Genomic DNA, 72,089 nt, shown 5'->3' on the forward strand with positions numbered 1-72,089 from the left:
TTTGGGGGGGGTCTTCATAAATAGTAGCCAGAAAAGGCAAAGTGGCTAGCCTTTGCTGGCTACAATTTATAGGGGGACCGCATGTCATTTTTTTTGGGGGGGTCTTCTTATATAGTGGCCAGAAAAGGCAAAGCGGCTAGCCTTTGCTGGCTACAATTTATAGGGGGACCCCATGTCATTTTTTTTGGGGGGGTCTTCTTATATAGTGGCCAGAAAAGGCAAAGCGGCTAGCCTTTGCTGGCTACAATTTATAGGGGGACCCCATGTCACTTTTTTTTGGGGGGGTCTTCATAAATAGTAGCCAGAAAAGGCAAAGTGGCTAGCCTTTGCTGGCTACAATTTATAGGGGGACCCCATGTCATTTTTTTGGGGGGGGGTCTTCTTATATAGTGGCCAGAAAAGGCAAAGCGGCTAGCCTTTGCTGGCTACAATTTATAGGGGGACCCCATGTCACTTTTTTTTGGGGGGGGTCTTCATAAATAGTAGCCAGAAAAGGCAAAGTGGCTAGCCTTTGCTGGCTACAATTTATAGGGGGACCCCATGTCATTTTTTTGGGGGGGGTCTTCTTATATAGTGGCCAGAAAAGGCAAAGCGGCTAGCCTTTGCTGGCTACAATTTATAGGGGGACCCCATGTCATTTTTTTGGGGGGGGTCTTCATAAATAGTAGCCAGAAAAGGCAAAGTGGCTAGCCTTTGCTGGCTACAATTTATAGGGGGACCCCATGTCATTTTTTTGGGGGGGTCTTCTTATATAGTGGCCAGAAAAGGCAAAGCGGCTAGCCTTTGCTGGCTACAATTTATAGGGGGACCCCATGTCATTTTTTTGGGGGGGGGTCTTCTTATATAGTGGCCAGAAAAGGCAAAGCGGCTAGCCTTTGCTGGCTACAATTTATAGGGGGACCCCATGTCACTTTTTTTTGGGGGGGGTCTTCATAAATAGTAGCCAGAAAAGGCAAAGTGGCTAGCCTTTGCTGGCTACAATTTATAGGGGGACCCCATGTCATTTTTTTGGGGGGGGTCTTCTTATATAGTGGCCAGAAAAGGCAAAGCGGCTAGCCTTTGCTGGCTACAATTTATAGGGGGACCCCATGTCATTTTTTTGGGGGGGGTCTTCATAAATAGTAGCCAGAAAAGGCAAAGTGGCTAGCCTTTGCTGGCTACAATTTATAGGGGGACCCCATGTCATTTTTTTGGGGGGGTCTTCTTATATAGTGGCCAGAAAAGGCAAAGCGGCTAGCCTTTGCTGGCTACAATTTATAGGGGGACCCCATGTCATTTTTTTGGGGGGGGTCTTCTTATATAGTGGCCAGAAAAGGCAAAGCGGCTAGCCTTTGCTGGCTACAATTTATAGGGGGACCCCATGTCACTTTTTTTGGGGGGGGGGCTTCCTATATAGTAGCCAGTAAAGGCTAAGCTAACTGCTGCGGCCTGGTATTAATAGCAAAGGAAGGGTCCATGGTTATTGGCTACTTCACAGACTATAACATCAGCCAACAACCGTCTGCTTTCCCTTTGCTATTTATTAAAGCTATGCGTGAGCCCACTTATTTTTTTTGGTTAAAAGATTTTATTAAAGTGCAAGATTATTGTACAGTGTATGTAGGTTCATTCACTGAAAGCTCCTGCATACGCTGTAAGGTTGATTTCTCACGTCCACATATCCACGTTAGTACAGATAAGTGTGACCGAGCATGCTTTGCAATGGGTCTGTGTGTGGGTCTCCGCTGTGTGTGGAAAATGGCATCAACACTCGTCCCGGAGATTGACGTGTGAAAGAACCGTAAAATATAGGTGAGGGGTTAGTGTTGGTGTGTGTGCGTACATATGTCCATATGTTTATTTAATTATTTTTTTGGGGTTAATCTTTTATTCCTCCATTTTGTTTTTAAAATAATATTCACACACGTTATTATTCACTGTAGATTGAAAAATATCCCGAAATATGGGACCGAGCTAGTCCTGACTACAAAGACAAGCAGAAGAAAAAAGACGCCTGGGCCTCTGTGTTGAGCCAAATGTATCCCCAGTGGGTGAATGCGGAACGTGATGCCCAAGAGGAAATTAGTAAGTTTTGATTTTTACACTTATTTTTATATCTATTTATAATTGCACTTTTTGGTGTTAAAGCAGTTCATAAATTGTTTTGGTTGTGTCATTGCAGTGTATGATATTAAAAATCGGTGGAGATCGGTCACCGACCGGCTGGTGAAGTATCACCAGTCGGTGCAAAGTGGCTCATCACCCAAAAAAAGAAAATTTCCTTTTGCGGACGAGCTGGCTTTCATACTAACCAGTAGGAGTTTGCGGAGGTAAATTCCCAAAACATATTAATTGAAATGTTTCCAAAAATGTTGTATTTACATTGGGATTTACCTTTTATTATATACAGAACTGAAGGAAACATCATGGCCCCAACAGCAGAAGAGGACACAAACACAGAGCAAGCAGAGGAGGAATCCGAGGACTTTTTCCAGCTTTCCTCACCGGATCCATCTGCTTCGGCATCTTCAGCATCTGGTTGTCCCTCACATTCTTTGTCCAATCCAGCGGACATCGGGACGGGTTTGGTGACTGATTCTCCTGCTCCTGCTCCAAGTGACGCTGGAAGCTCTGCTGGTGATGTGTTGAGGCCCACTGGGAGGGGGTCTGGTTCTGCTCATCTCGTGGCATCGAGAAGGGCGGGCAAAAAAAAGGCCAAAAGCCACGGGGGTGGGACTATTGTGCTTGAAGCACTCACAAATCGAACCCTCAGCCTTGTGGAAAGGGCATCCCAGGAAGATGCCATCGATAAATTTTGCTCAGCCCAAGCTGCCCGCATCAGATCTCTGCCACGAGATAGGCAGAACATGTACATGACTGCAGCAGGCGCTATGGTCATGGCAATTGAAGAGGCAGCAGTTATGCCCTCGCCCCCAGCCGTAGTATGCGGAATATTTAATTGTTTCAAACCCAGTGTGCCTCCACCAAGATCAGCAGCTGCAACCCAGCGTTTTGGGCAGGTTGCTGCAGCATACCGTCCAGAAGATATGCAACCAAGTTATGGTCGGCAAATGGCTCATGGTGCATCATCATTTGTCAGAGGACCATCCCCCAACTCTACTTTTTCTCAAGAAATGTTTCCTGGGTACAGCTTTGAAGAAGACCTTCAAAACTTGTAGTTAAAAAATTTTACCCCTCCCTGTCAGCATTTTTGGACCCTAGCAAATACAGACAGCACCTGTAGGTCAATAGATGTTTTAGAGAATCAGACAATTAACAAAGACCTTTTCTTATGGTCACCTATACCAGGCATCAGGCGTAGGGGACTGTAAGAAAAGGTCTTTCTTTTTATATAATTAAACAACCTACAGCTGCTGCCCGTATTTTAGGGCCCAAAACTGATTACAGGACAGGTGTGCTGTACACAGTGTGTAATTTATTCCCAAGTTATGGGCAATGTTTGTCCGATTAAATTTTCTAGAAGTTTGTTGTTTTGTGTTTTTAAAAAGTTTTTTACAGTTATTCTATATTACGTATTAAAAAAATTATTTAAACTATCTGTTAATTTTTCTTTTCAAGTGTATATGTGGTTGGATTGGGTTGTAATGAAAAAGTGTTCCCCTGATCTGCGCTCACCATAGCGCAGGTCAGAGGAACTCTACATTTTTGAAATTTGTTCAAACTAATCTACGTATGTGGTCGGCTGTATACAGTGGTTTTTAAATTAGAAATATACTTTGATATTTTGGACCACAACTATTTTTTGGATGAATACTACTCTCAACACTGTTATTTGCTAGTTCTGTTCTTAGCGCAAGCAAATAACAATGGTGAGGGTTGACTTTAGCAGACAGTACTTGTGAATAGCGCTCTAGGTAGTAATGCCAATTTACAGGCTCTGGTCTTTGTGGGTTGTTCACTTTTGCGTTGACGTATTGTCGAAAAACAAAATGTAGAAGGTTGCAATTCAAGAAATATTTTAGACAAATTTAAGTTTAACCAAAATTTATTTTTTTTAAAAACATTTTTTTTTACATTTTTATTTAAAAAAAAAGGAGGAAGTTCTTCTTTTATTGTTCATCAGATCTTCTCTGCTGGTCAGGCTGCTCAACACCAGCACAGGAGTATTGCCAGTGCACGGCACCTTCAGGACTCATGAAGTAGTCAGCGAAGGTTTCTGGCACCCTGGCACCAGAGTTGGATGGTCTTCCCTGACCGGAGTTGACAACTGGAATTAATTCAGATAGCTGTGACTCCTCATCTTGCTCGGTGCTGTACTCACGAGCATAGTTGTGGAGTACACAGCATGCCTTAATTACAATGTCAACCGTCTCCGTATCCAACTGGATGGCAGTGTGAAAGATCCTCCACTGACTACACATGATTCCGAAGGTGCATTCCACATATCTGCGTGCACGACTCAGCCGATAATTGAAAATCCTCCGCCGGGCATTCAGTGCCCTTCGTGGGTATGGGCGCAGCAGGTTGGTCTGTAAGGGAAATGCCTCATCCGATACCATCACAAAAGGAACTGGATGTGTGGAACCCGGCAAAGGTCTTGGGGCTGGGAGCGTTACGCCATCTTGAAGAATTTGCAGCCCAATCTGTGATGATCTAAACACCCGAGAGTCCCCAGTACTGCCATAAGCACCAACGTCAATGGCAACAAATTTGAAATGTGCATCAGCAACCGCCATCAGGACCACAGAAAAAAATTTGTTATAATTAAAGAAGCGTGATCCTGATCGTGGTGTCTCCTGAACTCTCACATATTTGCCATCGACAGCACCAATGCAGTTTGGGAAATTGGCCACAGTTTGAAAGCCTGCTGCGACCTGCAGCCAAGTCTCCTCGGTTGGAGAAGGCATCACGATGGGCTGCAACTTCTGCCAGATGACGGTACATGTGCACCTCACAATTCTGGAAATGGTGGATTTACCAACCCTAAATTGGAGGTGCAGTGATGTATAGCTCTCTCCTGTGGCCAAAAATCTGAAAAGGAAAAATAGATAATTAGAAAAGCCATAAAAAGAAATACAAGCCAACAGTAATTATCCATTATTAATTCATCTTTTAAAAAATTAAGGTCTTTATTACAAAAAACTATTCCAACAATGGGCGCGTTTTTTTTGGGGGGGGGGGGGGGCTCCACATTTTCAATCTTTTTTGGTCATCTTTTGTTTTCTCTTGAGTTCACACATATCAATTTATAATGTGTTTTGACTTTGTGTCTGTGTTTGCCTACGATGTTTGCTCTAGAGTTTACACATCAGTGACCTTTTCAATCTGATCTCTGTGCATGGTGATCTCATGGTCAAGCCAAAAATATGTACACAAAGACAGACACAGTGGAGCCATCACCACAGGGTAACAAAACCAGGTACACCAGCCATCACCGCAGGGTGGCGAACAAAACCAGGTACATATAAATCAACATTCAACTTACCGCAAGGTGATGAGCAGCCTTTCCTCAGCAGAGATGGCCCTTCGCATTACAGTGTCTTGGAAGTCCAGGTCAGGAGACATAAGGCTCAGCAGCCGATCAAATGCAATAATGTTCAGACGGCAGAACTGTTTAAATTTTTCAGGAAAACTATAGTAAACAGAGAAAAAAAAAATATTAAAAGATAATTTTGTAACATAGTATACAAACAAAACCTTAAAAAAACAGCATAAACGGATGACATTATACTTTCTTCACATATATCTTACCTCCTTAAATCCTGGTAGAGAACATTAAAGTGGCCCTTGTCCGTCCGCTCCTGCAATATAGGGTGCACCCAAATTTTTTTTGGTCGTCTTCTCCTCCTTAAACGCTCCTATAGAACAATAATAGGTTAGTACACACACTACATAAAAATAATGTACCCCAAAAAAACTTAGTTTATATTACCTGCTCAACGTTGTAGTGCAGGAGATTTAAGCAAGTCATTAGCAGAAGGTTTAGGCATGGTCTGCTGACCCGCAGGGGCTGCAATTCCTGTGGCATACTGTCTTTTGCAAAAAACAAAATGGTGAAGAGGGGTTGAACTAGGAAATGACATCAGGATTTCCATATTTTTTTTTTTTTTTTCAATAACTTTATTTGTGCTCAAAAACGCATGAAATAAGCTTACAAAAACGCATGTAAAATCCGCATACAAAAACGCGTCAAAAACGCGACCAAAAAACGCACGCGATTTTCTGGCAAAGGGACATGCAGAAATGTTGCAGAAATTTTCTGCTTCATAAATGCAACGTGGGCACATAGCCTAAGTCTCACTTTAAATTTTTTGTTTGGCTATGTGCCCACGATGCAGAAATGAAGCAGAAAATTTCTGCAACATTTCTGCATGTCCCTTTGCCAGAAAAACGCATGCGTTTTTTGGGTGCGTGTTTGACGCGTTTTTGATGCGTTTTTGTATGCAGATTTTACATGCGTTTTTGTAAGCTTATTTCATGCGTTTTTGAGCACAAATAAAGTTATTGAAAAAAAAAAAAAAAAAGAGGGAAATCCTGATGTCATTTCCTAGTTCAACCCCTCTTCACCATTTTGTTTTTTGCAAAAGACAGTATGCCACAGGAATTGCAGCCCCTGCGGGTCAGCAGACCATGCCTAAACCTTCTGCTAATGACTTGCTTAAATCTCCTGCACTACAACGTTGAGCAGGTAATATAAACTAAGTTTTTTTGGGGTACATTATTTTTATGTAGTGTGTGTACTAACCTATTATTGTTCTATAGGAGCGTTTAAGGAGGAGAAGACGACAAAAAAAAAATTGGGTGCACCCTATCTTGCAGGAGCGGACGGACAAGGGCCACTTTAATGTTCTCTACCAGGATTTAAGGAGGTAAGATATATGTGAAGAAAGTATAATGTCACCCGTCTATGCTGTTTTTTTAAGGTTTTGTTTGTATACTATGTTACAAAATTATCTTTTAATAATTTTTTTTTCTCTGTTTACTATAGTTTTCCTGATAAATTTAAACAGTTCTGCCGTCTGAACATTGTTGCATTTGATCGGCTGCTGAGCCTTATGTCTCCTGACCTGGACTTCCAAGACACTGTAATGCGAAGGGCCATCTCTGCTGAGGAAAGGCTGCTCATCACCTTGCGGTAAGTTGAATGTTGATTTATATGTACCTGGTTTTGTTCGCCACCCTGCGGTGATGGCTGGTGTACCTGGTTTTGTTACCCTGTGGTGATGGCTCCACTGTGTCTGTCTTTGTGTACATATTTTTGGCTTGACCATGAGATCACCATGCACAGAGATCAGATTGAAAAGGTCACTGATGTGTAAACTCTAGAGCAAACATCGTAGGCAAACACAGACACAAAGTCAAAACACATTATAAATTGATATGTGTGAACTCAAGAGAAAACAAAAGATGACCAAAAAAGATTGAAAATGTGGAGCCCCCCCCCCCCCCAAAAAAAAAAACGCGCCCATTGTTGGAATAGTTTTTCGTAATAAAGACCTTAATTTTTTAAAAGATGAATCAACAATGGATAATTACTGTTGGCTTGTATTTCTTTTTATGGCTTTTCTAATGTTCTATTTTTCCTTTTCAGATTTTTGGCCACAGGAGAGAGCTATACATCACTGCACCTCCAATTTAGGGTTGGTAAATCCACCATTTCCAGAATTGTGAGGTGCACATGTAGCGTCATCTGGCAGAAGTTGCAGCCCATCGTGATGCCTTCTCCAACCGAGGAGACTTGGCTGTAGGTCGCAGCAGGCTTTCAAACTGTGGCCAATTTCCCAAACTGCATTGGTGCTGTCAATGGCAAACATGTGAGAGTTCAGCAGCCACCACGATCAGGATCACGCTTCTTTAATTATAAGAAATATTTTTCTGTGGTCCTGATGGCGGTGGCTGATGCACATTTCAAATTTGTTGCCATTGACGTTGGTGCTTATGGCAGTACTGGGGACTCTCGGGTGTTTAGATCATCACAGATTGGGCTGCAAATTCTTCAAGATGGCGTAACGCTCCCAGCCCCAAGACCTTTGCCGGGTTCCACACATCCAGTTCCTTTTGTGATGGTATCGGATGAGGCATTTCCCTTACAGACCAACCTGCTGCGCCCATACCCACGAAGGGCACTGAATGCCCAGCGGAGGATTTTCAATTATCGGCTGAGTCGTGCACGCAGATATGTGGAATGTACCTTCGGAATCATGTGTAGTCAGTGGAGGATCTTTCACACTGCCATCCAGTTGGATACGGAGACGGTTGACATTGTAATTAAGGCATGCTGTGTACTCCACAACTATGCTCGTGAGTACAGCACCGAGCAAGATGAGGAGTCACAGCCAGGGCCGGCTCCAGGTTTTTCTGGGCCCCGGGCGAAAGAGTCTCAGTGGGCCCCTTTAACACATACCACGATTCATGATGCAGAGATACAGCGGAGAAATATATATATATATATATATATATATATATATATTACAATGCAAAGATTTCACTTCTTACATTACATGAGTGATATCTATTGTAAATTCCACAATAGCTCAGAAACCGGTGAATCGCTCAACACAGAATACTGGCCGCCATAAAATGCCAAATACAGGATACTGGTCCCCATATAAGGCCCCATACGGAATACTGGCCCCCATATAAGGCCCTATACGGAATACTGGCCCCATATAAGGTCCCATAAGGAATACTGGCCCCCATATAAGGCCCCATAAGGAATACTGGCCCCCATATAAGGCTCCATACGGAATACTGGCCCCCATATAACGCTTCATACGGAATACTGGCCCCCATATAAGGCCCCATACGGAATACTGGCCCCCATATAAGGCCCCATAAGGAATACTGGCCCCCATATAAGGCTCCATACGGAATACTGGCCCCCATATAAGGCTCCATACGGAATACTGGCCCCCATATAAGGCCCCATACGGAATACTGGCCCCCATCTAAGGCCCCATACGGAATACTGGCCCCCATCTAAGGCTCCATACGGAATACTGGCCCCCATATAAGGCTCCATACGGAATACTGGCCCCCATATAAGGCTCCATACGGAATACTGGCCCCCATATAAGGCTCCATACGGAATACTGGCCCCCATATAAGGCTCCATACAGGATACTGGTACCGTTATAACGCTCCATACAGGATACTGGCCCCCATATAACGCTCCATACAGGATACTGGTCCCCTTATAAAACTCCATACAGGATACTGGCCCCCATATAACGCTCCATACAGGATACCGGTCCCCTTATAACGCTCCATACAGGATACCGGCCCCCATATAATGCTGCATGCAGGCTGTTACCCCCCACATAATACCCCATACAGGCTGTCCCCCTTTTAATGCTCCATGCAGGCTGTTACCCCCCACATAATGCCCCATACAGGCTGCCCCCCCCCTTATAATGCTCCATGCAGGCTGTTCCCCCCACATAATGCACTATGCAGGCTGACCCCCCCTTTATAATGCCCCATGCAGGCTGTTCCCCACCTTATAATGCCCCATGCAGGATGTCACCCCCCCTCTTTATAATGCTCCATGCAGGATGTCACCCCCCCTCTTTATAATGCCCCATGCAGGATGTCACCCCCCCTCTTTATAATGCCCCATGCAGGATGTCCCCCCTCTCTTTATAATGCCCCATGCAGGATGCCCCCCCTCTCTTTATAATGCTCCATGAAGGATGTCCCCCCCTCTCTTTATAATGCCCCATGCAGGATGCTCCCCCCCCTCTTTATAATGCCCCATGCAGGATGCCCCCCCCCTTCTCTTTATACTGCCCCATGCCTCCATACATTAAAAAAAAAAATCAAATACTCACCTCCCTTCTCCTCACCTGCTACCTGCTGCCGCTGCTCTGGTCTGGACTCCAGCGACGCCGGTATCTTCCCGCTCTGCGCTCCCTGTGACGGCTCAGGGGAGGGCGCGGTGTAAAGACGTCACCGAACCCTCTGACCTGAGACGTCACAGGGAGCGCAGAGCAGGAAGACAGCGGATCTGCAGAGGCACGGGGAGAGGTAAGTATCCAGCTGCCGGGGCCCTGAGCAAGCGGCGGAGAAGGGCGGGCGCTGACACCGCTCTCCTCCGACCCATAGCCCAGCGCGGTGCGCGAACGCCAGTGGGCCCCTCTGCCTGCTCAGGGCCCCGGCATTTGCCCGGGTGCTGACGCCGGCCCTGGTCACAGCTATCTGAATTAATTCCAGTTGTCAACTCCGGTCAGGGAAGGCCATCCAACTCTGGTGCCAGGGTGCGAGAAACCTTCGCTGACTACTTCATGAGTCCTGAAGGTGCCGTGCACTGGCAATACTCCTGTGCTGGTGTTGAGCAGCCTGACCAGCAGAGAAGATCTGATGAACAATAAAAGAAGAACTTCCTCCTTTTTTTTTTTTTTTTTTAAAATAAAAATGTAAAAAAAAGTGTTTATAAAAAAAATAAATTTTGGTTAAACTTAAATTTGTCTAAAATATTTCTTGAATTGCAACCTTCTACGTTTTGTTTTCCGACAATACGTCAACGCAAAAGTGAACAACCCACAAAGACCAGAGCCTGTAAATTGGCATTACTACCTAGAGTGCTCTTCACAAGTACTGTCTGCTAAAGTAATCCCTCACCATTGTTATTTGCTTGCGCTAAGAACAGTACTAGCAAATAACAGTGTTGAGAGTAGTATTCATCCAAAAAATAGTTGTGGTCCAAAATATCAAAGTATATTTCTAATTTAAAAACGACTGTATACAGCCGACCACATACGTAGATTAGTTTGAACAAATTTCAAAAATGTAGAGTTCCTCTGACCTGCGCTATGGTGAGCGCAGATCAGGGTAACACTTTTTCATTTCAACCCAATCCAACCACATATACACTTGAAAAGAAAAATTAACAGATAGTTTAAATATTTTTTTTAATACATAATATAGAATAACTGTAAAACTTTGTAAAAACAAAAAACTTCTAGAAAATTTAATCGGACAAACATTGCCCATAACTTGGGAATAAATTACACACTGTGTACAGCACACCTGTCCTGTAATCAGTTTTTGGCCCTAAAATACGGGCAGCACCTGTAGGTTGTTTAATTATATAAAAAGAAACACCTTTTCTTACAGTCCCCTACGCCTGAAGCCTGGTATAGGTGACCATAAGAAAAGGTCTTTGTTAATTGTCTGATTCTCTAAAACATTGTGTATCTATCGACCTACAGGTGCTGTCTGTATTTGCTAGGGTCCAAAAATGCTGACAGGGAGGGGTAAAATTATTTAACTACAAGTTTTGAAGGTCTTGTTCAAAGCTGTACCCAGGAAACATTTCTTGAGAAAAAGTAGAGTTGGGGGATGGTCCTCTGACAAATGATGATGCACCATGAGCCATTTGGCGACCATAACTTGGTTGCATATCTTCTGGACGGTATGCTGCAGCAACCTGCCCAAAACGCTGGGTTGCAGCTGCTGGTCGTGGTGGAGGCACACTGGGATTGAAACAATTAAATATTCCGCATACTACGGCTGGGGGCGAGGGCATAACTGCTGCCTCTTCAATTGCCATGACCATAGCGCCTGCTGCAGTCATGTACATATTCTGCCTATCTCGTGGCAGAGATCTGATGCGGGCAGCTTGGGCTGAGCAAAATTTATCGATGGCATCTTCCTGGGCTGCCCTTTCCACAAGGCTGAGGGTTCGATTTGTGAGTGCTTCAAGCACAATAGTCCCACCCCCGTGGCTTTTGGCCTTTTTTTTGCCCGCCCTTCTCGATGCCACGAGATGAGCAGAACCAGACCCCCTCCCAGTGGGCCTCAACACATCACCAGCAGAGCTTCCAGCATCACTTGGAGCAGGAGCAGGAGAATCAGTCACCAAACCCGTCCCGATGTCCGCTGGATTGGACAAAGAATGTGAGGGACAACCAGATGCTGAATATGCCGAAGCAGATGGATCCGGTGAGTAAAGCTGGAAAAAGTCCTCGGATTCCTCCTCTGCTTGCTCTGTGTTTGTGTCCTCTTCTGCTGTTGGGGCCCTGATGTTTCCTTCAGTTCTGTATAAAATAAAAGGTAAAAACCAATGTAAATACAACATTTTTGGAAACATTTCAATTAATATGTTTTGGGAATTTACCTCCGCAAACTCCTACTGCTTAGTATGAAGGCCAGCTCGTCCGCAAAAGGAAAATTTTCTTTTTTTGGGTGATGAGCCACTTTGCACCGACTGGTGATACTTCACCAGCCGGTCGGTGACCGATCTCCACCAATTTTTAATATCAGACACTGCAATGACCAAACCAAAACAATTTATGAACTGCTTTAACACCAAAAAGTGCAATTATAAATAGATGTAAAAATCAAAACTTACTAATTTCCTCTTGGGCATCACGTTCCGCATTCACCCACTGGGGATACATTTGGCTCAACACAGAGGCCCAGGCGTCTTTTTTCTTCTGCTTGTCTTTGTAGTCAGGACTAGCTCGGTCCCATATTTCGGGATATTTTTCAATCTACAGTGAATAATAACGTGTGTGAATATTATTTTAAAAACAAAATGGAGGAATAAAAGATTAACCCCAAAAAAATAATTAAATAAACATATGGACATATGTACGCACACACACCAACACTAACCCCTCACCTATATTGTACGGTTCTTTCACACGTCAATCTCCGGGACGAGTGTTGATGCCATTTTCCACACACAGCGGAGACCCACACACAGACCCATTGCAAAGCATGCTCGGTCACACTTATCTGTACTAACGTGGATATGTGGACGTGAGAAATCAACCTTACAGCGTATGCAGGAGCTTTCAGTGAATGAACCTACATACACTGTACAATAATCTTTCAGTTTAATAAAATCTTTTAACCAAATAAAATAAGTGGGCTCACGCATAGTTGTAATAACTAGCAAAGGGAAAGCAGACGGTTGTTGACTGATGTTATAGTCTGTGAAGTAGCCAATAACCATGGACCCTTCCTTTGCTATTAATACCAGGCCGCAGCAGTTAGCTTAGCCTTTACTGGCTACTATATAGGAAGCCCCCCCCAAAAAAAGTGACATGGGGTCCCCCTATAAATTGTAGCCAGCAAAGGCTAGCCGCTTTGCCTTTTCTGACTACTATATAGGAAGACCCCCCCAAAAAAAGTGACATGGGGTCCCCCTATAAATTGTAGCCAGCAAAGGCTAGCCGATTTGCCTTTTCTGGCTACTATATAAGAAGACCCCCCCCAAAAAATGACATGGGGTCCCCCTATAAATTGTAGCCAGCAAAGGCTAGCCGCTTTGCCTTTTCTGGCTACTATATAGGAAGACCCCCCCCAAAAAAGTGACATGGGGTCCCCCTATAAATTGTAGCCAGCAAAGGCTAGCCGCTTTGCCTTTTCTGACTACTATATAGGAAGACCCCCCCCAAAAAAGTGACATGGGGTCCCCCTATAAATTGTAGCCAGCAAAGGCGAGCCGCTTTGCCTTTTCTGGCTACTATATAAGAAGACCCCCCCAAAAAAAGTGACATGGGGTCCCCCTATAAATTGTAGCCAGCAAAGGCTAGCCGCTTTGCCTTTTCTGGCTACTATATAAGAAGACCCCCCCCAAAAAAATTGACATGGGGTCCCCCTATAAATTGTAGCCAGCAAAGGCTAGCCGCTTTGCCTTTTCTGACTACTATATAGGAAGACCCCCCCAAAAAAAGTGACATGGGGTCCCCCTATAAATTGTAGCCAGCAAAGGCTAGCCGCTTTGCCTTTTCTGACTACTATATAGGAAGACCCCCTCCAAAAAAGTGACATGGGGTCCCCCTATAAATTGTAGCCAGCAAAGGCTAGCCGCTTTGCCTTTTCTGGCTACTATATAAGAAGACCCCCCCAAAAAAGTGACATGGGGTCCCCCTATAAATTGTAGCCAGCAAAGGCTAGCCGCTTTGCCTTTTCTGGCTACTATATAAGAAGACCCCCCCCCAAAAAAATGACATGGGGTCCCCCTATAAATTGTGGCCAGCAAAGGCTAGCCGCTTTGCCTTTTCTGGCTACTATATAGGAAGACCCCCCCCAAAAAAGTGACATGGGGTCCCCCTATAAATTGTAGCCAGCAAAGGCTAGCCGCTTTGCCTTTTCTGACTACTATATAGGAAGACCCCCCCAAAAAAAGTGACATGGGGTCCCCCTATAAATTGTAGCCAGCAAAGGCTCGCCGCTTTGCCTTTTCTGGCTACTATATAAGAAGACCCCCCCAAAAAAAGTGACATGGGGTCCCCCTATAAATTGTAGCCAGCAAGGGCTAGCCGCTTTGCCTTTTCTGGCTACTATATAAGAAGACCCCCCCCCAAAAAAAATGACATGGGGTCCCCCTATAAATTGTAGCCAGCAAAGGCTAGCCGCTTTGCCTTTTCTGGCTACTATATAGGAAGACCCCCCCAAAAAAAGTGACATGGGGTCCCCCTATAAATTGTAGCCAGCAAAGGCTAGCCGCTTTGCCTTTTCTGACTACTATATAGGAAGACCCCCCCCAAAAAAATGACATGGGGTCCCCCTATAAATTGTAGCCAGCAAAGGCTAGGCGGACAGCTGCGACCTGATATTAATAGCCTAGAAAGGGGCCATGGTTATAGGCCCCCTCCCAGGCTATAATATCAGCCCTCAGCTGCCCCAGATTTGGCGCATCATATTTGTGCGCCAAATCTAGCACTTAGCCTCGCTCTTCCACGCTGCCCTGGTGCGGTGGCAGGGGGTAATAGGGTTGGGGTTCATGTCAGCGCCAGCTGACATGAAGCCCAGGTTAGTAATGATGGGCGTCTATAAGACACCCCCATTACTAACCTACAAAGTGTTAAAAATAAAAAACACACACTACACCCAGAAAAAAAATAATTTTATTTGAAATAAAACACAATTTTATTTAATTCTAACTTTACTAAAAAAAAAAAATAGTTACCTGTCCACGTTCCTGCGCTGATCTCCCATGCACAGCTGTCACATCTGGAGATGTGACAGCTGTCATGGCTGCTGTATTCTCACACTGCCGGGAACACGTCCGCTCCCAGCAGCATGAGCCACTGACTGAGGTCACCGGAGTGCATTCAGGCAGCGCAGCTCTGGAGACCTCCTTTACAGCCCTGTTGTACCGTGGGAATTTCTCACGGTACAGCGGGGCCGTAAAGCAGATCACCGGAGCAGCGCTGCCTGAACACTGGCGAACCCGTTCATTCTAGGGGCGGCAGCGGTTCAGAGCGGTCACATTCTATGTGGCTGCTCTAAACTGGAGATCTTCGTGGGACACTCGTGGACTACTACGGAGGGGTAAGGATAAGGTTGTGGTTTATTATTTTATATTTTATTACAAGAGATCGATGGCTTCGGGGAATTAGGTGTCGTTTTTTATTTTTTACTTTATTTTAGGTGGCGATCGGCGGGGACAGGTAATGTATAAACTTTTTTTTAGGTAACCACTGGCCACCAATGAAAAAAAAAAAAAAAGGGGGCAGTAGATTAGATATTATTGGGGCCAATAAACAAAAAACTTTAATAATGATAGCACCGCACCCCCCCCAAAAAAAAAAAAAAATAGGGGGGGGGGGGGGAATAGGGTCAATAATATATGGAGGCACATATGGGGGCTATTAAATTTAATTTTGGGGCACATTTTACAGCAGGATCAGGCTGATGGGAACTACTGCTCCCATCGAGCTGATCCTGCTGGCACTAGTGGACGGGGCACAGACATAGGCCGATGGGAGTAGTAGTGTCACATCGGCCTATGTCTGCCTGCTGACACCCGCGCACACAGACCCCAAACAGACCCCACACAGACCCCACAGACACATACAGACCACATACACACCACACAGACACATACAGACACTTACCACACTAATCATGAATCCCACATTGACATTCATCCTCTTATACCATCCCACGTTAGCAGCCATGATCCTGAGAGACGGGAATATTATGGGATTCTCGTCTTCCTGGATTATGGGATGCTCATGGGATGGATGGATGGAACGCCCAATTGTGACGTCACTTCCTATTTGCTGCGGTTTTGAGGTACAAGACCGCAGCAAATGCGCTTCACTTCCGCAATTATTTTTACATATTTGCGGATTTGAAGCGGCCCAATGCAAGTCAATGGCGGCGATTACGCCGCGCTTCCGCAAAATTAAATGACATGCTGCGGATTTTTCCGCGCAGCATAAACGCAGCGGAAAAAACCGCAGCGTGGGCATTGACAGTGCGGCTTCTCATTGAGGACCATGGGGGGGCGGATTACCAAGCATTTTTGAAGCGTTTACGCTGCGAAATTTCCGCAGCATAAACGCTTGTAAAACGCTACGTGGGCACACAGCCTTATGGGTAGTAAGAAGATGTCTGGAGAGGCTGTGTGTTAATAAGCCATTTTTGGCATTGTATCTGTGGGCATTGAGTCGGGATCTCACCATTTGTGTGGTCCTACCCACGTACTGGAGACCGCAATCACTTGTAATAACATAGATTACATAGTCACTAGTACAGGTCAGGTGATCCTTGATATTAAAAGTCTCTCCTGTGCTATTCGATGTAATGGAATGGGACCCATGAGTAATTATATGACAGCACTGACATTTTTTCTGAGAGCACCTATAAGTGCCATTCTGTGTGAGTCTATTTGTACTAATCAAGGGACAAATGTTTTTAGATTGAGAGAACACTGGTTGGCCTCCTGGTTTCCGTTTTTTTAAACGGCTAGGTGCGAGGAGGTTTCTTAGAGTTTTTCCTCTCCTAAATGTAATGCCAGGTATTTTTGGCAATATATCTCGTAGGAGAGGATCTTATTTCAAGATATGCCAATGCTTTTGCAAAATATTCCTAATCAATTGGTTCCCCTTATTATAAGAGGTGATAAAATTATGATTCCATTTATTCATATTCCTAGTGTCACTATCCCTGGATTCCTTATGGGGCAATTCATCCCCATTCCCCAAACAATCAGTTTGGGTTTTAGTCAAATTTATACGGTATGCCTCATCAATAATTTGCTTGGGGTACTTTTTCTCTTTAAATCTCTTCTTGAGTATATCCGATTGTCGGATGTAATCCGAATCCTTAGTATTATTTTTTCTAATTCGATGAAATTGGCTGAAAGGGATGTTATTTTTCCATTTGATGTAATGGGCACTTTGATAGTCTAAGTAGCCATTCACATCAACAGATTTGAAATGAGTTTTCGTTATTATTTTTTTTCTTCATGTGAAATTTCTAAATCAAGAAAAACAGCTATTTTTGGTTCGATACTAGAAGAAAAAGTAATGCCCCAGGTGTTCTCATTCAATTCATTGACTAGAGACTGAGCATCCTCTCTACTGCCCCTCCATATCACGAATAGATCATCTATATAGCGCTTGTACAGTACTATATTATTGCTATATTTAGGGGAGCATAGGGGCGACTGGGACTCGAATAGCCCCATGAATAAATTAGCAAAACTTGGGGCTACCCGAGTCCCCATCGCAGTACCAAGCCTCTGTAAATAGAGGTGTCCCTCAAATTCAAAAAGATTATGTTTGAGGATAAAATTTAAGCCTCTCAAAAGGAAATCTACCTGACCTTGTGGCATATCTTTATCCTGCTGTAAAAAAAATTTCACTGCATTTATACCTAAATCGTGACCAATATTTGAATAAAGTGCATTAACATCCATTGTAATCATGAGATAATTATCTTCCCATTGTAGTGCATTCAATTCAAAAATAAGTTGAGTAGAATCTTTTAAATAGGAGGCGAGAGATTTTACATATTGCTGAAGGTACAGATCTATAAAGTGGGAGAGTGGACTAGTAAGGGAATTAATTCCTGAAATGATAGGTCGTCCAGGAGGACTATTACAATCCTTGTGAATTTTCGGCAAGTGATAAAAGAATGCCAATGATGGTTCTTTATTGTTTAAAAAGGTTTTTTCTTTTTTTGTAAGGATACCTGCTGTGTAGGCATAATTGATCAGGTCATGGTATTCCCTTGTGAAATCCTTTGAGGGATCCACCTCTAGCCTTTCATAATATTTAGTATCTGATAAAATGTTATATGCTTCCTTAATATAGGTCTCCCTATCTTGGACCACCACGCCCCCTCCTTTATCAGCTTCCCTAATAATAATATCCCCATTGTTTTTTAATTTAGTAATGGCTATTCTCTCTCTTTTAGTAATATTTGGTCTCCGCATTTGGAATGCACCTTTCTTATTAATATTGTCCCTATTTTTTATTGTTAATTGATTTTTAGAAAATTTTGTTGAATCTAGGGTATGAAAATCTTCATTAACTAGTGCTAGGAAAGTTTCTATATAACTACCCCTATGGTGTACTGGATTAAAATTTGAATGGGTTTTGATCTCCAGATGTATATTTTTATCAAATTCCATACTATTGTCAGGGGGTATTATCAAATCTGATGTTGTTTTTGTAGTGGGTTTCTCTGCATTTTTCTTTTTCAATTCAAAGTACCTTGTAAGAGTAACACGTCTCACAAACTTATTCAAGTCAACAAAGAGATCAAATTTTTTTGAATTTTTTTTTTTTTTCCTTTTTTTCTCTTGCGTTTTTTGTTGCGTTTTTTGATGCGTTTTTATGCGTTTTTCTTAAATTCTTAAATTCAGGTTCATGATATAGATTTTTCTACTAATGCACTTATTTTCTCCTCTTAAAGGGATAGAAAAAGAAAGGAAAGAAAGAGAAGGAGAAAGTATAATATCTTCATTACCAAAATTTTATTATGGAAAATTTTATTATGACAAATTTTATTATGACAAATTTAGCTGCTCTATAATTTGTTTATTCTATAATCAGAGGAAAAAGCTGGAAAATCCTAACTCTGAGAAAGCTGAGTCTCTATAGAATGGGATTTGGGCGTTCCAACTCAAACCAATTTACATGTGATTAGGATAATTATTTCACTAGGTAGGTTTTTATAGTGACTATATAACCACCACTATTGACTCTCTTACATTAGACCTGAGGAAGGCTATATATCTTTAATTTTAATAGCCGAAACGCGTTGTTTTATTTATAAGTTTTATCTATTTACCAACCTGAATAAATCTTCTGAAGAATTAAATCCTTTTTTTGGATAATCATTCCTTGTGACCCTGGGAGCGCTCAATTGGCTGGATACATACTCTGAACCCTAAGCTACTGCAATGCCCTGCACATAAGTGCCATAGCGAATCAGAAGAAATATACTACATTTCTTATTGGAGGTATTTGCTAATATTATTATTTTTACACCTACTACCTATCGGGATAGGATCTTCGAAATGGGAATACCCCTTTAAGATAGATGATTCTCCTGACTCCTCCACTGAGGGTGCATGTGGGGAAAAAGTAGTAGGTCAATGCCAGGCTTCTCTGGCAATAGCTAATGAAGGAGTGGGCATGTTGAAATTCACCATGCCATCCTTTGTTCTCCCAAACATTTGCCATTAGGGGAGAATCAGGATACTTTCATACACTTTAGATGGTGGATGCACAGTCCCAAAATTGGTGGGTATACAGCTCCAGCACGGGGTATGGGGGGATTATACTACTCTTAACATACAGTCGGGCATTCTGAACTGCTTTAAGACAGTCTTGATCATTGGGAGTATTCTCAGAAATATGGTTTGTTTGAGAACGGCTTCACACAACTATCCATTAAAATGTTTTATATACACAGAAAATAACACACTATGTAATAAGTGTAAAATCCCCAAATAATAGGACTCCAACAGTTTATGATCACGTTATCTAAAAAAAGACACCTCTTTTTGATGACCCAACAGTGACATGCAATGCAGAAATTAATCTTCTGTGAGCACGCTCCATCCACCCGTTACCCATTCAGTTAGGCCACGTTCACACGTTCAGAATTTTACATCAGTACTTGTAAGACAAAACCAGGAGTGGGTGATAAATACAGAAGTGGTGACGTGTTTCTATTATACTTTTCCTCTGATTGTTCTGCTCCTGGTTTTGACAAATACTGATGTCAAATACTAACCAAATACTGATAGTGTGAACGTGGCCTAAATATGTAGATAACATTGTTAAGCTTGTGGAGAGGTATAAAGTATGTATTCTGTCTTGTGAGTTACTTTACACTAGATTTCTTTCCTATTCCTTTCATGTTTTCCTGCATTAACAAAGTTCAATAATGATAACTGACAAGCACATTGAGGATATCCTTTTCTTACAAGTCTTGGAGCTGCATGTTCTTTTTTGGAGCTAAAATGAAGGTATATTGACTGAGTACATTGTTCTATCCATACTCGATCTCACTTGATGAATAAGGTAAATAATCCAGATTATGGAAGTAAATGTAAAATATGGTTGCATGTTCTCTAGGCAGTAGTCTATTTTTGCTATAGATTTTACACCTTATATTCACACTGTCCCATTTGTCACCTCACATTAAAATGCCAGCAGGTACATCATTGCACTTCTGTCACTATGCACACACTGACACACATGCACATCTGTTCTAGTTCTAGAGACAGTGACTTGTAAGGAAAATAGCAGTACAGGGGAACATTTATCAACAGTGTCATAGCATGCAAACATTTTATACAAGGAGCAAATTGCACCAAATTTACCAATGCACATGGCAATAGAAATTTGGAGCAACTGGAAGGTATGTTTGATAATCAACAATAATTTGTGTCATAGATTGCCATACAGCTTAAAACATAGCCACATTTTGCCTTTTTGAAAAATGTCCAAAACGTTGTGGAAGGTGTGAAATTTTACAAATCTTAAATATATTTAGCTCATGGGCCCGACCCAAACTCAACAGCCTCATATATGCTTATGAAGCTGTTGAGGTTGGGTCAAGTTTTCCAAGTGGTCCGCATTCGGACAGTGTTTCTAATTCAGCCTCAATGTATACCTAGTGTGCTTTTATGACATTAGAGGGGTTGTCCCATACTTTATGTTGATGGCCAATCCTGAAGATGGGTCATCAATAATAGATCGATACGGTTGCGACACTCGGCACCTCCTCCGATCAACTGTTCTTGGTGCCAGCTGAGGCCAAACGTGCTCAGTCGCACAGCTGAATTACGCAGCTTTGTTAACTGTACAGTGGTTGCAGCAGAGTACTGCAGATCTATGCATATTCAGTAGACATGGATGTGCAGTACCCAGCCGTGGCTGTGTAGTTCCGCTCAGCTACTAATCACATCCGGGTGCGGCGGGCACTGAGAACAGCTGATCGGTGGGGTTGCCGGGTGTTGCACCCCCAGTCTTCTGATATTGATGACCTAACCTCAGGATTGGCCATTAACATAAACTACCAGACACCCCCTTAAACTAAATAGCTTTTCTAAGTAAAACACACATCTAACTCACTTATCAATGTGTGGACGTTGATCTTGAAACTTTTTAACAAGTTGTCAGACTCCATCTGCTATGATCTTAACGTTGATTCACTCCTGTGCTGCTAAGTGGCTCACATTTTCTCCTAATATACTACTACCAAAGCTGCAAACCTGTTCTGTTAATCTAACAAAATGTTGTAAACTCTTACCAAACCATAATTATTATTCATAAGAAATGTCCTGACATGAATAAATCTTTTTATCAGTCACATTTCAAATCATGTGCACAAATATAAATGACTGTACTACTCTCCTATAAGTTATACGTTCCCTTAGTCACGGGCAGGAAAACAATGATCAATAGGACAGAGCATAACAGCACTATAAATAATGATTCTTTCATTGAAATCTAGGCCATCACTTATTGCAGGCGGTTTTAGGCTTGTGCTGAGCGCTAGGAGTTCACTCATCAGCTTGATGTATTGCCCAGGTTTTAAAACAAAACTAGAACAAATTCCTATATTCTTCTTCAAACACTCCATTTTTCTTCATCTAAAGCCATTTAGTGGTGTTTACTTTAATTAGCTTTGAACACTAATAGGATCTTTAAGTGTCACTATCATTACATTTTATATTATATAACTGAATGCCCCAGTTTATACCAAATCATTTAATACACTCTAAGGCTTCATTCAGACATACTTTTTAAACGTACAGTCATGGTAGAAAGTGTTGGCATCCTTGAAATTGTTCCAGAAAGTGAAGCATTTCTTCCAAAACGTGATTGCAATTATACACGTTTTGTTATACACATTTATTTCCTTTGTGTGTATTGGAACAACACAAAAAAAACAAACAGAAAAAGGCAAATTGGACATAATTTCACACAAAACCCCAAAAATGGGCCGGACAAAATTGTTAGCACCCTCAACTTAATATTTGGTTGCACACCCTTTGGAATAAATAACTGCAATCAATTGTTTCCTATGACCATCAACAAGCTTCTTTCACCTCTCAACTGGAATTTTGGACCACTATTTTTTTGCAAACTGCTCCAGGCCTCTCATATTTGAAGGGTGCCTTCTCCCAACAGCAATTTTAAGATCTCTCCACGAGTTTTCAATGGGATTTAGATCTGGACTCATTGCTGGCCACTTCAGAACTCTTCAGCGCTTTGTTTCCATCCATTTCTGCGTGCTTCTTCAAGTATGTTTGGGGTCATTGTCCTGCTGGAAGACCCATGACCTAGGATGCAAACCCAGCTTTCTGACACTAGGCACTACATTGCGACCCAAAATCCGTTGGTAAACTTCAGGTTTCATGATGACTTGCACACAGTCAAGGCACCCAGTGCCAGAGGCAGAAAAACAACCACAAAACATCTTTAAACTTCCACCACTGTGTTCTTTTTGTTGTAGGCCTAATTCTGTTTTCGAAAATAGCAAAAAGGCAATGGTAGTTACCAGCCAAGGTGTCAAGGAAACACGATACAGCAGGCCCCATTTTGTTAGAAGGAGGTAACACAGGTGCAGAATGCTGATGAACAACCACTCTCAAACTCTCACTCCATGGAGGGGGTGAATGGCATGGTGCTATATGTCTGTGACTTGTGCCCTATTGCAAACTTGATCTGTGTGCAGTTTTAGTGCTAGACAATCACCCCCTCCATGGAGTGAGAGGTTGAGAGTGGTTGTTCATCAGCATTTTGCATTGCCTTTTTGCTATTTTCTAATTGAATTTTTGAATTTTTTTTTTTAAACTTCCATTTATTGCTTAGGCTGTGCTGTTTGTTTCTAATTCTGTTTTCGGTAAACAGTAGAATGTTGTGCTTTACCAAAACGCTGTTAGTCTCATCTGTCCACAAGACGATTTCCCAGAAGGATTTTGGTCAACTCACATACATTTTGGCAAACTGCAGTCTAGTTTTTTATGTCTCTGTGTCAACAGTGGGGTCCTCCTTGGTCTCCTGCCATAACATTTCATTTCATTCAAATATCGACTGATAGTTTGCGTTGAAACTGATGCACCCTGAGCCTGCAGGACAGCTTGAATTTCTTTGGAACTTGATTGGAGCTGCTTATCCACCATTAAGACTATCCTGCATTGCAAATTTTCAGCAATTTTTCTCTGCCATCCATGTCCAGTGAGATTGGCTACACTGCCATGGGTTGTAAACTTCTTGAATATGTTGCGCACCATGGACAAAGGAACATAAAGATCTCTGGAGATGGACTTGCAACCTGGAAATTGTTGATATTTTTCAACAATATTGATTCTCAAGTCCTCAAACAGTTCTCTTCTCCTCTTTCTGTTCTCCATACTTAGTGTAGCACAATCCCTGCATCAGTTGAGGCTGGGGAACAGCAGCGAGACATACAGCAGCAGCAACGGGAACATATTTTACAAGTATGTCGAAGATATTTGGTTAGGACTCGAGCATGCTCGGATAACGCCTTATCCGAGCATGTTTGCTCAACACTAAAAGCTAACCAATTTACTAAGGATCTGTCATGGTGCAGATACAGTGTTTTACTTTGCATAACTAATTGCAGTATATGTAATCAATGCCAGATTCTACTGTGTATATTAGTTTATGCCCAGCTATATAGGCAGATAAGATCCAAGAACATTTAATTTGTTCAAATTAGTAAAGTACTTATTTGCAACCACGACAATATGGTTCGTGCTTGTAGAATATGCCATATGGACAAAAATATCAGAACTCATGTCTTAATTATTAAATTTAGGTTTTCATTAAGTCCAATTGCCACCAGTGTATAACATCCAACCCCTAGCCATGCAGTCTACCTTTACTGACATGAAAAAGAACAGCTCGTTCTAAATAACTCACTGAATTCAAGAATGCTGCTTTATGTCACTGTTCTAACAAATCTGTTTGTAGAATTTCCACAATCAACTGTGAGTTGTATTATTGAAAGGTGGAAGCAGTTAGGAAACACAACAATGCTGATGCGAAGGTAGACTATGTAAAGTTACAGAGTAGGAGTCGCCGAGTGCTAAGGCGCATAGTGCATAAAAGTCGCCAATGCTCTGATGACTTAATAACTGCAGAGTCCAAACCGCTTCTGACATTAAAGGGGTTGTCCAATACTTGAATAAATCCTACGTAATCACTACGTTCCCACCTTATAAAATAATAAAAGCTATAATCACCTCCGGTGCCAGCACCATCCCAGCAGTGTTGGAAATGGCTCTCCCAGGGATCCCTTGACATTGTTATGCCACATGAGCACTGCAGCCAATAAGCAACCACTTCACTCATCCCTCCATGGGACAAATCTTACATTCGGAAGAAGTGAGGGCTGTGGCGGCTTTCTGACTTCTTCTGGATGTCAATTTTGTCTGAAGGAGGGGTAAGTGAAGTGGTGCTAATTGGCAATAGGGCTTACATGGCATAACAATGTCACCCGAGCCCCGGGAGAGCCAGTGCCGATACTGCTGAAACAGCGCTTGCCTTGGAGGTAAGTATAATTGTTATTTTTGTATTTTGGGGGAACTATGATGATTGAGAAGGAGTCGTCCTAGTATTGGACAACCCCTTTAACATCGGCACAAAAACTGTTTATGGGGAGCAGAAAGCCTTCCATCACCAAGCACAATGCCAAGCATTTGTCACGGTGTGACTATGGGATAATAGATGTGCATCTATTCTGACCCTTAGGAAATGGGCCCTTGGCTATCCCTGTCCCAGGATTACCCCTGAAGGAGGAGATGCCTGAGCCTCGTTCCTTCCTATGCTCCTAATATAGCTCTAATCTGTACAGTGTATGGGGAAATACAAAACAAGACAGGGTTGAAACGGAAGCACAATCACACAACACTCTCTCAGGGAAATACACAAAGGAATATAAAATGTACAGCCTGAGAGGCAACAAAGTAATATAAAGATACCTAGGGGAAAGGGAAAGAGTTAACCAAACACCACTCGCAACAGCTTTAGAAATAACTACAAATCACCAGGACATGTCCAACTCTCCAGACCAGGATAGAGAACTATTGCTGGCATTACCTGAACAGTAGAGCCAGGCTAAATAGGGAAAGAATAGACATGACTGGTTCTCCCACAGCATGTGACCACAGGCAATCAACAAGCTTAGTTCAGCAAAGATTTAACATCTTCTAACTTGCCTTGTAGCTGCAGCTCTAGAAGTCGACGCCCGAGTCGCTCCATAGCTATCTGTGGAGTCACAAGGCGGAGTGTCTGCATCTGTGAAATCCACACACCCTGATACCACCATGACAGTTAGAGATTAGTGTTGAGCGAGCACTAAAATGCTCCGGTGCTCGAAGCTCGGGCCGAGCTCACCGTGATACTCGGGTGCTCGACCCGAGCAATGAGCCAAATGTTAGTCTATGAGAGACCCGAGCATTTTTGCGACGGCACCCCCGGCAGTCTGTAGAAAGCCTAAAAAGTGCCCAAAACGATAGTGACAGTGCTCAAATGACATGGGGACAGCATGGGGATCGCCACAGGAAGCATTTCTGACCTCCAGGTCACTGCTGCAACAACGTGGTCAGAGGTATTAAGCCACTTTTACGGACTCACAATAAAACATTCAAAAACGAAACTGAAACTGTTTTCCTGTGAAATATGTTAAGGAACATCCTTTGCAGGGTAAAACTTGTGTATAAGGTAAAATAAATAACCAAAAACAAAAATACTCCTCCACACCTTGGGCTATGTTCACAAGTAGCATTTTTTATGCGTTTTTGCACTTTTGTATTGTTTTCAACCGTGACAAATGCATTCACCGGGAAATGTCATTTTAACATTTTACAACCTTATCTGGCCATGTGCTGAGTGACACATGCATACAGTGCTGAAAAGACATGGGAACAGCATGGGGAAGACCCCTGGAAGCATCTCTGACTCCCAGGTCACTGCCTAAAAGTGTGCCCATCAGAAGTGATCCTTGCCGCATCAGAAGATGCAGACTTGCAACTATCCCCGTGCAAGTCCTTGTCCCAGGGCACTGTTCAATTGTACCTCCACCATTCCATGCAATGCAAGCGCAAATATGCAGCCAACCACCCACCCACCCGCAGGCTGCAATACTATACTGCTACCTTGCACTTGAAATGGGGCCTTTTAGTTTGGAGGAGACCGAAGCTGACCACTACCTCATGGCTGCTTCGGCAGCGAGGTCTCCATACTCAGTCCCCAGCCGCCACTATTTGTCCCGGTAACCTTCCCCACACTTTTCTTAGCCTGGCCTGCCTTAGGGCAGCGTTGGACGAGCCCACCAGACAACCAGACTCCTCCAGTGGGCCCTGGCTTCTCCATCAGGGGAGTTGAGAGTGCCAAGGTGAGGAGCACCTGTTTTGTTTTCTTGGAATGCAAGCGTAAGTGTGCAGTCGGCCACCCACCCACCCCCAGGCTGCAATACTATACTGCTAGCTAGCTTGCACTTGAAATGAGGCCTTTTAGGCTTGTGGAGGCAGACGCCGGCCACCATGTCATGGATGAGTCGGCGGCCTGGTATCCATACTCGGTCCCCAGCCGCCCCCATTTGTCCCGGTGCGCCTTATACACAAGCGCGCATACCAAAACATTACCTGTGCCCTCCCCAGTGCATTTAGTGGGAAGGACAGCCTATTCTGCTGTAGTGTTTGCACGCCAACCACCTGTTCATGGGACATGCGAAGATGCCTCCCGCCCTGCACCTGTCATTGCAGACTTGCAACTATCCCCTTTCAAGTCCTTGTCCCAGGGCAGTGTTCAATTGTGCCTCCCCCATTCCTTGCAATGCAAGCGCAAATATGCAGCCTGCCACCCACCCACCCCCAGACTGCAATACCATACTGCTTGCTTGCTTGAACTTGAAATTGGGCCTTTTAGGCATGTGGAGGCGGAATCTGGCCACCATGTCATGGCTGCGTCGGAGGCCTGGTATGCATACTCAGTCCACAGCCGCCCGGCGGCCGGGTGTCCACGCTCGGTCCCCAGCCGCCAAGCGGTTGGATGTCCACGCTTGGTCCCCAGCCGCCAGGGGGCGGCCGGGTGTCCATACTCGGTCCCCAGCTGCCCCGCGGCTGGGTGCCCACACACAGTGCCCAGCCGCCTGGGGGCGGCAGAGTGTCCATAAACGGTCTCCAGCCGCCCCTATTTGTCCCAATGTGCCTTATACACAAGCGCGCATATCAGAACATTACCTGTGCCCTCCCAATGCATTTAGTGGGAAGTACAGCCTTACCACAAACACGTGGACAAGTGAATGTGGCCAGGGATGGTCCATCTCACTGACGCCTTCACATTGGGTTAATATTGTGGAAGCCGGGACACAGTTGGACACTGGGATGCAACACGTCCTCCAGACATAGAGGATTGCGGGTCCTGGGTCAATCAGGCTTCAATACAAAGTTCAGAAGGTAGACAGCAGCAGTGGTCGGCCTCCTACACAACGAATAAATTATTCATGATCATGAGGCCATCCATCTCCTTAGCTTTCTGTTCTTTGGAATGCAAGCGCATGTATGTAGTAGCGGCTAGGCCTGAGGTGGTCAGCGTTTTGGCACATATCCTACCTCCTCCGAGGATTGTTGGATGTTTTCCTGCTACTATCCCAGTTCTATGACTCCCATTAAAACAAAGCTTCAGGTGATGAATGATGGATGAGGTGTTGGCAAAGGAGATAGAGCAGGAGGAACAGGGACCATTCACATCAATATCAGGCCAGTCAATCACACATGTCTTGTAGGATATGTTTCTGTACCAAAAGGAGCGGTTCGGCTACACAGTTAAAGGGCATACAGTGAGTGCAATGCCTACCAAAAATTTCGAGGCACTCCAATGCCTCTTGGAAGTGCCATGGAGGTCAGAGGGCCTTAACTAAACCGTTTTTTCCATTTATAGCAACTGGGTCTCCTGTACACTGTTAGCCTAAGCAGTGAATGGAATGCTTTCCAAAAATTATGAGGAACTGCAATGTCCCTTGAAACAGGCGTGGATTACAGCGTACTGAAAACCTTCTACCCATTATTGGGGAATGGGTCACCCTTAGTATTCGCCTATGCATTGAAAAGCAAAAGCTGACTAAAATTAGGAGGAAATGCAATGCCCGTTGGAAGAATCGTGGAGGTTAGAGGTAATTCAAAACAACATTTCAATGCCCCTTGGAAGAGCTGTGGAGTTCAGAGTGGTTTAACAAGACGGTTTTAATGCCCCTTGAAAGAGACGTGGAGGTCCCAGTGGAATAAAAAGACAATATCAATGCCCTTTGGAAGAGTGGTGGAGGTCCCAGTGGAATAAAAAGACAATATCAATGCCCCTTGGAAGAGTGGTGGAGGTTACAGTGGAATAAAAATACAATATCAATGTCCCTTGGAAGAGTGGTGGAGGTCGCAGTGGAATAAAAAGATAATATCAATGACCCTTGGAAGAGACGTGGAGTTCAGAGTAGTTTAACAAGACAGTTTTAATACCCCTTGGAAGAGACGTGGAGTTCAGAGTGGTTTAACAAGACGGTTTTAATGCCCCTTGGAAGAGACGTGGAGGTCACAGTAGCTTAACAAGACGGTTTTAATGCTCCTTGGAAGAGACGTGGAGGTCACAGTGGAATAAAAAGACAATATCAATGCCCCTTGGAAGAGTGGTGGAGGTCCCAGTGGAATAAAAAGATAATATCAATGACCCTTGGAAGAGACGTGGAGTTCAGAGTAGTTTAGCAAGACTGTTTTAATGCCCCTTGGAAGAGACGTGGAGGTCACAGTAGCTTAACAAGACGGTTTTAATGCCCCTTGGAAGAGACGTGGAGGTCACAGTGGAATAAAAAGACAATATCAATGCCCCTTGGAAGAGACGTGGAGGTCCCAGTGGAATAAAAAGACAATATCAATGACCCTTGGAAGAGACGTGGAGGTCACTGTAGCTTAACAAGACGATTTTAATGCCCCTTACAAGAGTCATGCTCTACAGCATATTAAAAACATTATCCCCATTATTGGGGAGTGGGTCTCCCATAGTCTTTGCCTATGCCTTCCAAGCAAAAGCTGCCAAAAATTAGGACGGAGGAACTTGCAATGCCCCTTACAAGAGCCATGCAGTACAGCATATTAAAAACATTATTCCCATTATTGGGGAGTGGGTCTCCCATAGTCTTTGCCTATGCCTTCCAAGCAAAAGCTGCCAAAAATTAGGACGGAGGAACTTGCAATGCCCCTTACAAGAGCCATGCAGTACAGCATATTAAAAACATTATTCCCATTATTGGGGAGTGGGTCTCCCATAGTCTTTGCCTATGCCTTCCAAGCAAAAGCTGCCAAAAATTAGGACGGAGGAACTTGCAATTCTGGCAACATGGACCACAGTCACCCTGGTGGTATAGTGGTTGTGGAGGCTGAGGATAAGGAGAAGAGCAAAAAACAGCCGAAATGAGGAAGCGTATACCCATGTGTGGGTGTGAAGCGGTGCATGGAATACACCTGCCGAAATAACACAGTGGATTTGACTTTATGTTACTCTGCTGTCATTTGGTGGTGATGAGAAGTCTTGCCCAATCCAGCCCTTGTTCATTTTGATAAGGGTCAGCTTGTCAGCATTGTCAGTTGACAGGCGAGTGCGCTTATCAGTTATAATTCCCCCAGCGGCAAAAAACACGCTCCGATAACACGATAGCGGCAGGGCAGGCCAGGACCTCCAAGGCGTACAGCGCGAGTTCATTCCAAGTGTCCAGCTTGGATACCCAATAATTAAAAGGCACAGAGGAATCACAGAGGACGCTGGTACGGACGACAAGGTACTCCCTCACTATCTTTTGAAACTTTCCACTCCTTGTGAGAGTACCCCGCGCCTCAAGGCCGGTAAGCTGGGTGGGTCTCAGAAAACTGTCCCAGAATGTTGACCGTGTTCCCCTGCCTCTGCTGGATTGGAATTGCATCTCTCTTGCCTGTACACCTTGGTTGGGCAACGAACTGTGACCTCTGCCGCTAGCGTGTTCAGATGGGAATTTTTTTTAACAGTTCTGAAGCAAGGGCCTTCTGGTACTGCCCCATTTTTGTAGACCTCTCCACATCAGGAATAAGAAAGTGAAAGTTCTCCTTGTAGCGGGAGTCTAAAAGTGTCACATAACCAGTAATGACTGTCACCCAACATTTTGACAACGCAAGGGTCACGGTTAAGGCAGCGTAACATAAAGTCAGCCATGCGTGCCAGACTGGTAACAGGCAAGACTTCCATGTCCTCACCAACATGATGACTGACCATGCTCTCCTCCTCCTCCCTCCTGTCCTCAGGCCACCCACGCTGAACCGACGGTATGATAGTTGTACAGGTACTACCGTCTACAGCGCATGATACCAGCTCTTGTTCTTCCTCCTCCTTCTCCTCTCCCTCATTGTCCCCCAATGCACATTGGGATTTGATGAGGCTGGGCTGTGTGTAATCGCCCTCTATGGCTTCTTGATCCATCTCATCATACTCTGGCTGCAATGCCTCCTCTTTAATTCTCTGCAGAGAGCGTTGCAAAAGACAGACAAGTGGGATGCTGACGCTAATGATGGAGTCATCGCCACTCACCATCTTGGTGGACTCCTCAAAGTTTGTCAGGATGGTACATATGTCAGACATCCAGGTCCACTCCTGAGGTCTTATGTGTGGAGTCTGACCTGAATATCGACGGCCTTATTGCAGCTGGTACTCCACAACTGCTCTCTTCTGCTCACAAATCCTTTGCAACATGTGGAGGGTAGAGTTCCAACGTGTGGGAACATCACACACCAGTCAGTGTGCCGGAAGCTGCAAACGCTGCTGCAACACAGCAAGGGCGGCGGAAGCTGTAGCCGACTTCCGAAAATGAGCTGACAGGCGGCGTACTTTGATGAGCAGATCTGGCAACTCGGGTTACGATTTAAGAAACCACTGAACCACGAGGTTAAGCACATGAGCCAGGCATGGTACCTGTGTGATCTCGCCTCGCCTCAAAGCCGCCACCAGGTTACGGCCATTGTCACACACGACCATGTCTGGATGTAGGTTCAGCGGTCTCAGCCACAGATCTGCCTGCTCTTTCACAGCTGTCCACAACTCACAAGCAGTGTGAGGTTTATCACCTAAGCTTTTGAGTTTCAGCACAGCCTGTTGCCGCTTGGCTGAGGCAGTACTGCAGTGCTTCCAGCTTGTAACTAATGTGGTTATATCTGAGATGGAGGCTCAACATGAGGAGGAGGATGATGCGCAGGAGCTGTACACTGTGGGGGCAACTCTGACTGACATAGGGCCCGCAATCCTCGGTGTGGGGAGGATGTGTTCCTTCCCAAGGTCCGACTGGGTCCCAGCTTCCACTATGTTTACCCAGTGTGCCATCAAGGAGATGTACCGTCCCTGGCCACAAGCACTTGTCCATGTGTCCGTTGTCAGGTGGACTCTCCCAGTAATTGCGTTGTTGAGGGCACGGCAGATGTTTTGGGACACGTGCTTGTGTAGTGCGGGGATGGCACACCGGGCAAAATAATGTCGGCTGGGTACCGAGTACCGAGGGACGGCCACCGCCATAAGGTTGCGGAAGGATTCTGTCTCCACCAGCCTAAAAGGCAGCATTTCCAACGCAAGCAAGCAGTTGTGAAATGTGCAAATATAGGACTGTGCCTGTGGGGCACTGGCTGCGACTTTGTGTTTCGTTCAAAGGTCTGAGATATGGACAATTGAACGCTGCGGTGGGACGTGGACGTTGATGCTGTTTCTTGAGAAACTGCACGCACAACAGGGGGTTCTCTTACACGCACAACAGTGGAAGAAGCAGTGGTGACACCCACTGACACTGGTCGTGGACCCTGGGGTTCGCCCCACAAAGTCGGGTGCTTTGCTGACATGTGCCTGATCATGCTTTTGGTGGTCAGGCTGGTAGTTTTGTCACCCCTGCTGATGCTGGCCTGGCAGGTGGTACAAATGGCCTTTTTGGGGTTATCAGCAGAGTCTTTAAAAAAATTCCAGACTCTGGAAGACCTGCCGGTTGTACTGGCAACGTCCCTCATGTTGGTGTTATGGGGAACGGTTGCCCGTCTTCTGTCTGCGGCCACCACACTGCTTCTTCCTGCCTGTTGGGGTACTCTGCCTCCCTCCCCCTGTGTGCTGCTGGCCTCGCTCTGCATGTCCTCCAGCCACGTTGAGTCAGTTACTAGATCATCCACCACCTCCTCCTCTTCCACTTCTGCACCACGGTCCTCCTCCTCACTTCGTGGCAATTGTGTCTCGTCATCGTCCACCTCTTGTGACAAATTGCCAGCGTCGCCTTCCTGTGGCCGTGGCTGTTCAAATATTTGGCCATCACTACATGGGATCTCCTCTTCCACCACTTCAAGCGGAGCAGGCGAGGGGCCCAAATATGGAAATGGACCAGTGAACAGCTCTTCAGTGTGTCCAACTGTGGGATCAGTTGCTGTCTGACGACACTCAGCATGGTGGGAGGAAGGAGCATCAGGGTGAGGAGGAGTATGTGGTCGAGACTCACGGCTACTAAGACTTGACCATGTCGAAGACAGACCGAAGGTGGTGGTGCCCAGGTGACTGGAAGTATTATCTGCTATCCAATTAATAACCTGTTCACACTGATCAGTTGGCAATAGTGGTGTTGCTGTGTGCTTCCCTAGCAATCCGGTCAAGAATTGGAAGCGAGAAGATGTGGCTGTTGGTTGTGGCACATTTTCGCCTTGGTCACGGCCCTGTCCTCTGCACGCACCATCACCAGAACGTCCAGTTCCACGTCCCTTGCCACGCGCCTTGCCCATTGTAAATGAAGTAAAATAGCTTACACTCGCACTATCAATGGCAAAAGGGTAATAAAAAAGAGATTAGAACTGTGGAAGAGGAAAACCACAGTTCTATTTCTCTGGCCAACACCAGAATCTTTTAAACAGATATATTTGTGTCTGAACAGTCAGCGAGACACTCAAACTGTTTTTTTTTATGGAAAAAAGGCAAAAAGGTGGATAACACCCAGATTTGAACCATGGAAGAGGAAAACCACAGTTCTAGTTATCTGGCCGAAACCAGACTCTTTTAAACAGATATATTTATGTCTGAACACTCAACACGCTCAATTTTTTTTTGTTGGGGAAAAAATACCAAAAGGTTAATAAGAAGGGTATTTTTACAGTCTGACTGAGGAGAAAAAAAAAAAAAAGAGTATTTAGATGAAAAAAAAAGGATTTCTCCTGGCCCCCGAGACCTGGGGCTAAGTCTAGCAATTTGAGCAGCAGCAGCACACAGGACTGTAATGCAGTGTTTGTTGGTATAACCACTGCGTCTGCTATACAGCCTGCCTGATATGAGGGATGGATATTAGTCCTCAGAAGGACTGTTTGTTTGATTTTGCAGGCTTTAGAGACCCTATGTAACGGGTCTGGGAGGCGGAACCTCTGAGCTACTATACAAGGGGGCGGTCCTTGTAAGGGAGCGGGTGGCGACCAGGGAAGACGGGCAGGCAGTCACAGCAGGTGACCGGGACAGTCTCTGAGTGAACGGGCTGGAGGTCACGGCAAGTGACCGGGGCAGTCTCTGGATGAACGGGCAGGAGATCACGGCAAGTGACCGGGGCAGTCTCTGGATGAACGGGCAGGAGATCACGGCAAGTGACCGGGGCAGTCTCTGGATGAACGGGCAGGAGATCATGGCAAGTGACCGGGGCAGTCTCTGGATGAACGGGCAGGAGGTCACGGCAAGTGACCGGGGCAGTCTCTGGATGAACGGGCAGGAGGTCACGGCAAGTGACCGGGGCAGTCTCTGGATGAACGGGCAGGAGGTCACGGCAAGTGACCGGGGCAGTCTCTGGGTAAAGGGTAGGTACGACCTGTGATGGCAGAGCCTCCAGGTAGGCTAGCAGGCAGATGGTTGATGTGTGCTCCCAGGTGAGCAAGCGAGAGTCTCTGGAATGGCAGGTGGTCACAGCACTTGACGGCGGAGCCTCCAGGTAGGCTAGCAGGCAGGTAACAGGTGTGCGCTCCCAGGTGAGCGGGCAGGAGTCTCTGGAATGGCAGGTGGTCACAGCACGTGACGGCGGAGCCTCCAGGTAGGCTAGCAGGCAGGTAGCAGATGTGCGCTCCCAGGTGAGCGGGCAAGCTGGTCCATAGACAGACTGACAGGAGTTGGAGGGCAGACCGTCGGACCTCAGGCTAGCAGGCAGGTAGCAGAGGAGCGCTCCCAGGTGAGCGGGCAAGCTGGTCCTTAGACAGACTGACAGGAGTCGGTAGGCAGACCGTCGGACCTCAGGCTAGCAGGCAGGTAAGCAAAATATCAGGCAGGAATCAGACAGCAAACTGGCAGGAATCTGGCAGGTAACTGGCAACGGGACCTGAGGGCTGAAGCAGAGTAGTGAACAGTGCAACAACATTGCTCGGGCAGGAGGTGGTGCCTTATATATGGTGAAGTCCTCCGGCCATTGGCCGGGGACTCCTTAGGACGGCGCGCGCGGCCCCTTTAAGAGGGAGGGAGCGCGCGCGCGCCCTAAGCACAGTGGCCGGGAAGGAGCGCGCGCTGCCAGCAGAGCGGGAGGAGGACGCCGGGCTCGGAGCAGAGGGGTGAGGGGAACAGCGTCCCTGCCTAGCAGAGGGCAGGGACGCCGGCGCTACAGTACCCCCCCCTTTAGGCCCCCCCTTTTTTAGGCCAGAGAGAAATTTAGCTAGGATGAGAGGGGCATGGATGTTCTCCCGGGGCTCCCACGTACTCTCTTCAGGACCAAACCCCTTCCAATCTACTAGAAAAAAGGTCTTCCCTCTTACCCTTTTGGTGGCCAGAATGTTCTCTACCTCAAATTCGTTTTCAGCGGAAACCGGAGCAGGAGGCGTACCTGTAGACTTGGAAAAAGAGTTAAGTACCACAGGTTTGAGGAGAGATACATGGAAGGAGTTAGGGATCCGCAAGTTGGCCGGGAGTTTCAATTTATAGGCCACCGGGTTGATCTGACTGATGACCTCCAGAGGACCGATGAACCGAGGCCCTAACTTATAGGAAGGAATCTTGAGCCGGACATACTTGGACGAGAGCCAGACCTTATCTCCTGAACGGAATTGAGGAGGATCCAGACGTTTTTTGTCAGCATGTCTTTTCATACGCTCGGATGACAGAAGGAGTGCGGATCGGGTACTCTCCCATATGGAGGAAAATTTGTTAACAAGAGATTCCGCAGCCGGATTGTCCACCGAGGTGGAATCGGGAAATGGGATCTGAGGATGCTGACCGAAGACAACAAAAAACGGGGATTTGGAGGAAGATTCGCTCTCGTGATTGTTGTAAGAAAATTCGGCCCATGGCAGGAGATCCACCCAGTCTGAATGGTGGGCATTAACGAAGTGCCGGAGGTAACTGGTCAGGTTCTGATTGATCCGCTCCACTTGACCATTAGACTGTGGGTGGTAAGCGGAGAAGTCCAGGGTGACGTCTAGCAGTTTACAAGTGGCTCTCCAGAAGCGTGAGGTGAACTGTACCCCACGATCCGACACGATGTGGAGGGGCAGGCCATGAAGACGGAAGATGTGGCGGATAAAGTCTTTAGCCAGCTCGGGTGCAGACGGGAGGCCTGGCAGGGGAACGAAATGAGCCATCTTGGAAAAGCGGTCAGCGACCACCCAAATGACCGTACAACCGGCAGAGACGGGGAGATCAGTTATAAAGTCCATTGCTATATGCTGCCAGGGGGCAGCAGGTACTGGGAGCGGAAGGAGGCGACCGGCTGGCAGATGTCTCGGAACCTTGTTGCGGGCGCAGGACACACAGGCAGAAACAAAGTCTATTACGTCCTTGTGCAGGGTAGGCCACCAGTAGTGCCGGGTAATAAGCTGGAGGGTCTTTTTCTGACCGGCGTGGCCAGCTAGTTTAGACGAGTGACCCCAGTGTAGGATCTTCTCCCGATCAGGTACTGATATGAACGTCTTACCGGGAGGGAGACTATTTAGACTCACGGGAGCCACCTGCATTACTCTGGCGGGATCGATGATGTGTTTCAGTTCCTCCTCGAGATCAGACACCAGAAAGGATCGGGACAAGGCGTCCGCCTTGATGTTTTTGTCAGCCGGGCGAAAATGAAGAATAAAATCAAAGCGAGCAAAAAACAAGGACCACCGAGCTTGGCGCGGGTTAAGTCTCTGGGCATGCTGGAGGTAAGCCAAGTTCTTGTGGTCAGTGTAAATTATTACCGGGTGAAGAGCCCCTTCGAGCAGGTAACGCCACTCCTCCAATGCCAGCTTGATGGCCAATAACGCTCGATCTCCTATGGAATAGTTGCGCTCAGAAGAGGAGAAGAGTTTGGAGAAGAAGCCACAAGTTACCATTCTCCCGGAAGATGATTTTTGGGTAAGTACCGCTCCGGCTCCAGAGGAGGAGGCGTCAACCTCCAGGAAGAACTGCTTGTTGCCATCTGGGCGATGCAGCACCGGGGCGGAAGAGAAGGCCTGTTTTAAGGAAAGAAAGGCCTCCTCTGCTTCGGGCGGTCACTCTCTGGGATTAGTGCCCTTACGGGTGAGCGCGGAAATTGGGGCAGTCCGGGAAGAGAAGTGCGGAATGAAGAGGCGGTAGTAATTGGCGAAGCCCAGGAACCGCTGAATGGCCTTCAACCCCTCCGGTCGGGGCCATTTCTCGATGGCAGACAGTTTCTCTGGATCCATTCGAAGGCCGGTCTGAGAAATAATGTAGCCCAAAAACGGAAGCGAGGTCTGCTCAAAGAGGCACTTCTCATATTTAGCGAAGAGGTGATTCTGCCTGAGCCTGAGCAGGACCTGACGAACGTCTCTCCGGTGAGTCTGGAGATCCAGAGAGAAGACCAAGATGTCGTCCAGGTACACCACTACGCAGGAGTAGAGAAGGTCCCGGAAGATATCATTGACCAACTCTTGAAAGACGGCAGGAGCGTTGCAGAGACCAAAGGGCATTACCAGATATTCATAGTGGCCGTCCCGGGTGTTGAATGCAGTCTTCCATTCATCCCCTTGACGGATACGGACCAGGTTGTACGCCCCACGGAGGTCCAGTTTGGTGAAGATTCTAGCCCCCCTCAGACGATCAAATAATTCTGGAATGAGCGGAAGGGGGTACTTATTCTTCACCGTGATCTGGTTAAGGCCTCTATAGTCTATACAGGGATGGAGAGAGCCGTCCTTCTTTTTTACGAAAAAGAAGCCTGCTCCCGCCGGGGAGGTAGATTTCCGGATGAATCCCCTGGCCAAATTCTCCTCAATATATTCGGACATCGACCGGGTCTCAGCAGCAGACAATGGGTAAATACGCCCACGGGGAGGCGTCGTACCGGGTAACAGGTCGATAGGACAGTCGTATGGTCTATGAGGGGGTAATGTCTCTGCCTCCTTTTTATTAAAGACATCAGCAAATGACCAATAGGGAATCGGAAGTCCTGGTAGATTAGTTGGGGTAGGAGAAGGACGGGCGGGATGAACAGGAACCAAACAAGTCTTATGACAGTCCTGTCCCCAGCGAAGGACTTCTCCGGTCTGCCAGTCAAGCAGGGGTGCATGTCTCTGGAGCCAAGGTAGACCTAGTAAGAGGGCGTGAGAGAGTCCAGGCAGAACATGAAAAGAGATGCTCTCAGAATGCAGCATTCCCACCTGCAGAGTTACGGATTCGGTGATGAGTTGGATGGGACGTGGTAAGAGGCCCCCATCCACAGCAGCGACAGATAATGGTATAGCCAGAGGTTTGGTGGGAATGCGGTATTTTTCTACCAGGGCCTGTGAAATAAGATTCCCGGCCGCTCCAGAGTCAAGTTGGGCTAGTTCGAAATAACGATTCTCCCCGCAGATAATTGAGACTGACAGCAGCAGAGATGGAGAGGATTTATTCTTGTCTAGGTCGACCTCTCTGAGCGAACCTAGACACAGGCGTTTCCCGACCTCTCCGGGCAGGTACAGATCCGGTGCTCCTTACTGCCACAGTAGAAGCAGCTCCCATCGGCACGGCGTAAGTCCTGACGGGTTTTGACCATCTTGGTCTGGTCGACCTGCATATGCTCAGGAGAGTGTACCTGGGGAGAAACGGAGGGAGTGACGGATTTCTGAAAAGTAGGAGCTAGACGTGGAAACCTCCTCTCACGGGTGACTTCTTCGGCACGCTCCTGGAACCGTAGGTCAATCCGGGTGGCAAGAGTTATTAGGTCATCGAGAGTGGTAGGAATGTCTCGACCGGCAAGTTCATCTTTAATACGGCCGGACAGACCCTCCCAGAAGACAGATACCAGAGCGTCGTTATCCCAGGCCAGCTCCGAGGCAAGGGTACGGAACCGTATGGCATATTGGCCCACGGTGAGACTTCCCTGACGGAGGCGTAGCAGAGATGACGCGGATGAGGTCTTCCGTCCAGGTTCGTCGAAGACTTTCAGGAAAGCCGTGAGAAAGGCAGGCAAGTCGGACACCAGGGGGTCTCCTCTCTCCCATAGAGGATTTAGCCAGGCCAGGGCCTCCCCGGTGAGATGGGACATGATGAAGGCAATTTTGGCCCGGTCGGAGTTAAACTGGTGGGAGAGGAGTTCAAAGTGCAGGGTGCACTGATTTATAAAGCCCCGAGCCTGAGCGGAGTCGCCTCCGAAGCGAGGAGGTGCGGAAAGCCGGGGTCCGGGGTAGGATACCATAGTATTGGTGGGCAGCGGAGCTGCCGGATTGCGAGTCATGGCTCTGGCGGTGGTTGCTGGTGGAGCAGTCAGAGTGTCCAGGCGAGTATTGACATTCCGCAGGTGACCCAGGATGGACTCCTGTTGGGACCTCTGACGGGACAGTTCATGACACAGGTCCGAGAGTGAGGGAGCTTGGGTGCCACCGGGTTCCATGGCCCGAGCAAACTGTAACGGGTCTGGGAGGCGGAACCTCTGAGCTACTATACAAGGGGGCGGTCCTTGTAAGGGAGCGGGTGGTGACCAGGGAAGACGGGCAGGCAGTCACAGCAGGTGACCGGGACAGTCTCTGAGTGAACGGGCTGGAGGTCACGGCAAGTGACCGGGGCAGTCTCTGGATGAACGGGCAGGAGGTCACGGCAAGTGACCGGGGCAGTCTCTGGATGAACGGGCAGGAGGTCACGGCAAGTGACCGGGGCAGTCTCTGGATGAACGGGCAGGAGGTCACGGCAAGTGACCGGGGCAGTCTCTGGATGAACGGACAGGAGGTCACGGCAAGTGACCGGGGCAGTCTCTGGGTAAAGGGTAGGTACGACCTGTGATGGCAGAGCCTCCAGGTAGGCTAGCAGGCAGATGGTTGATGTGTGCTCCCAGGTGAGCAAGCGAGAGTCTCTGGAATGGCAGGTGGCCACAGCACGTGACGGCGGAGCCTCCAGGTAGGCTAGCAGGCAGGTAACAGGTGTGCGCTCCCAGGTGAGCGGGCAGGAGTCTCTGGAATGGCAGGTGGTCACAGCATGTGACGGCGGAGCCTCCAGGTAGGCTAGCAGGCAGGTAACAGGTGTGCGCTCCCAGGTGAGCGGGCAGGAGTCTCTGGAATGGCAGGTGGTCAGAGCACGTGACGGCGGAGCCTCCAGGTAGGCTAGCAGGCAGGTAGCAGATGTGCGCTCCCAGGTGAGCGGGCAAGCTGGTCCATAGACAGACTGACAGGAGTTGGAGGGCAGACCGTCGGACCTCAGGCTAGCAGGCAGGTAGCAGAGGAGCGCTCCCAGGTGAGCGGGCAAGCTGGTCCTTAGACAGACTGACAGGAGTCGGTAGGCAGACCGTCGGACCTCAGGCTAGCAGGCAGGTAAGCAGAATATCAGGCAGGAATCAGACAGCAAACTGGCAGGAATCTGGCAAGTAACTGGCAACGGGACCTGAGGGCTGAAGCAGAGTAGTGAACAGTGCAACAACATTGCTCGGGCACCTCCATTTTGGAGGAGGTGCCTTATATATGGTGAAGTCCTCCGGCCATTGGCCGGGGACTCCTTAGGACGGCGCGCGCGGCCCCTTTAAGAGGGAGGGAGCGCGCGCCCTAAGCACAGTGGCCGGGAAGGAGCGCGCGCTGCCAGCAGAGCGGGAGGAGGACGCCGGGCTCGGAGCAGAGGGGTGAGGGGAACAGCGTCCCTGCCTAGCAGAGGGCAGGGACGCCGGCGCTACACCCTACACTACCTATTTCGCAGTATAAATCTCTCCCAACTCAGCAGCACTCTCCCTACACTGTCTGATCCAGAGCGACTGTGTCCAAGATGGCGGCGCCCGGTTTTAAATACTCGAGGTGATGCTGTGCGGCCAGCCAATCACTGTAATGCCCACAACCAACATGGCTGCGGCATTACAGTGACTGGCTGGCAATCCCTGCATGTTCATTGGCTCTGTAAAGAGTGCCAAACATGCAGGGCGGAGACCCGAGCTCCCGCCCGAGTAACCCGAAAATTCTCGGTGCTCGTCGAACATCCCGAGTAGTGAGATGCTCGGGCGAGTACCGAGAAGTGTCGAGCATGCTGGCTCAACACTATTAGAGATGTTTGAGAAAATCTCCTTGTGACAGCATCAAACGGAGTGGTGTAAAGCATGTCTCCACTGTTCTCCCTTCTGGACCATTGGAAATGTGTGCAAGTTCAAGGAGAATGTTACCTGACTACGTTGTGCCAGCTGTAAAGTTTGCTAGAGGATTGATAATGCTATCGGGTTATTTTTCAGGGATTGGCCTAGGCCCCTTAGTTCCAATGAAGGGAGATTTTAATGCTTCAGGATAACAAGACATTTTGAACAATTATAAGTGTACAACTTTGTGAAAACAGTTTGGGGATGGCCTTTTTCTGTTCCAGCAGGCCTGTCCCCCAGTGCACAAAACAAAATCCATAAAGACATAGTTTGGAGTTTTTCATGTGGAAGAACGTGACTGGTTACACAGACCCCTGATCTCAACCCCATCCAACACCTTTTGGATGAACTAGAAGAAAGATTGCGAGGCAGACTTTGTCATGAAACATCTGTGTCGGACATCACAATTGCTTCTCTGAATTAATGGGCATAATACCACCCAGACACACTCTACAATTTTGTAGGAAGCCATCCCATAACAGTAGTAGCTGTTTTAGATGAAAGGGTGAAAGGGGGTAACCAACTCCATATGAATGCCTGTTGATTTGGAAATGGATGTCAAAATCATATTATCTATTAAAATGGAAATATATATATTTTTTACAGTGCATACCCTCGTCACACATTTGGGCAGATTTACTAATTAAAATAAACCAGAATTTTGGTGAACATTTTTGTACACTTTTTTGGCTCATACAAGGGGCATTGATTGGTGGCAAATGGGGGAAAAATGGTCTAAAGTAAACCAAACAAGACGTGGTAAAGCTGCACAAAATTGTCTAAAGTGTGCCCAGTTTATCATCCAGCATTAGCCACAGTGTTAAATTTGGCATATATTGTGTAATTCTAAGCTGCCAGCTGATTCATGCTGCCCGAACCACAGAATCAGTGATTGGCTCCTCCATTGTATATAGCTTTGTTGTACTCTGAAAGCTGTGCCATTTCAGAGAACAAAAATAGTTGAAAGCCCTGGCCATAGATGAGGTGACTAATCCAAGAGATAAGCCCCCTCCGGTTTCTCCCCACCTGATAAGCTAGATTGACAGGTCATTCCCTATGTGTGTATAGCAAGAAACCTGTCAGTCTAGGTGAACGGGTAGGAAGAAGTTGGCGTTAGCAGGGACCTACCTCTTGGGCTCGTCACCTTCTTCTTGGCCACTCTTTCAAATATTTTTTTCTCTGAAACATAACAGCTTTTCAAAGGAAAACATAATGCTTGTAATGCAGAATTCAGTGGCTGGTTCGGCAGCATGAATCTACAGACAGGTTCCCTTTAAGATGGCATTAGTAAATCTGACCTATTTTATTTCATGTTCTTCTACATCAATTTTAGTAATTCCTTTGAGGCTGTAATGGGTGAAATTTTGATTAGCCTTTCCTTTTTCTCCAAGCAGCAGCATTTGATGAGATAACCTATGTTGTACATCTGGAGACCATGTAAGGGGGGGGGGGGGCAACCCAAGATACAGCGAAGCTATGAACATGGAAAGCAGCCAACACCAAACTTGCCAGACGAACTTTTACTGACGAATTTAGATAGAGCGTTTTTCCAACAACAAAAAAAAAAGTAAACCAAGTTAACGCACACACACACACACAGCCAAGACTGTCAGGACCAAGGTGCTGCACAACTCCATAGGCCCGGAAGTAGCAACTATGATGCTATAATTTACGTAGTCGTGCACCCGCCTAGTGTGGTCACAAAGCGTGTACCTGAGACTCTGGAATAATCAAATGAATGTCAGGGATGGCCTATTGGTGAAGCAGCACAGCAACTCACAAACGTAATGAAATGACTCTAAACCCACTTCTCTCCATTAGTAGGTAAATAAGTACTGGTCAACTGGAGTTGACACGTGTGGTGGAGGGGAAGGGGTAAGCCTCCTAGATAGAATCCAGTTCTCACTTTAGTTCTGCACTGAGCCGTGTATGCAAATGAAGGACATCTTAAGTACGGGTAAATTCACATCAAGAATGATTTATATACCAAGGTGTTCACTTTAAGAACCATGTGAGCACAATAGGGCTTTTCCACAGAACGCCTCTGTATACACCGGTAGATTCTGCTTTACTGCTGTGGTCTCTATAAGGCACTGGTGGCTCATTAAGCTGAGTCTGCTGGACACTGGGGCTATCAAGTTCCAGTATCTGCCTGTCTAAGTTTGGCGCCAAACTAACTGTGTGTTCATGCACACTCCCACCGTGCTGCCTGCGGTGGGCCTGAGCTTAGGACTTACCAACCTGGGTCTGGTCGATGTAATGCTGCAAAGTTGGGTCCACCCTGGTCGACGACTGCATGGGCAAGGGATGGCAAATCTCCTGCCGGCGCATGGTACCACTGCTGACTTGTTGAAGGACCCTCCAGTTGCTTCTCTTATACCAGCTCCTGGGAATTTTGGTTCTGCGCTCCCCTGCCTACATTGTCTCTCCAACCTTTTCCAATGTTGGTGGAACTGGGATGGGACGGTATCCTCGGTTATCCAATGCGGTCTTCGTCTCCCTAGAACACACAGCTCCGTAGATAGTGCTGGATGGAGATGCAACATGCCCTCTCTCTTCTAGCTCTCACCTTCTCTCCAAGATGGTCACGATCAGCCCTTTCCTGTTATGCACTTCCTCCTTGTTGCTTGTCCTGTACAAAAGTTCCAACAACAGTCTATAGAGGAGTAGCAGGAGCAATAGTGGCCACCTGTGGCCGGTGGTTAGTACTGTGGGCAACTAGTGTTCTTAATGTCCATGCAGTGTACTGCCCTATACATTGTTATTGAAACAAAACAGCAGCTTTAAATAGAATGTTAGTGTCATGCAAACGGTTAATGGTGGGTGATGGTAAGCGGCATATTCCCCATCACATCACACATCTATCTTGCAGAATTGCACCTGTCTTTGCAGCCTCAACATGTTCCCATTACTGTCTAATAAAATTACCACATCTTGTATTTGTTATCAGAGTGCTCTGAGTTTAGAGGTGCACACAGGTTCTTTAGTAATTCTTCTAATAAATAATTCAAGCTCATTTCATTTAAGCTCTTTGTACTATCACAAATCACATATTTCTGAAACATTAACTATATGTCGCCATGCCATTTATATTGTTAGAAAAGCCATTAAACAATAACTAATTAAAAACTAATTTCATTTCTACAGACTTTTTTTTGTGTCATTGTAAAATTAATGTCTGATCCCTGCCAAACTTACTTATTGGACTTCATTCATTATGTGGAATTATACAGGCGAGTACCACATATCTGCTTCTGAAAAATAACTTACAAAAGCAAACCTTGTTAACAGGGCCGTATTAGCCACTAGCCAATGGAGGGAGGGGGCCTTGGGCAGCAGGTTGAAGGTGCGGCGGTATCTTGAAGGAAAAAATATATGTTTTTTAAACTCCCTTCCACTTGGCCGGACAAAGCAAAACCACCGTTTTTTTTAAGGGGGAGGGGGAATTCGATATGCGAGTGTGCAGCAGGGACCCAGCAGCACTAAACAGCTCCCCGCCTAAACGGAAAAAAGTAGATCTGACTATGTGCCCACGTTGCATTTATGAAGCAGAAAATTTCAGCTGCGTAAATGCAAGTCCTCTCCCGGAAAAACGCATGCGGAATTCCGCACGCGTTTATCGCGCATTTTTCGCGCGTTTATCACGCGTTTTCCACATGCGGAATTGCCTTGCGTTTTTTATGCATTGGACAAAGGCAATTCCGCTTGCGGAAACGCAAAATTAAATGACATGCTGCGGATTTTTGAACGCGGCATAAACGCTGCGGAAAAATCCGCAGCATGTGCATAGAACTTGCGGAATCCCATTGGGGACCATGGGGTGCGGATATACATGCGTTTTTCAAGCGTTTACGCTGCGGAAATTCCGCAGCATATACGCTTGAAAAATGCTACGTGGGCACACAGCCTGAAAGTTACAGGATCTGTGATGACGTCAAGATCATGTGACTCGAGGGGGAGGAGCCCAGGGATTTTGCCAGCTGGAAGCTGGAGGAGATGGAGAAAGTTGTGAGAGGTAATGAGGGAACAGGGTTACATGAGGAGTGCAAGGTCTATGTAATAGAAAGATGCAGGCTCTGTGGGCTATGGGCGTGCAGACTAATAGAGGGATGTGTCGGGGTATAGGCTGTGGGAAATAGAGGGGTCCAGACGGTGACAGAGGAGTGCAGGGTGTGTGAGATACAAAGGTGCAAAGTGTGTGAGATACAGAGGTGCAAGTGGGTGCAGGGTGTGTGAGAGAGCGGTATACAAGGGGGTGCCGGGTGTGGGATATAGAGTGGTGCAATCGGGTGCAGAGTATGTGAGATGGAGAGATGCAAGGGAATGCTGGGTGTATGAGATAAAGGTGTGCAAGAGGGTGCAGAGTGTGTGATTTAGAAGGGTGCAGAGTGCGTGAGATAGAAAGGCGCAAGGGGGAACAGGGTGTGTGAGATAGAGGGGTGCAGGGTGCATGAGAGAGGCATGGGTGCAGGTTGTATTGGATATGGGGGTGCAGGGTGCATGAGATAAAGGAGTGCAGGGTGTGTGGGCTACGGGGGTGCGGGTGTGTGAGTTAATGAGATAGAAGTGTGCAGACTGTGAGTGGGGTGCATGGCAGTACAGGCTGTGAGATAGAGGGGTGCACACTATGTGGAATATGGGGTGCATGGTGTGTGAGATTGAGGGGTGTGTGGGGATGCAGGCTGTGTGTGATAGAGCACCACAAAGGAGGTGAATATGAGGGAGAAGGTAAATGCTCCATAGTGGAGCTGAAGATGTGAGGAACTTTTACTGCGGACTCTGGGAGGGGGAATAGGGGCGTTCACTCAGTATACAAAGTAAGGGCACAGTAAGGGAGGCAGTATGGAAAAGTAAGGACAGCTTAAGGACACAACATGGGGTGGAACAGTATATGAGGGACAGTGTGAGGACACATTATGGAGGCTGTATGGTGTGAAAAGGGGGCACTGTATGGAGAGAGGGCAGCATGGGGAGGGGCACTGAAAATGTGGATAGTATGAAGGCCATAATTCATATTGCAGGTACATTGAGTAGTTTGGACAGTGTATAAGCCATAGTTGTTAAGGGGAGATGGTTTGACGGATATTGTTCATAAGGAAAGCCAGTGAGGTGGCCATAGTTAATGCAGGAGGGATGGTGGTTATAGTATATATGGAGGATAGTGTGGAGGCCATGTATCATAAGGGGGACAGAGTGGGGGTCACTTTTTGTGGCAGGGAGCACAGTGGGGCAAATATTTATTCAAGTGCATAACATATGGCTTATTTAGTGCACAGCATGTGCGGCTATTTTTTGCTTAGGTGTAATTATAATGACACTGTTATTTTTAAGGGCAACGTGTCGGAAGGTACTGTAGAAGACCAGAGGAGAGGAAAGTCTGCAGAGATGAGTTGTAAATGTCCAAAGTCACCATGGCGTCTGGACCAGATGAAGAAGAATGGGATGAGACCATTTCCAATCAGAGAAGAGGTCAACCAATAAGGTACTTGGATCTAAGGAGGCATTCTCACTAGACAATCGCCTTATTTAAATGACCGCCGACTGGTTATATGAAGCGATCAACAATCATCTAATAGCCTGTGGATGCAGATTTCTTAATCTCCACAGCATGTGCACTGTGCGCTGTTAGAATTCTCCAATATCGGTGGTGAGAGCGAGCGATCATGTGACTACAAGTATGCGCTATGCAAACTTTTGGCCACATTCCGACTAGATGTGCGCGGCCTCACTCAGTTCACTTGTATGTCATGACAAACTTAGACAACTCCTTTAATATACTCCTTCTGGGCACATACTGTGTAATAGGATTGTTCTAGGCAGCACATGTTTATACAGGACTATCTGCTGCCGAAAACAATATTTAAAGAGGTTGTCCACTACTTTAACATTGATAACCTGTTCTTAGGATAGGTCATCAGTGTCTGATCAGTGGGGGTGAGATCAGCTGTTCTTGGTGTCGGCAGCCAGAACTGCTTAGTTACGGAGATGCACAGCAGACGGGCAGGGGCAGACGTGCAGTACCCAGCCGTGGCCACTTTACAGTAGACAGAGCTGTGCAGCTCCGCAACTGAGCAGTTCCAGCCACCGACATCAAGAACAGCTGATTGGCGAGGGTGTCGGGTGTTGCACCCCCACCGATCAGACATTGATGACCTATCCCAAGAATAGGTCATCAATGAAAGTAGTGGACAACCTCTCTAAGCAAGCTGATAACTTATCTCACCCAATGGACAAACATTTTGCTCTTGCATCGGGTGACTGACGGCCTATTCTGTGTAAATGCGTTCAGTGGATGTCGGGACTTACGTCTGAACCAACACAAAACAGCATTCGGTGATCTGCACTGCCAGGGCCATTGACTATAATGATGCAGATGGAGTCACCATGTGCTCAGTCAGACATAATTTTTGGCTGTATATGCCTAGTTGAGGCAGGCGGCAAGATGATCAAAGAGGCATCTGACTGGCTTTAAATTTATTTTGCATCAGGACAACAAGCCCAAACATACAGCCAATACCATTAAAGGGGTTGTCCAGACTTGGAATAAGAGACTGCATTCTCTGTATGTGACTCCTGCATCATGACAGCTTGTGGTGCCCATGCTATTACTATTCCCAGATGCAAGATAGCGGTCACGTGACCTCATGCATGCGATTTGCATACCTGGGGTCACATGCCGACTCGATGTATTCAGCTTCGCTCAATAAAAGTGAATTGATTGCCTTTGTTGCTTAGTGATAAACTTGAATAAAGATATAAAAATGTGAACTTCCAAGAGTTTTGTATTGGCTGGAAGTGAGCACCTCTTCAGTGGAAAAAAAAACGGAAGAAAAAAAATTAAAGCAACTAGGATGACAACTGAGAAAAAAAATCAGCCCCTTTCTCTCAGATTGTAACACTAACACGGATGTGTGAATCTAGCATCAGATTGTCGGCCAAGCACTTTGATAGCACATAGTCTAATGTGTATGGGGGCTTTAACATCTAAAGGGAATGGGCACTTTTAGGCCTCATTCACACGTTTAAACACGTAAGTGTAAAATGGTTCCGGTGTCATCAGTGTGCGGTCCGTGTGTCATCAGTCAGGGCTGGACTGGCCATTTGGCAAATGCCAGATGGGCCGGTCCGTCCGTGGGCCTGCTATTAGCAATCATGACGGAGCACAGAGCCGAAGGCTCCGTCACTTACTCAGGCAGGCCACGGGCGTCCCTTCACACGTAGCGCAGGTCACTTGCGCAGGCGGGCCGTGGGCATCCCTTCACATGCAGCGCAGGTCACTTGGGCAGGCGGGCCGTGGGCCTGCTGGAGACCGTAGCATGCAGGTGACGTCAGTGGTCGATGACGTCACTGCATCGCACCGCCAGCGTCCACTGAGAGACGGGACAGAAGAGGTGATGGACGCTGAGGAGGATAAAGAGACAGGATTAGGTGAGTATAAAGATTTTTTATTTTTGGGTGCTGTGGGGAACCATAATACTATATAGGGGCTGTTTGTGGGGGATGATTCTGCTATATGGGAGCTGTTTGTGGCAGACCATCATACTACATGGGGGCTGTTTGTGTGGAACCATCATACTATTTGGGGGATGTTTGTGGGGGATCATCTTGCTATATGGAAGCTGTTTGTGGGGGATTATCCTGCTATATGGGGGCTCTTGAGGGGGGGAACAAAATACTATATGGGTATGTTTGTGGGGGATCATCATGCTTTATGGGGGCTGTTTGTGGGGGGGATCATCCTGCAATATGGGGAGCTGTTTGTGGGGGATCATCCTGATATATAGGGGCTGTTTCGGGGGGATCATCCTGCTATATGGGGGCTCGTTGTGGGGGATCATCCTGCTATATGGGGGCTCGTTGTGGGGGATCATCCTGCTATATGGGGGCTGTTTGTGGGGGACCATAATACTATATGGGGCTGTTTGTGGAGGATCATCCTGATATATGAGGGCTGTTTGTGGGGGACCATCATGCTTTATGGGGGCTGTTTGTGGGGGATCATCCTGCTATATCGAGGAGCTGTTTGTGGGGGGTCATCCTGCTATTTAGGGGCTGTTTGTGGGGGATCATCCTGCTATATAGGGGCTGTTTGTGGGGGGCCATCATGCTACATGGGTGCTGTTTGTGGGGGATCATCCTGCTATATGGGGGCTGTTTGTGGGGAACCATAATACTATACGGGGGCTGTTTGTGGGGGACCATAATACTATATGGGGGCTGTTTATGGGGGACCATCATACTACATGGGGGCTGTTTGTGGGGGATCATCCTGCTATATGGGGGCTGTTTGTGGGGGGCCATCATGCTACATGGGTGCTGTTTGTGGGGGATCATCCTGCTATATGGGGGCTGTTTGTGGGGAACCATAATACTATACGGGGGCTGTTTGTGGGGGACCATAATACTATATGGGGGCTGTTTATGGGGGACCATCATACTACATGGGGGCTGTTTGTGGGGGATCATCCTGCTATATGGGGGGCTATTTGTGAGGGACCATCATACTATATGGGGGCTGTTTGTGGGGAAACATCATACTATATGGGGGCTGTTTGTGGGGGAACATCATACTACATGGGGACTGTTTGTGGGGGATCATCTTGCTATATGGAGGCTGTTTGTGGGGGACCATCTTACTACATGGGGACTGTTTGTGGGTGATCATCCTGTTATATTGGGGTTCATTGTGGGGTATCATCCTGCTATATGGGGGCTGTTTGTGGGGGATGATTCTGCTATATGGGGGCTGTTTGTGTGGAATCATCATACTATATGGGGGCTGTTTGTGGGGGATCATCTTGCTATTTGGAGGCTGTTTGTGGGGGATTACCCTGCTATATGGGGGCTCATTGTGGGGGATCATCCTGCTTTATGGGGGCTGTTTGTGGGGTACCATAATACTATATGGAGCTGTTTGTGGGGGATCATCCTGCTATATGGGGAGCTGTTTGTGGGGGATTATCCTGCTATATGGGAGCTCGTTGTGGGGATCATCCTGCTATATGGGGGCTGTTTGTGGGGGACCATAATACTATATGGGGTTGTTTGTGGGGGATCATCCTGCTATATGGGGAGCTGTTTGTGGGGGATCATCCTGATATATAAGGGCTGTTTGTAGAAGACCATAATACTATATGGGGGCTGTTTGTGGGGGACCATAATACTATATGGGGTTGTTTGTGGGGGATCATCCTGCTATATGGGGAGCTGTTTGTGGGGGATCATCCTGATATATAAGGGCTGTTTGTGGAAGACCATAATACTATATGGGGGCTGTTTGTGGGGGACCATAATACCATATGGGGGCTGTTTGTGGGGGACCATCATACTACATGTGGGCTGTTTGTGGGGAACCATCATACTATATGGGGGCTGTTTGTGAGGGAATATCAAACTACATGGGGACTGTTTGGCGGATCATCTTGCTATATGGAGGCTGTTAGTGGGGGATTATCCTGCTATAGGGGACTGTTTGTGGGGGACCATCTTACTACATGGGGACTGTTTGTGGGTGATCATCCTGGAATATGGGGGTTCTTTGTGGGTATTCATCCTGCTATATGGGGGCTGTTTGTGGGGGACCATCATACTACATGTGGTCTGTTTGTGGAGGACCATCATTCTATATAGAGGACTGTTTGTGGGGGACCATCATACTATATGGAGGCTGTTTGTGGGGGACCATCATACTATATGGAGGCTGTTTGTGGGGGACCATCATAGTATATGGGGGGCTGTTTGTGGGGGACCATCATACTATATAGAGGTCTGTGGGGGATCTTCATCTTGTGTGGGGGCTGTGGTGGTCATTATACTGTGTGGAAGTCTATGGGCACATTATACTATGTGGTGGGCTGTGGTGACCTTCATACTGTATGAGGTGATTAAGGGAGACATCAAATTTAATGGGGTAGTTATGAGGAGCATCATGCTTTATATAGGGGTCTGTTGTGCACCTCACACTGTATATTAGAGGCTGTGCTGAATACCATAATGTATGGGGGGCTGTGGTGACCATCTTAATATGTGGGTGCTGTGCTGGGTCATATCTTGTATAGGGTTTGTGGGGTCATCATACCATGTGGGACGTAATATTCTATGAGGGTCACAAAAGGGGTATCATAGTGGGTGAGACCACTTAGGAGCTTTAGTAGAGGGAAAATATATGTAAGTGCTGCAATACATATCCTCTGTTTCTTAGAAAGTTGGGAGATATGCCACTCTTTGACGTGATAAGACTTTCTATGGGACCTATTATTTCTATGTACTCCCCTTGGGAGGCCCAATGGGGGGAGTCTTTGTCATTATGGGGAAGCAAGGAGGCATTATTATTATTATTATTATTATAAGAAAGCACAGGGGCTGTTTGTATTATTATAACTAGGTGCATGGTCACAGGGGAATTATTATAAGGCAGTACAAGTTGTGGTTTGTGTAGAGGTGGTAGAATGAGAGGAGGGTTTTGGAAAAGCAGTAAAGATGCCTCTGTTATATTTTACAAGGACGACTTATGGTCGGAAGAAGAGGTCATGGCGGTCTGGGCCGAATTAAAAAGAAGAGGGAAAATGAATTACAACAACCAGCGAGAACAGCACTGGTGAGAACCTGCACAGTGCACACATATATGGTCTGTAGAGCACTGGGGTAGACCTGCTATCACGACCATACAGTGACCATATAATGGTAATATCAGTCCCAGTGCAGTGGTTTTAATTAAAGGGGTTGTCCAGTTTTAATGTTAAAGTCTGCAGTGACTCTGTATGACTGCAGATTTCTGAATCCTCATAGTGTGTGCATCGCGTGCAGTGAGAATTCTCCGGTGTCGGGAGCGGCCGGTCATGTGACCACAAGTATGATTTGAATTCATGCGATCACGTGCTGACTAGACGTGCACGGCCTCTCTCAATACAAGTGAATTTAGCAAAGCTGAGTACGTTTAGTTGGAATGTGGCAGGAGAAGTGGAAATCCCATACTTGTGGTCACATGACGGCCTCTCCCAACGCTGGCACTGGAGAATCCTGACAGTGCGTGCTGTGAGGATTCAGAATTCTGAAGTCACATAGACTTTAACACCAAGCCTGAACAACCTCTTTAACAATCAGTATGGTGGTATTATCAGTACTGTATATACGGGTAATATTTGGTTATGGTTTGTTGGTATTTGTCTGTTATATTGCAATATTGTTATTATTATTCAATTTTATATAGCAGTATTACAAGACATATTGAAAATCTTGATTTCCTTCAGGGAGGGTAATATAAGTAATAAATATCTCCATCTGGGGCTCAGGGGGCTGGGACAGCATGGGCCTGTGTGCTTTTAAATGCCAGGGCTGAATTTCAGTCCCAGTCCGTCCCTGTCATCAGTGTACGGTACATGTATCATCAGTGTATGGTACGTGTGTCATCATTGTACTGTCTGTGTCTCATCAGTGAATGGTCCGTGTGTCCGATTTTACCACCAGTCATCAGTGGTTTTCACAGAGGAATAAATAAATTACAAAGCATATCCTATACTTTGCAATGTTAATCACAGACAGGACACGGACTGTATACTGATACTATCCATTTGCTATATGTGATTTTTCTGGACCCATAGACTTGTATTAGCACTTTTCATGTTATACAGTAAAAAAATGGACATACCTCTGTGAGTTTTGTATGGGCAGAGAAGAGAGTCAGTGAAAAAAACACGGATATGTGAATTGCCTCATAGACAATAATGGTTACCTGTTTTAGCCATGAAAAACACGGATAAAATCTGTACGTGTAGCACTGATGGCTGCATGAGGCCTTTGTCTGACATACCAATAGGGGGGCGTGACCACTTAAAGTGCCTAGGGCAGCATGAATGCCAAATACTGCCCTGCCTGTCTACATACTGTATCAGGACATAATGTCTTCAGGACCCCTCTTTATGAGCTTGGGTAGAAAGCCACAGACTTTGAATTAGAATGGCGACATGTATTACTGTACATATAGCCAAGAGCAGATTCTGCTGGTAAAATCAACTCTTTGCCAAGGGTGCAAAAATTTGTGTCTGCATTAATTGCGTCCAAACAAAAAAGAGGTTGTCTATGTAAGATGAGTCTAAACATTTATTATGTAAGATGAGGCCTTCTACACATCTTTATTGCCATCACAACTAGAGATGAGTGAACATATTTGGTAAACGTTTGTTTTTTTCAAATTCGGCACGAACGTTTCACATTCGGATTTGTGTTGGGGTTCCCGAGCCTTTTGCGCAAAAATAGGCAAAAGTCGGCCTGAACACAAACATCCTTGGTTTCCCACGCTGTCATCTGCGTGACAGTGCGGGAAACAGGGGCTGTGATCGGCCGTAACATCGCTACCCCTGGTCACAGCGCTGCGGTATCATGCTGTCAGGTGTCAGCATGATCCCGCAGCTGTGACAGTGAGCCACAGTAAGAAGCTTACCGCGGGTTATGGGCGCCGGCTGATGGGACTACTACCCCCATCATCTGACGCCTTCTGTCACTGTAAACAAGCAGCGCAAGCACCGCTGATGGGAGGAGTAATCTCTCATCAGCGGCACTTCCGCAGTGAAAGTGAAAGTAAAGAAAAGTTAAAATAATTATAATAAACACATTATACTCACCTACACCTTGTCCCGGATGCCCTCGTCGCCTGTAAAAAATTTGAAAAAACATATACTCACCTTATGTAAGGTGCCCCAGCGAGGTAGTCGCGGGCGAGCTGTAGCCCCCTCTCGCTCTGGCACCCTACAGACAATTCGTGTCCTCCCTCCGAAGTGTGGCTGTGTATGTGGTGCTCTCCACTTACTTCAAACCATCCGATCGCGGCTGTCTCCAGGCATTTCTCTTCTGGGACCAGGGCAGCAATAAATTCAGAGGACACGAGGTTCTTAACCATAACTTGGACTTAACTTGGGGAAGAGGAATATGTACAGTATTTACAGGCAGATATAATGGATAAGGCCCGACAGGTTATTATCTCTCTCACAGGCACTGGCAACATCTTCAGCCCTGGTTCCCTCTTTAAGTGAAGCATCTCTGTGACTCTAATCTCTAGCCCAATAGACTCTTCTGCAATATCAACAGTGTTCCGGATCTGATATCTCCCCCACGTCTTAGCCTGGAGTCCTATTTATTTTCCTCTGCTTCCTGCAGACTAGAAGTGCCCCGGGTTCTCAATCCCTCTGTTGAGTTTCTCCGGCCGGCTAACAGGACTCTTGCTCTTGCGTAGGGAGACTTTTACACTGGTGATCCCACTGTCTGAGGGTATGGAGATCACGTCTACCCTAGCAGCCACCATATAGTCAGGCTGCCCGTACAGTTCACTGTCCTAAATCTTACTGATCAGCACTTCCTGCTTCTGGAAACTAAGCAGGGATTTTCCCAAAGTGCCCACGCTCGGTGTACTGTCATAACTCCGCATTAACCCCATCACTGTCTGTAACACTGCTAGCAGACTCAACCTAACATCTGCACCCAGGACAGTGGCATCTTGTGGCTGATTACAGGTACTGCAGCCCACAAGGCATTATGCCAGGACCAAGCTCTATAACACTCCAGGCTTGGTAGGGAACTAAGTTCACCCTCTACTCTACTGACTGGACCACTGATGCTAACCTCTTAGCTGGCCTACCAACAGTCCTGAAGGGTTTAACTGCGGGAACACTTCCTTTAACTACTTCAGCGCCAAGTGAAGGCTATGCCCTTCCCCACTATTACATTCCCCCACACTTTAATGTTGGTCGTCCCCGACCACACTAAACAATCAATACATATCAGCAACTATGGCATCATATCACACTACTACATTTACTAAAACATTTTAGTACACGACTGGTCCTGAAGTCTTCTTCTCGGTTAAGGGCCCCGGAACTGCAATTCAGGACAGTCCATTATCAACTTTCAAACTTCTCAAAGGTACCGGTCCTTCTTGGTAAGGACCCTGAAAACACAATGTCCATGTCCATATATTTTTAAGACAGGTCACACACCAATAGCCCTCAATCTCCTTTGAAGGCTGCATTCTGAGGCACACGGTCACAGGGAACACCCCGTGAGTCACTTTCTTCTTGGCCCTAGCAAGGGTCACCGGTTCTTCCCGCTAGGCCACAAGTCTCTTAGATTTAAAGGACAGTCATCCTCACAGTGTGCCTCAGTATTTCGAATTCCAGCAGAAAAAGGCGCAAAAAGCGCAACAAAAATAAAAATAGAAGTAAAAACAAAAAGAGCAGCTCTCTTGGGCACACAACTTTAGTGCTGCTTAAGTCCTTCCTGGCCTGGGAGGTAGGGGAACAGTCCTCCAATTTTTTGTTTTCTTTAACTTAATTCAACATGCGGCACTCCGCCCCCATTGGGAAACAGTCCCAGAAACAGGGCCACCGCTGGTGGGTCCTGATAAAGGAAGAGGTGAAAGGTCAACGGACCTTTTAGCCAGCTAGCTCACTTCTTCCGGGCCTCCCCCCGTTCCTTCATGAAGGCGGCCCATGCGGCAGAAGAAGGTGGCTTCTTCCACTTCCAAGGCTGATCAGGGTATCTGCTAGGCCCAGGGTCCTCGTCCGAGGATGTAGCACTGCCACAGCCGACCTGAGTAGGGCCGTAGCTGGTCCCGGTAAAGTTGTGGACCTCATGACTGACACCAGCCTGGGTCCTTCTGGCAGTTCCTTGATCAACTGCCTCAGCCCCTCCTGGGTGTTTGGCTGCTGAGTCAACATCAGGCGCCTCACTGGGAGAGTCGGCTCCGCTGCAGCTCGGGAAAACTTCCTCCCCTTCACTCTCGATGTCTCCCCACTGCCGCTTCCTGGGTTCCTCCTCTTGTGGGACACTGGCCTTGGGAGGGGGTAGGAATCCTCTCGGGGCTTCCCTAGCCCAGCGCTGCAGAACCTCTCTCTTGGCCCTTCGTTGGAAGACCTCCTTGTCTTTCTCAAGGACATCCTCCCATTTATACGGTCGGGTGAGCGCAGCCGCGTACCACCCCTTGGAACACTCACATTTGACAAAGTGGACTATGTCCCCCACACCTAGGTTGTGGAGACGGTCGGGCAGGTAATCGCGCTTGATGACTTCACGGGTGACGAATACCTCATGTCCGGTCCACTCTTCCTCTAAGAACCCATACCCCTCACGGATATGGAAGTCGAGGACTCGCCCCCGAGTCTGGGACGCCTCCACCGACTCCCTCCGCGCCGCGTTGGACCCCTCCAGCCAGCCTCTCAGGAAGGTATCGGTCCATCGCCGCTGTTCTCGTGGCGTCATCGGGGGGTTGCGGGTAGTCCACTTCAGACTTCCGAGCTCGACTTAACGCTTTGCCGAGGGGGCGTTGATGGCCTCCAATGACAGCTGCCAAAAACTCTCCCATGTGGGCTTCCTTCTAGGGGGCCTCGCCTCCGCACCACCCCCTTCAGGCCTAGGGGCCCCTGTCACCGCGGAAGCTATCGCGGCAGGCGCCGCAGGTGGAACTGGCCACTAGGGTATAGGCTGCTCACCTCCATCAAGCCCCGCTGCAGTTGTTGCTCCGGCCCCACCGGGATGTTCTCCTCCCTCGGCCGAGGGGGACGTGTCTTCCGGCATCCGGCTCCAGCACCACATACGAAACTCGTGGACGAGCAGGCCCAACTCCAGATCGGGCCTAGTGGACCACTGGACAGCCACTGGGGGCAAAGACTCACGGGCAGCGTCCGCGGGTGAGCGACTTCCGATTGCGGCCCCTGGGGTAATCAGCTCTAGAATTTCCTCCTCGCTGCTGATCTCGGACAGATTGTCCGATCCTCCGGCTGCCATCTTCTTGAAGCGTCCACTACAGCACCTCCTTCCTCTCATACGCTGAGCAGAAAATGGCGCTGGTCGTTTACCGGTGACGCGCGTCCTGCACGTCCAACTCCTCCTCTTCCTGGGCCGGCCTTCTGACGCGACCACCGTGTCACTCGTCGCTCTCGGCAGCTCCGCCTTCAGCCGCGCCTCTTCTCTGTGCACGCTGATACTCACAGGGCCGGACTTCACCTTGCGCCGTGCCCTCTTCCTCACTTGACGTCCCATCCTGGGACGCATCTTCACTGCTGGGCCCATCCTCCTTTGGGCCGGAACTCATAGGGGCTGGACATCTTTTCGCTCTCTCCGGCTCCGTCCACTCCCACGATAGGCGGTTCTTCTCCCAGACTTTACCGCCTCTGTCACCATCTTGGAATCCATGCTTCGGGCTGCCATCTTGGGCCGCATGCCTTCCAACACTTTCTCCTCAGTGTTCTGCGTCGTCTCTTCCCCGCTTTCTTCATGCGAGGAGCTCGCATCCTGCCGACTACGCCAAATGTAAGGTGCCCCAGCGAGGTAGTCGTGGGCGAGCTGTAGCCCCCTCTCGCTCTGGCACACTACAGACAATTCGTGTCCTCCCTCCGAAGTGTGGCTGTGTATGTGGTGCTCTCCACTTACTTCAAACCATCCAATCGCGGCTGTCTCCAGGCATTTCTCTTCTGGGACCAGGGCAACAATAAATTCAGAGGACACGAGGTTCTTAACCATAACTTGGACTTTACTTGGGGAAGAGGAATATGTACAGTATTTACAGGCAGATATAATGGATAAGGCCCGACAGGTTATTATCTCTCTCACAGGCACTGGCAACATCTTCAGCCCTGGTTCCCTCTTTAAGTGAAGCATCTCTGTGACTCTAATCTCTAGCCCAATAGACTCTTATGCAATATCAACAGTGTTCCGGATCTGATATCTCCCCCACGTCTTAGCCTGGAGTCCTATTTATTTTCCTCTGCTTCCTGCAGACTAGAAGTGCCCCGGGTTCTCAATCCCTCTGTTGAGTTTCTCCGGCCGGCTAACAGGACTCTTGCTCTTGCGTAGGGAGACTTTTACACTGGTGATCCCACTGTCTGAGGGTATGGAGCTCCCGTCTACCCTAGCAGCCACCATATAGTCAGGCTGCCTGTATATTTCACTGTCCTAAATCTTACTGATCATCACTTCCTGCTTCTGGAAACTAAGCAGGGATATTCCCAAAGTGCCCACCCTCGGTGGACTGTCATAACTCCGCATTAACCCCATCACTGTCTGTAACACTGCTAGCAGACTCAACCTAACATCTGCACCCAGGACAGTGGCATCTTGTGGCTGATTACAGGTACTGCAGCCCACAAGGCATTATGCCAGGACCAAGCTCTATAACACTCCAGGCTTGGTAGGGCACTAAGTTCCCCCTCTACTCTACTGACTGGACCACTGATGTTAACCTCTTAGCTGGCCTACCAACAGTCCTGAAGGGTTTAACTGCGGGAACACTTCCTTTAACTACTTCAGCGCCAAGGGAAGGCTACGCCCTTCCCCACTATTACACTTACACCTAATCCCTGAAGCCATTGTCTCCTAAAATGAAGAAAAAATAATAAACCACCATAATCCTCACCTGCTCTCAAAGAATAAATGTTAACTCTATTTCTTCGTGTTTATCTCAAGGAAGTACACGTTGGCAAGGAAGGCGTTTAGTGGGCTACAAAATTTATTTTCCACTTTTTCCACTTAAAAAGCGTCAGGGGACTCTCATTGGGTGCAGTGAGGTCATCTACATTATAGCAACTTTGGACGGGGGTTTCTTGGGCCCCATAGAGGAAATTATTCTAAAGGTCCACCCTCATTCTTTGCAGAATATGAGCAAATCTGCTGTTTTATTTTCTACATACAATATATTTTGTTACCTGTAGTTTCTAGACTTATCTTTTTCTAGAGATTTTCTTTACAGAATTCCAATGGACTTTGCCAGTATATACAGAGGGTAAGGCCACGGCCCCACTATCAGTATTCAGTCAATATTTTTTCTCAGGAGTGGGAGCCAAAACCAGGAGTAGGTGATAAATGCAGAATTGGTGCACTTGTTTCTATTACACCTTTTCTCTGATTGTTCCTCACCTGGTTTTGGCTCCCTCTGCTGAGAAAATTACTGACTGGATACTGACCAAATACTGATAGTGGGGCCGTGGCCTAAAACGGACTATTGCAAAGGGGTCTCCAATATCCATGATTCTCCATTATTCAGTAATCCAACTCTTCCCAGGCACTCACAACAGTAATGCATGAGTTTTAAAACGTTCCGTTAATCTAGGGTAGATGTTTCAAAATATGGTAAAAGAGTTGATTTAGCAGCTTTTAGTAAATCTACTACTGGACACATGATGTAATAGTGGCTACGGAGCAGAATAAAATGTTTTTTTCCTTTTTGCTTTTTTTTAAATTTTGTCCCTCCTTTGTAGTGATATTAGCAATCAAAGTATGTGACATCTAATAAGTGAATTTACGTTAAGTCCAAATGAGAATTATCAGATACCTTTCACTGTGGGTGTGTTCTTTTCCCCCCTGTATTACATTAACCAATCATAAGCATGCAACACACTCAGAAGATAAAAAGAACACACCTCTACAATAGCTTAGAGCAGGTTTCTCAATGTGAGACATATAATTACAGGCAGCCTGATCTCAATGCATAGAGGCATAATTTTCTGTACATCGCCTCTCCTTCTCTACTGCAGAGAAAGGTTTTTGGATTACATCAATTTGCATAGGTTCAGGCACACTTTCCATTTCCTGTTGGTTTTTTAATGCTGATTGAGTAAAGGAGTAGTTAGGGTTGTTTCCAAATACTCAGTCGTTCCCTTCTTCGTTCAGTGAGTCTCTGATCAATTCGGATGCACAATTGAATAAAGTCCTCTAAATTATCAGGTGTCTTGACCCTTGCAAGTTCATCCTTTATTAGCTCTGATAATCCTCATCGAAAATGACTCCTCTGGGAAGCTAAATTCCATGCGGTGTCTGCCACCCAGTGACCGAATTCTGAGCTATATTCAGCTACAGAGCGCCACTCTTGAAGTAAATTATACAACTTGGTTTCAGCTGTAGCGCAATGATTCAGGTCATCAAACACTTGATCCATAGCTGTGATGAAGGAAACTAAGTCATTTAGGAGGTCACAATTCTTTTTCACATAAGGTAAGGCCCATGCAAGAGCCTCATCAGTCAGGAGATTAATGATGAACAGAACCTTTTTCCTTTTGCTGGTAAACGGAGAAGGTTGCATATGGAAGTAGATAGCACATTGATTAAGGAATCCACGGTAATGATGACGATCCCCACAGAACATTGCAGGCAGTGGCATGCGTGCGTTTGATTCTGGACCAGAGTTGTGCAAATCCAGAAGTTGCCACAATAATTCATTTTTGCTGATCCAACACCTGTGTTTGCAACTTAGAAAATTTTTCTTGGTATGTTGCACCAAAATTCTGAAGTTCAGCAACTTGTTGTCTCAGGGTATTATGTGGCGCCCCTGAGGGTTCGGTCACCAAAGGGGTACTGCATCTCTTTAATGAGGTGAGTTATCTCCCCTTCGAGGTAAGGATGGAGCAACTGTCAGGACCTCACCTCTACATCCAACACTACACCTCTCCCACCTAGGGGGGCTAATATGCACCAGGGTGCTGCCCCACCCGGGATAAGTGGAGATGGGGGAACCAAAAGATAGAGGGAACCAAGTAGTGGGTGAGGGTGGAGGACGCACATGTAGGTTACACTTAATAATTCATATTTAATAAACAGCCATCTTGGGCTCATGGTCTTTTGATTGTGATCTTCATCACTGAACGTGGCTTTCTGTGTGAACCTGCAGTTGATGGGGACACGGTCCTCGTACTCTGGCCTTTAGTCGAGGGGCGGGTTAGAGTTAACGGCTGTCTCTACCCGGTCAAGATCCCTGCCCAAGAAGGCCTGGAGCAGAGAAGTCTAGCTCCACCGCAAAAGGATCCCAGGGGGATGCAGACGGAGCGGTACACGCCACCTGTCCTCGTCATTCTGGCCTAGTCAGAGGGATTCCTGCTGCAAAAGGGGTACCGGCCCCCGATATCTGACTTTGTTACTCTATGTCTCAGTCGAAGAAGCCAGGAGGCTCAGTGGATCCCACCGGGTAACGGAGCGGAGTCGCCACCCGTACCCTTGTTCTGTGCATAGTCCAGAGGGAGACCCGGCCTTTCTACACACACGGATAGGAGAGGACTTAGTTTGAAGTCTAGGAACACTTTGGTGCGGGGTCCTGACTAAAGCACCTGAATTACTCGGAGGTTGTCGGACCCCCGGTCCTGGTAGCCGCAGAGCCCCGTGAGGAGCAGGGAGAAGCCTTGCAGCTGCATGCTCTACCGTGAGTAAAAACCCTGGAAGTCTACCCCTATGGCCTCCGGTCTCTTTATTTCTGCACCGCATAGCACAGCACCAGAACTCCACTACAACTCCCTCCATCCGTCTCTCTGCCCTGAGGCCCTACTCCGCCTGTGGGGAGTAGCACCATCTCCTGCTGCCACTACATCCCACCTCAGAGGACTGCCGCAGCACTGGTGGCTTTCACCAGACACCACAGGTGGCGTAGTCAATTTTCACCACTCGATGAACACTAACCCTGTCAGCCCTTTACATCCTTTTAATGTGACGGCCCTGGGCACGGAAAGGGTCCAGGCCACGGCTACATCCCCCAACATCTGACCCGGCTCCGAGTACCCCCATCTCTCAGGGTAGGGCTGTGAGCGTCACAATTACATACTAGATCATCAATTTTCTCATTACAAATTAATCTTAAATAAACACAACCTTTAATAGTTCATTAAATAAAACCTTCATTCACAGGGTCACAGTGACTGATTTTATGTGTTCTATACTCTTTTGAAGTCAGGATTTGTCACCTTCTTCTGGTGAATGAATGTGAAATAAATATTTTTTCCTCCTCCAGTTTCTGCAGATGGGATTTTTTAAGTGTGGAGATTTTTTGCAGCTATCTGTATTTTGGACACAGGCCACAAGACAAAATAATATAAAAACAGCAATAACCAAAAAATATGAAAGCATTAACTAAGAATCAGAGCAGTAATGTAACAATGTCTCTGTATCCTAATCTACAGTGAACAATAGTATAATTTGTGATGCTTGTATTTATAAAGAACCATATATTATAAACATCTCATAATATGATGTAGGAAATGGCATTATAATGCGAACAGTAGATACGAGTAGGCATGCTTAAAAGCAGAGGCTGTATGGGATGAATTGTATAGCACAATAAGTCATTTTATCCCTTTCTGAAAAACAATGAATTAGTTTAAAGGGAATTTGTCACGTCAAAAAATGCTATTAACCTGCAGATATTAGATTAATCCGCAGGTTGATAGCATCCTAAAAATGTGTGGCCACCGCACTGAAAGCCTGGCTGCCGGGAGAAAATTAACTTTATTCTTCCCAGCAGTCTTGGGCTTTTGGTCATGGAGGTGCAGCTGGAACTGCTTCAGTCACTGCTCAGTACATAGTGATCAGCAGCTGTAATCATGTCCCAGCACTGATGCTGGCTTTACAGTGCATCACTGCTGAGTTGTCAGTCAGTGCCGTGTGCATGGTTACAGCACTCACTATGTACTGAGCAGTGACTGAAGCTGCACTGGCCATGACTCTATGACTGAAAGCCCGAGACTGCCGGAAAGAATAAAGTTCACATACTCTCAGCAGCCGCGCTTTTCAGTGCGATGGCCACATGACTTTAGGATGCTAATAAACTGCAGATTAACCCCTCATCTGCAGGTTAATAGCGTTTTTTTATGTAACAGGTTCCTTTTAAAGGGAAGTGTGGCGCCCCTGGGGGTTCAGTCGCCACAGAGGTACTGCACCTCAGATAGAGGTTTGGCATCTCCTCTTCCAGGTAAGAATGGAGTATTTCTCAGGACCCCACTTTACCACTCAACACTACACCACTCCTGTCCTGAAGGGGGCCTAAATGCACCAGGGTGCTGCCCCAGCCCGGGATAGAGGAGATGGGTGGAACCAAATATAGGGGGAACCATGTAGTGGGTGAGGGTGGAGGACACACTTTTAGGAAACAATTATTCTTTCATATTTAATCTATGGCCATCTTAAGTTCAAGGTCTTTGATTGTGATCTTCGTCTCTGATGGTGGTCTTCTGCCAGAGTCCAGCAAAAGGCTGCCGCTACCGAAGATACACGGTCCTCGTACTCTGGCCTTGAGACGAGGAGCGGGTCAGAGTTAACCACTGTCTCTACCCGGTCAAGGTCCTGACCTAAGAAGGCCTGGAGGGGAGCGGAGGAGATAGGCTCCACAGGCAAAAGGATCTCAGGGGGATACGGACGGAGCGGAGTCGCCACCTGTATTCTTTACTCTGGCCTAGTCAGAGGGATTCCTGCTGCAAGAGGGGTGACCGGTCCCCGATATCTGACTTTGTTACTTCACGTCTCAGTCAGAAAAGCCCGGAGGCTTAGTGGATCCCAGGGGGATACGGATGGAGTGGCCTATGCCACCTGTATCTCTTACACTGCGTTTATCCAGTGGGACCCGGCCTTACACCACGTTCGAACCACACACAGTCAGGAGAAGACTTAGTGGGAGAACTTACCAAGGAGAGGAACACACACCAGAGGGGTCTCGACAGGTGCTCCTGATCTACCTGGAAAGTGCTGAACCCCCTTCCCGGTGGCCGCAGTACGCCGTGTGTAGCAGAGAGAAGCTTTGCGGCTGAAAGTTCATCTGAAAGTGCGTAAAGACCCGGATGACTTCACACACCGCCTCAGCCTGTTATTTCCTGCGCGGCACTGCACCCACCATTCTTTCTCACTCTGCCGTAAGGCCTGCTCCGCCTGCAGGGAGCCATCCCATCTTAGCTGTCCATAACACCAGCCTCAGTGGACTGTAGCAGCGCTGGTGTCCATCGCCGGAAACCGCAGGTGGCGTAGTCGAAATACCACTCTTACTTTAAAGCCCAATTTTTAATGAGGCAGCCCTGGGCACGGAATGGGTCCAGGCCATGACTGCATCCCCACGACACCTACACCGACCCGGCTCCGAGTAACCCCATTTCCCAGGGAGGGCGTCTCAGAAGCCATCATCAGAAAATGATGGGTTTTTTTTCATATCAGAGTCTTTATGAAAATACAAAATGAATAATCTTGCAACCTTTATACTGGCCACTTTGGCTTTTTTAGACTCGTACTTCCTGTAATATCAGGGAAAGTTTTCAGCTAGGCTTCTTTTTAGCAGAGGTAGAATTACAATGAGGGTCACATCTAACACAGGATCCACCAATCACTGTAGCTGATTTCACAGCAAACCCTGCTCCACCTTTGCACAGGCTCATTATTAGATGCTTTGATACAAAAGAGAGGGCCTGGATCGACTATTGTGAATCTATGTACATGTGCTATTTCCAGAAACTACAGGAAGTTTGAGTCTAAAATAGCCCCAGTGGCCGGTGTGAAAATTGCAGGATTTTTATTTTTAATACAGATTGTGATATGAGAAAATTTAAATAAATTAAAAAAGTAAAGTGGTGAAAGTTTGTGAACCTAGAATTTTTCATATTTCTACATAAATTTTAGTAAAATAATCAAATATCACATGTCTGTGAGTGGCAATAGTATGCAAGCCTTTGTTTTCAGTATCTGGTGTGACCTCATTGTTTAGCAATTACCTAATCTAAATGTTTCTGGTTATTGCTGATTAGTCTTGCACATCGACTTGGAGGAATTTTAGCCCATTCCTCTCTACAAAACAGCTTCAACTCTGCTATATTGTTGTGTTTTCTCCCATGAACTGCTCGCCTCAGGTCTTTCCCCAACATTTCTATATGATTAAGGTCTAGACTTTAACTTGGCCATTCCAAAACTTTAACTTTACTCTTCATTAAACATTCTTTTATAGAATGACTTCTGTGCTTTGTGTCGTTGTCTTGAAACATGGCCTACGTTCTCCTGAGAATTAATTTATTATATGCTGGAATATTTAGCTGCTGGTATTGCCTTTCTTCCACTCGTAATTAGTGCCCCTGATCCTTAGTATGGTCTTTGGAAGGAATAAGTCGTGTGCCAGTCCTTTGTATTGACCACACAGGTATTTATACATATAAATGAGATCTCCTCTGAGACGTCTTTTTGTCTAAGCCCAACTTTTCCAACCTCGCATCATATGAGAGGCCTATAAATGAACTGTAAGTAGATATGCTGGCAAGCAATATAACATATGTGGGATGGATATGAGGGTAGGAAACAATACATTTTTTATTTTAAAAAAACAACTTACTAATTTCTATTTGGACATCCCGTGGGCTCGAGTCATACTGCGGGTACATCTGACGGCATATATACGCCCATGACGACTTTCGCTTCACCTTGTTGGCGTGCCCAGAGTCTCTAGTGTCCCATATCTCAGGAAGCTCCGGACTAGGAGCATCTCAGCATTGATTAGGCGAGACATTTTCTTTTCTGATGTTCTTCGTGGAGGCGTGGATGTTCTGGCTTGAAAAAAACTACTTTGGGGGGGGTGTTAACACTTCCTAGTGTGGTTACTTCCTGTCATGGGATGATTGAAAATCCTGTGTCATTTTTATTTGCAATACATAAAAATCAGACGCCATACGGATAGCCTGTGTGCCATCCGATTTTTTTTCTCACACCCAAAGACTTGAGTTGGCGAGTCTCGGCCGATACATGTGGCCACTCGCAACATGCTGCAATTTTTTCCTCACGCCGAATACAGCTGAGAAAAAATATGCAGATCAGCACTGACTCATTGAATAACATTGGTCAGACTGTAATGCGATTTTTTTCTCGCATTGCACTCGTCCTTTTAATACGCTAACGTGAGCCAAACGTGGTACAGTATCAAATACCTTTGCAATGTCCAGATAAATCACATCAGCAGCATTACCAACATCCAGATTTGCACTTTCCTCCTCATAGAAACCCAATACATTGGTTAGACACAACCTACCTTTCATGAATCCACGCTGATTATCATTTATTATATTATTGTCTGCAATATATTTCTGCAGGTCATTTCTTATTATATCCTCAAAAACTATTCACACTACTGATGTCAGACTTATAACACAAACAATCAGCCAGAGAGGTTCGCAAAATAACTAAAATTATTCAAATAATTATCATATATGTGATATAGTAATAATATGTGCTAATCGAATAGGCAGTAAATAGTGTGGCCATACTTAATGGGAAGCATGATACCAATTCACATGATACGTAGAACCACATAAATTAGAAATTCTCAAACAATAAATAGAGAGTTGGTATGTCACTCTCCACAAGGAGAAACGTTACTCCTTAGACCTCAGTCCAGAGCCTCTCACCTAGCCAAATCAGTTCTCATACTTAGCACTGACGAGGGGCAATAACCCTGAAACACCGTGTCTGTAAATTGAGATTCTGATTTGGCTTTTATCCTAAGTCATATTACAAGGCTCGTTAAAAGGTCGATAGTGACTTGTAGGATTGCTGCTTCCAACAGGTGGTGCTATAGAATTCCTCTCTGAAGAGACAATTTGCATATTAAATTTCCCAGAGGAACATTGCATGGCGAATAAGCCTCCTTACAATGGCATGCCAGATCCGGCATTTCACTCTCCACAAAGAGAAACATTACCTCTTAGAATTAAGGTTGGTAAACTGAAACCTGACCCATGTATTACCTTCGTACATGATTGTATTATTAAAAAGTATTTTTAAAGGGTAAGTTATTATATCATATTTTAGATCATATTATGTTAAAGACAGAATATTTACCCCACCAAGTGTTCAAAGGTTAAAAACCTAAACACCATAGCTCAGCCACTAGGTGGATCCCATAAGAGCACAGACAAACTGTCCAGTTATGGAGAGAGCAAATTACCACAACCTTAAATAGAACAATAGTCAAAAACAGACTAAAGTATAATCATAAGGACAGTAATTAGGATGGGAAGTTAAATCTGACATGCATTAAGGGTTCTCAATAGAGGCGTGGAAGGGGGTCGGCAAGTAAAAGTGGTCACTTTTCAATGGAGCTCGTTATGCACTGCAATCGTCCATCTCCTAGATAGCCAATATGAAAAGTTGTCTTGTATGCTCACTAACTAGTAGTAACAAATTTTTAATGTCGTCAGTCACAGACTGTGTGCCCACTATGCGTTTTTTAAGCGTTTCTGCAGCGGCAATTCCGCTGCAGAAACGCTTAAAAAACGCATGGTAGAAGGTCTGCGATGTTACCCAATGATAATCTGCATGTGCTGTGCACATGCTGCGGAAATTTCCGCTGTGGGTTATCATTGCGGAAAAATCCGCAGCACTACCAATTATTTTGCGGAAGCGCGGCGTTTTCGCCACCATTGACTTGCATTGGAACGCTTGGAATTCGCATCACTGCATCTGTACATGCGCTTTCCATGCGTTTCAATGTGCGGATGGTACCCGGGTCTGGAGAAGAGGAGATTCTCCTCCGGACCCGGGTACCATAGAACCTGTAAAAAAAAAGAATAAAATAAATATTATACTTACCTTCTGATGGTCCCCGGTGTGCTTGTCTCGGCTTGCCGGCAGCTCACGGTGGACTCAAGGACCTGCAGTGACGTAATTTAGTCATGTGACGAGTCACTCGACACTGACATCGGCAGGTCCTTTAAGCTACCGCGAGCTGCCGGCAAGCCAAGACGCATCGAATAAAGACACCGGGGGCCATCGGAAGGTAAGTATAGATTTATTTTTTATTTTTTACCATTCTTTCGGTCACAGTATATAAATCCATGCCGTTTGCATAGATTTATATAGTGTGACCAAGTTGTCAAGCACTTTCCAAGTGATGCTAATATCGCTTGGAAAGCGCTTGACAACCCGCATGCGGAAATGCATGTGAAGAACGCTTCACTTCCGCTTGTCCCTGGCAGGAAAAATGCATGTACAATCCGCATACGTATTTTCTGCCAGGGAGATGCAGAAACGCTCAGAAAAAAATCCGGAGCATTTCTGCATCGTGGGCACATAGCCAAATATTTGACATAAGGTCCCCGTGTGATCTAAAAACATTTAGCTAAACTGTCACTAATATCTCTTAGACTGTGGCAAGTCACAAGAACAGGGGTTCTGGATCCTGAGTTTGAATGGAGCGGTGGTCAAGAATATGCATTAACGCTAAAAACAAAGTTTAGTGGACAGATATACAGTACAGACCAAAAGTTTGGACACACCTTCTGATTTAAAGATTTTTCTGTATTTTCATGACTATAAAAATTGTACATTCACACTGAAGGCATCAAAACTATGAATTAACACATGTGGAATTATATACTTAACAAAAAAGTGTGAAACAACTGAAAATATGTCTTATATTCTAGGTTCTTCAAAGTAGCCACCTTTTGCTTTGATGACTGCTTTGCACAATCTTGACATTTTCTTGATGAGCTTCAAGAGGTAGTCACCGGAAATGGTCTTCCAACAATCTTGAAGGAGTTCCCAGAGATGCTTAGCACTTGTTGGCCCTTTTGCCTTCACTCTGCGGTCCAGCTCACCCCAAACCATCTTGATTGGTTTCAGGTCTGGTGATTGTGGAGGCCAGGTCATCTGGCTTAGCACCCCATCACTCTCCTTCTTGGTCAAATAGCCCTTACACAGCCTGGAGGTGTGTTTGGGGTCATTGTCCTGTTGAAAAATAAATGATGGTCCAACTAAACGCAAACCGGATGGAATAGCATGTCGCTTCAAGATGCTGTGGTAGCCATGCTGGTTCAGTATGCCTTCAATTTTGAATAAATCCCCAACAGTGTCACCAGCAAAGCACCCCCACACCATCACACCTCCTCCTCCGTGCTTCACGGTGGGAACCAGGCATGTAGAGTCCATCCGTTCACCTTTTCTGCGTCGCACAAAGACATGGTGGTTGGAACCAAAGATCTCAAATTTGGACTCATCAGACCAAAGCACAGATTTCCACTGGTCTAATGTCCATTCCTTGTGTTCTTTAGCCCAAACAAGTCTCTTCTGCTTGTTGCCTGTCCTTAGTAGTGGTTCCTAGCAGCTATTTTACCAAGAAGGCCTGCTGCACAAAGTCTCCTCTTAACAATTGTTAAAGAGATGTGTCTGCTGCTAGAACTCTGTGTGGTATTGACCTGGTCTGTAATCGGAGCTGCTGTTAACCTGCGATTTCTGAGGCTGGTGACTCGGAGAATCTTATCCTCAGAAGCAGAGGTGACTCTTGGTCTTCCTTTCCTGGGGCGGTCCTCATGTGAGCCAGTTTCTTTGTAGCGCTTGATGGTTTTTGCAACTGCAATCGGGGACACTTTCAAAGTTTGCCCATTTTTTCGGACTGATTGACCTTCATTTCTTAAAGTAATGATGGCCACTCGTTTTTCTTTACTTAGAATTTGTATTATGTCAAGAAAAAAGCAGCTAACAGTCTATTCAGTAGGACTATCAGCTGTGTATCCACCAGACTTCTGCACAACACAACTGATGGTCCCAACCCCATTTATAAGGCAAGAAATCCCACTTATTAAACCTGACAGGGCACACCTGTGAAGTGAAAACCATTTCCGGTGACTACCTCTTGAAGCTCATCAAGAGAATGCCAAGAGTGTGCAAAGCAGTCATCAAAGCAAAAGGTGGCTACTTTGAAGAACCTAGAATATAAGACATATTTTCAGTTGTTTCACACGTTTTTGTTAAGTATATAATTCCACATGTGTTAATTCATAGTTTTGATGCCTTCAGTGTGAATGTACAATTTTCATAGTCATGGAAATACAGAAAAATCTTTAAACGATAAGGTGTGTCCAAACTTTTGGTCTGTTCTGAATTTTAATTATAAGTCATTGCGCTTCAAATACAAATGATCTTTCCACAGAAGACCATTTTTTTTTTATCTTCGGGCAAAGGACCAAGAATGTGAAACTCATAGGGTTAGCCCTTCTCATATCTATAAGAAAAGAGGTTAGGAACTATTAGACCTGGAGCCCTCTCGCCAAGGGCAGCATTGTCTGACTCTATGCTAGTTTTCAGCTATTCACTTTTCAGGAACTTTTTTCACTTTTTTTGAGTCCAGGGTAAATGTTACTATTACTTGATTTTTTTCAATAAATGTATTATTATTTCAAGAACCTTTTTTTTCTTTTACTTCCGGAGTGGTATCACTGATACATGTTCCCTGCCTCTACTGGAGTACTTACCAGCCACCGTCTTCATCTGTTCTCAGCACAGCTCCAGTTGTCTTCTGCAGTTTGTGACCTGCTGGATTGCTCCAGTGTTTGCTGGACGAGCTGGAAATCACTACTTAAAGGGGTTGTCCACTACTTTTACATTGATGCCTTATCCATAGGATAGGGCATCAATGTATGATTGGCCGGGGTCTCGCAAGCAGCACCACCGCTGATCAGCTGTTATCCATTACCACTTGACAGCGGAACCCCGCAGGTGAGCACTTCCGGCCGGCGGCTGCCGCCGCCGGCACCGATGACAGCTGCTTGGCGGGGTGCTGCGTGCGGGACCCCGGCCGATGATACATTTGATGCCCTATCCATAGGATAGGGCATCAATGTAAAAGTAGTGGACAACTTCTTTAATATAAGTCTATGAAAGCCAGAATGAGGCCAGAACGAGGCTTTCATAGACTTACATTAAGAAGTTGTGGCCATTACCTCTGACTTCCAATCAGCCAAAAGCTGCGGTCATAAGATGGCGGAGTGGTACTAGTGCGGCATCGGGAAGAGCTTAAGACAGCAGCTGGTAAGTATATGATTAGGGGCAGGTAACTTACTTAATGGCACCACTCCAGCGCTGAAATAAAAAAAACAAAAACGCTAGAGTGGCGCTTTAAGTTTGTGCCCAGTCAGTGATGTCTTTCACACACACATAAAGCTAAAAGCAGTTTTCTGAACTCTTTAACTCCATTCCCCCTCCAATCTGAACTTCATTAAAGGGTATGTTGAATAATAAAAAAAGAAGACTTGGCACCTTAGTATGAGAAAATGGATTTCCCATTTTCCGAAAGGTTCAATTAAAATAACCTTGTTCTAAATCCACTCTAGTGTGTGCTAATGAATATCTAATGCATAAGGACACTTTGAAGCTTACAGTCAAAATTCCTTATATCTAAGCCTGATCTGAGTGATTGAAATAAGTATTAGGAAGTTATAGCTAAGTTATAGCTAAAAATGAAAGGCTAGAAATTTACATATAAAAAGGCCATGTGTTATTTTCTATGTCATGTCATTCTAAAAAAATGATTGAAAAGTAGCAGGAAGATTCATTTGTAAATGATGATGTTCGAGTTAATATCACTTAATGCCTTTAATTTGAGTTGTGTCAGTCAACATCTCACATTTAATTCACATGTTATTCGCTAAAGCTTTAAGCTGCCAATGACATTGCTTTTAAGAAGGTGGAAGCTAATACTATGAAATGTACAAAACGTATATGATATGCAGCAATTCAATCTTCCCGATAGGAGAATACAAATGATTAGCACTGCCTTGCATTTCATTTCTGCTCGCCCAGTATTTTTAGTACAAGGGCACTTACATATACTGTTTCTTTGCGGGGGATTTAGCGATTTCCTCTCTCTTTAGTACAATTAATCAGAAATAGCAATCAAGATGATCCAGGAGAGATGTAGTGGAGGGTGGGGGAAGTTGATAATCCAGGGGCAATCTGTCATGTTCTTTCCTATAGGAAGCTGGCAGAGATAACCTAAATACTGGACATTCGCCATCAGCACCACTCTCACTTTCTTATCTGAATTACGGTGCTCCATCATCACATTGAACTCTCTTTTGCACTATAGTTTAGCACAGATGGAATATCTGTTATAACAATTCTGGGATAATATAAAGGAATACGATCTGCTAATATTCTTATTATATTGCATATCTTACTCCTTAATGTTTCATGTTCTCTGTACAATTTCGACAGAAACATAAAGTGGACCACTAATACTGCCTGATTTGACCATTAATGAATTCTTAAAACGTGAAATAGATGTTTGAAAGAAATAATGTATTTGACAAATGTGACCATTCTCTAGGTTGACCTCCCATAAATCAAATGATATGACAGCAGGAATTGCTATCATCATAAATGACATAAGGAATATTAATAATGCCTGTACCCCTGTGATCTAAAAAGACATTTGATAATGCTACATAAAATATTGCCCATTTTTAGCAATACATTATACCCAATAAAGGTTAGTATTAGGTTATCTATAATTCCATTCTAAGAATGGGAATGTTTTCCGGACGCAACCTTCATGATATTTGTTTTTAGTCCTGATTGTGATGGACTCACCATTAGTTAGCTTGTCTTTTTAATAATAATAATAATAATAATAAATAGTATAATTGATAATAATTTTATTTATATAGTGCCAATATATTCCTCAGCATTTTCCAATTAAGCGGAGACATGTACAGACAAAAAAGACAATATGCCACCTTTTGCTTTGATGACTGCTTTGCACACTCTTGGCATTCTCTTGATGAGCTTCAAGAGGTAGTGACTGGAAATGGCTT

Source organism: Phyllobates terribilis, unplaced genomic scaffold, assembly GCF_046119375.1.
Source record: "Phyllobates terribilis strain yellow unplaced genomic scaffold, ASM4611937v1 Scaffold_11__3_contigs__length_659146591, whole genome shotgun sequence".
Classification (NCBI taxonomy): Eukaryota; Metazoa; Chordata; class Amphibia; order Anura; family Dendrobatidae; genus Phyllobates; species Phyllobates terribilis.